A 72,089-nucleotide genomic window follows, 5' to 3' on the forward strand; every position below is an offset into this window, starting at 1 on the left:
ATGTAGACCCAAGCCCCAACCCTAAATCTTGTTGGAGCCCAAACTCCATTCTCATCTCTTGTGTTATGCAACACAAGCTCTTCCACCTTCTCCCTAGGTCTTCTCACATTACTGGAAGAGGCCATGGTGGTAAGAAAAGAGAAGAAGGGAAAAGAAAAGCTTGTTTTACAACGTAGGAGTGGAGAGGAGAGAAAGTTCAAGGTTTTCAGTGCAGCAATGGAAAGTTTAAAAGAGGGTTAGAGTTTGAGAATAGGCTTCCTGAACCTAGAGTAAACTAAAGAGGGATAGAGTTTCTGCAACAATGGAGAGGGAGGGAGCTTGAGAGAGAGAGAGAGAGAGAGAGGGAGATTGAGAGGGAGGGAGCTTGAGAAGGAGGGAGAGCTTGAGAGGGATGAAGTTTCTGCAGCAATGGAGAGCTTAGAAAAGGAAGAAAGAGGGAGAGGGAGCTTGAGACTGAGGGAGCTTGACAAGGAGGGAGAGCTTGAGAGGTATGGAGTTTCTACAGCGCAATGGAGAGCTTAGAAGAGGAAGAAAGAGGTTCAAAATGAGCTTTCCAAACCTAGAGTATGTTGGGGGGAAGTTTAAGAGGGAAAACACACTTTTGGGAAAAAATTAAAAATTTTTAATTTTTAGGGCTTTTAATCTGCGCAATTCTAGGTGGGGGGACCTCTAAGTTTGGGCCCAGGAGGTAGGGGGACAAGAGTAGTAATTAGGCCCCATTAGAGCAAGCCAAAGCCTAGGCCCCCTAGGGTCCTAGGGTCAAAGAAGTCAAAAATTTTCACCCAGCCCTCTTCCTATTGGTCCATTCCTAATCAAAAGTTAATCCAAGAGACCCTCTTTGGGTCAAAAAAACTCCTAATGGACATTCTTGAAAGTCCCAATATTTTAATATTTTATGTAAGAACATGTAGAGATTGGCCCAAGGACCATTCTAAAATTTACCAACAATTGATACAAGGGAGTGGAGAATGGCCCTAGGGCCATTCTAAAGTACATTGTGCATGCAAGAATGGCCCAACGTCCATTCTACCATGCACAATCTTGATATTCTATGTGCATGTAGAGCTTGGCCCTTGGGCCATCCTAAAATTCCCCATCATGGATGGTAGAATTGACCTAGGTCCCAATCTTTCAAGCAAATTGGGCATGGTAGAATGTCCCTAGGGCCATTCTAAAGCACATTGTGCATGGTAGAATGGCCCTATGGCCATTCTTGCCATACATATATATAGAGGTTGGCCATAGGACAATTCTATAATTCACCCGTTGTTGACATTAGAGAATGACAAATTTGAATTTTGGAAGGAAATTCAAATTTCAAAATTTTGGAGAGAAATTTGAATTTTGTGGGAAACTCAAATTCTAAAATTTGGAGGGAAATTAAAAATTCAAATCTTGGAGAAATTAAAATTTTATTGGAAAATTAAAATTTATAAGGTAATTAAAATTTTAACGAGAAAAGTGAAATTTCGAATTGTGCATGGTAGCTTGACCCTAGGACCAATCTACCAGTAAAGATGATGTTGCTTTCTTGATGGTAGCTTGGCCCTAGGACCAATCTACTAGCAAAGATGATGTAGATTTGTTCATGGTATCTTGGCCCTAGGGCCAAGCTAGATTCCCTTATGTGTGGTAGCTTGGTCCAAGGGTCACTCTAGATTCCCTTGTGTTGCTTAGGGCCAATGTAAATTGACATTGGCCCTAGGGCCAATCTACATTCTCAGTTTATTTAGCCCATCTCTCTAAAATTTTAGAGTCAATTTCAATTTCACACTCTCAATTTAGTCTCTTTAGTCCAAGGGCCATTCTACCTAGGGAAATGACACAAGGGAGTGGATAATGGCCCTAGGGTCATTCTTGCAAGCACATTGTGTAGGTAGAATGTCCCTAAGGCCATTTCCACCATGCATGCATATGTAGAGATTGGCCATACAAAGTTGACACAAGGAAGTAGAGAATGGCCCTACGCCCATTCCACCATGTAGAATGTGCTTGCACATTGTGTAGGTAGAATGTCCCTAAGGACATTCTAAAGTACATTTTTCTTGCAATAATGGCTCAAGTGCCATTCCAAAATGCACAATCTTGATATTTTATGCATTCACATGTAGATATTGGCCCTAGGGCCATCCTAAAATTCCTAATCATTGATGGTAGAATGGATCTAGGTCCAATCTTTCAAGCAAATTGTGAATGGTAGAATGGCCCTAGGTCTGTTGTAAAGCAAATTGTGCATGGTAGAATGGCCCTATGGCCATTCTCCCAATGCACATGGAGAGATTGGCCATAGGACCATTCTAAAATTCACATGTAGTTGAAATAATAGGTAGAATGGCCACTCTAGATAACATTTTTCCTGCAAGAATGGCCCAAGGGCCATTCTACCATGCACAATCTCTTTGTGCATGGTAGAATGGAGAGATCGGCCCAAGGGCTTCCTAAAATTCACCATCATGGACGATAGTATGGACCTGGGTCCAATCTTTCAAGAACATTGTATTATGCATGCATGTGTAGAGATTGGCCCTAGGGCTATTATTCCATGGACAATCTTTCAAGCATATTATGCATCGTAGAATGGACCTTTGGGCATTCTAAAGCAAATCATGGATTGTAGATTGGCCCTAGGGCCATTCTCTCTAGAGATTGGCCCAAGGAGAATTCTAAAATTTACCACGCAGTGATTGAGAAAATGGGAGTAGAGAACAAAGCCAGGACCATTTTTGCAAGTCTTAATATTTTAATATTTTATGCAAGCACATGTCGAGAGTGGCCCAAGGACCATTCTAAAATTTACCACAACAGTTGATACAAGGGAGTGGAGAATGGCCCTAGGGCCATTCTAAAGTACATTGTGCTTATAAGAATGGCCCAAGGGCCATTCTACCATGCACAATCTTGATATTTTATGCATGCACATGTAGAGATTTGCCCTAGGGCCATCCTAAAATTTTCCATCATGGATGGTAGAATGGACTTAAGTCTAATCTCTCAAGCAAGTAGAATGGCCCTAGGGCAAATCTAAAGCACATCATGTGTAAGATTGGCCATAGGACCATTCTAAAATTCACCAGCTGTTGACACAAGAGGTAGAATGGCCCTAGGGCCACTTTAGAGAACATTGTGCCTGCAAGAATGACCCAAAGGCTATTCTACCATGCATAATATCTTTGTGCATGGTAGAATGGAGAGATTGGACCAAGGGAATTCCTAAAATTCACCATCATGGATTGTACTATGGACCTAGGTCCAATCTTGCAAGAACATTGTATTATACATGCATGTGTAGAGATTGGCCCTAGGACCATTCTTCCATGGAGAATATTTCAAGCACATTGTGGATGGTAGAATGGCCCTAGGACCATTCTAAAGCACATCATGGATACGGTAGATTGGCCCTAGGGCTATTCTCACAAGAAATTAACTTGTGGTTGACAATGGGAGTGGAGAACGAGGCCAAGACCATTCTTACAAGAGACTGGCCCAAGGACCATTCAAAAATTTACCAACATTTGATACAAGGGAGTAGAGAATAGCCCTAGAGCCATACGTAATCACATTGCATATAGTAGAATGGCCCTAGGGCCATTCTAAAGTACATTATTCTTGCAAGAATGGCACAAGGGCATAGTCTTATGTTGGCCTCTTTTTCTGTGTTAGCCTCTATAGCTTTTCCAGCACCACTGTTATGGTCTTGTCTTTCCTGAATCTTTTCAAGAAGGCCTTCTTCAGTTCTTCAAATGTTTGGAAGTGCTCAAGACCATATTGTGCGTACCAAATGCGTTGTCTCAAAATACTCTATCTTTTACGGTAATGGAGCTCTAGTGGCCAGGAATAGGGTTTCGAAGGCAAAGATGTGGGCGTCTGGATCCTCCTCACTCTTGCCCTTGAATTTAGGATACTGAATAGATATCCTCCCCAGAACTGTTCGTTCTTATCCTTCCTAAGCTTCTTGCCTCCTATTTTGTGGCTCCTCAATGGTTCTTGAATCTATCTTTCTAGCTGCTTACGTGGAATCCCTTCTATCAGTATTTTTGGACATTGTAGTTGTCTTTCGTGCTCTACAGCTTCGACATGTCTGCGACAGTGTTGCATTGCTTTGTTTGAGCTACCTTCATTCTCCATGCATGCTCCATTTTGGCCTTATGAGTCTCTCTTGAACATACCTAACCCCTCTATGTGCACACTCTCTTTCCCCGGTTTATTTCAACTAGCTTCATACTCTGACTACTGTGCATGGCTGACCTAGGACTAACCTCTATCTTCTCACTCCCCTACCTGGCGTACCACTTCCCAGCGGGATTGTTAAAAGTGTCGATGTCTGGTCAAGACCCAGCACTTACGTGGATCTAGACCACCTAGTTGGGTCCGGAGGAGATGCTACTAATGCAGTTGGTGTCCAATGCAATAAGCCAACGCAATAATGTTGAGCTACCATCTACCTAAGTGCGGGCAGATTGAGCTACCATCTACCTAAGTGCGGGCAGATTGAGCATGAATGCAAGAAGAATTGGATATCCGGATTTCATAAAAACTATCACATCCAGATAGGAACGACTTAACACAAGATTGAACACAACATAGATAGAGATGAATAGATAGAAAGCAACAGTGACAGAGATGAATAGAAGGAGATGATTACATAGAAAGCAACAGTGAGACAGGGTCATATCCATTGAAAAATATCACAGTACAATGCCTTAGAAGAACCTTGCCCAGCATGAACTTCTCTCTCAAATCTCCTATGTCCGTATTTAGTACTATTCCTCTCCTCAGAGCTTGAGTAGACTCAACATGTACCACACTATCCAAATAGTAATGCTCCCACTTTTATCGTCTCAACTGGGTAGACCCAATCCACACTTACTCATCTATCTCCTTATCCATCTAGTCCCCCTTCTTTCCATTACAACCGCGAGTACTACCCATTTATTAAGAAGCTATTACAAGCTTGTTACAAAATAAGAAGACCCAATTTGTTGCACAATGGTGGTCAGTCTAGCAGCAGTGATCTAGGCAGTGGCCACAACAGGCTAGCTGGTGGCCGCCAACACATGCACATGTAAAGATTGGCCATAGGGCCATCCTAAAATTCCCTATCATGGATGTTAGAATGGACCTAGTTCCAATCTTTCAAGCAAATTGTGCATGGTAAAGTGACCCTAGGGCCATTCTAAGCACATTGTGCATGGTAGAATGGCCCTATGGCCATTCTTACCATGCACATGTAGAGATTGGTCATAGGACGATTCCAAAATTCACCCGTGTTTGCTAGCACAAGAGGTAGAATGACCCTATGGCCATTCTCACAAGCACAATGTGTAGGTGGAATGGCCCCAGCGACACTCTAGAGCATATTGTGCTTGTAAGAATAGCACAAGGCACATTCTACCATGCACAATCTCTTTGTGCATATGGTAGAATGGATAAATTTTCCCAAGGGCCTTCCTCAAATTCAGCATCATGGATGGTAGTATGGACCTAGGTCCAATCTTTCAAGAACATTGTATTATGTATGCATGTATAGAGTGCACCTAGGTCCAATTTTTCAAGCCATTCTTCACATACATATATTGGCCATAGGATGATTCTAAAATTCACCCGTTGTTGACACATAAGGTAGAATGGATCCATGGTCATTCTCAAGCACAATGTGTAGGTATAATGGCCCCAAGGCCACTCTAGAGCACATTGTGCCTATAAGAATGGCTCAAGGGGGCCATTATATCATGCACAATCTTGATATTTTATGCATGCACATGGAGATATTGGACCAAGGGCCTTCCTAAAATTCACCGTCATGGATGCTAGTATGGACATAAGTCCAATCTTTTAAGCACACTGCATTATGCATGCATGTGTAGAGATTGGCCCTAGGGCCATTCTTCCACAAACAATCTTGATGTATTTTGCATGCATATATAGAGATTGACCATAAAGAGTTGACACACAAGGGAGTAGAGAATGGCCCTAGGGCCATATTTTATGCATGAACATGTAGAGATTGGCCCTAGGACCATCCTAAAATTCCCTATCATGGATAGTACAATGGACCTAAGTCCAATCTTTCAAGCAAATTATGCATGGTAGATTGTCCCTACTAGGACGATTTTAAAGCACATTGTGCATGGTAGGATGTCCTTATACTACGGTCATTCTTGCCATGCACATGCAGAGATTGGCTATAGAACCATTCTAAAATTCACCCGTTGTTGATGCAAAAGGTAGAATGGCCCTACGACCACTCTAGAGAACATTGTGCGCCTGGAAGTCTAGACCAAAAGCCATTTTACCATGCACAATATCTTTGTGCATGGTAGAATGGAGAGATTAGCTGAAGGGCCTTCCTAAAATTCACCATAATGGATGGTAGTATGGACCTAGGTCCAATCTTTTAAGAACACTACATTATGCATGCATGTGTAGAGATTGGCCCTAGGGTCATTCTTCCATGGAAAATCTTGATGTATTTCACATGCATATGTAGAAATTGGCCATAGGAAGTTGACACAAGGGAGTAGAGAATGGCCCTAGCGACATTCCACCATGCAGAATGTGCTTGAAAGAATGGCCATATGGCCATTCTAAAGAACATCATGGATGGTAGAATGGACCTAGGTCCAATCTTTCAAGCACAGATTATGCTTGGTAGAATGGCCCTATGGCCATCCTAAAGCATATTATGGATGGTAGAATGGCCCTAGGTCCATTCTAAAGCACATCACATGAATGGTAGATTGGCCCTAGGGCCATTCTCTCAAGAGATTTGTCCAAGGACGATTCTAAAATTTACCAATGGTTGACACAATGGGACTGGAGAACGGAGCCAAGACCATGTTTTCAAGTTTTAATATTTTAATATTTTATGCAAGCACACGTAGAGATTGGCCCAAGGACCGTTCTAAAATTTACCATCAGTTGATACAAGGGAGTGGAGAATGGCCCTAGGGCCATTATCTAGCACATTATGTGGATAGAATAGCCCTAGGGTCATTCTAAAGTACATTGTGCTTACACGAATGGCCTAAGGGCCATTCTACTGTGCACAATATTGATATTTTATGCATGCACATGTAGACATCGGCCCTAGGGACATACTAAAATTCCCCATCATGGATGGTAGAATGGACCTAGGACCAATCTTTCAGGCAAATTGTGAATGGTAGAATGGCCCTAGGGCCATTCTAAAGCACAATGTGCATGGTAGAATGGCCCTATGGCCATTCTTGCTAGGCGCATGCAAAGATTAGCCATAGGACCATTCTAAATTCACCCATTGTTGACCCAAGAGAAAGAATGGCCCTAGATAACATTGTGCCTGAAAGAATGGCCCAAGGGCCATTCTACCATGCACAATCTCTTTGTGCATGGTAGAATGGAGATATTGGCCCAAGGGCCTTCCTAAAATTTACCATCATGGATGGTACTATGGACCTAGGTCCAATATTTCAAGAAACCTCTATTATGCATGCATGTATAGCGATTGGCTCTAGGGCCATTCTTTCATGAACAATCTTGATGTATTTTTCATGCAGATGTACAAATTGGCCATAGGGAGTTGACGCAAGGGAGTAGATAATGGCCCTAGGGCCATTCCACCATGCGTAATGTGCTTAAAAGAATTTTCCTATGGCCATTCTAAAAAACATCATTGATGGTAGAATGGACCTAGGTCCAATCTTTCAAGCACATTTTGCATGGTAGAATGACCCCATGGCCATACTAAAGCACATTGTGGATTGTAGAGTGGCCCTAGGGCCATTCTAAAGAACATCATGGATTGTAGATTAGCCCTAGGGACATTCTCTCAAGAGGTTAGCCCGAGGTCAATTTTAAAATTTACCAGTGGTTGTTGACACAATGGGAGTGGAGACCAAAGCAAGGACCATTCTTGCGAGTCCTAATATTTTTATATTTTATCCAAGAACATGCAGAGATTGGCCCAAGGAATATTCTAAAATTTACCAACAATTGATATACAAGGAAGTGGAGAATGCCCCTAGGGCCATTCTAAAGCACATTGTGCAAGTAGAATGGCCCCAAGGCCATTCTAAAGTACATTGTGCTTGCAATAATGGCCCATGGTCCATTCTACCATGCACAATCTTGATATTTTATGCACATTTAGAGCTTGGAAATCTTGCACATGCAGAGATTAGCCCTAAATTTCCCCATCTTTCAAGCAAATTATGAATGGTAGAATGGCTCTGCTGCCATTCTAAAGCACATTGCACATGGTAGAATGGTGCTGTGACAATTCTTGCCACAGACATGCAGAGATTAGCCATAGGACCAGTCTATAATTCACCCGTTGATACAAGAGGTAGAATGTCCCTAGGGCCACTCTAGAAAACATTGTGCCTGAAAGAATGGCCCAAGGACCATTCTACCATGCACAATGGAGATATTAGCCAAGGGGCCTTCCTAAAATTCGTCATCATGGATGGTAGTATGGGCCTAGGTCTAATCTTTCAAGAATAATGTATTATGCATGCATGTGTAGAGATTGGCGCTGGAAATTCAAAATTCAAATCTTGGGGGAATTAAAATTTTATCGTGGAATTAAAATTTACAAGGCTGTTAAAATTTTACCAAGAAAATTCAAAATTCAAATTGTGCATGGTAGCTTGGCCCTAGGACCAATCTACCAACAAAGATGATGTTACTTTGTTAATGGTAGCTTGGCCTTAGGACCAATCTACTAGAGCAAAAATGATGTAGATTGGCCTTAGGACCAATCTACTAGAGCAAAGATGATGTAGATTTGTTCATGATAGCTTGGCCCTAGGGCCACGCTAAATTCTCTTGTGTGTGGTAGGTTGATGCAATTTTTCGGTCATGGAGACCCAAAAAACCTGTAAAAAACCAGCGCCATATACAAGAATCAAGTACCAATTAAGGAAGCCAAAAATACACAAGACAACTTCCATCTCACTATCATGCACGATCCAAATGGGGATGAACTTGACGGTGGCCCCATTGAGAAGTAGTAGAATTGTGACTCAATTTTGTGGTGCTATAGTTATGCTTTTTATATCTTTTAATACGAACCATCGTTTGTGCCTATGATGTTCTTTTGTCTTGACAGTGTTAAGATTTGGTTGTTTTACATTTTTTCAATGTTGAATCTAATTGATACAGGTCTATGCGAGAGACAAACACCACTTCTTTATTACAGTGTTTTTCAACACCACCTTCCTACATGATCTATCAATCACCTTACAAATATGGATCTATATACCTATGTATGTTTTCCGACATTAAGTGGGAAATTACCAAATTATATGAAACCTCTCAATTTTGAAATTCCCAAAATGCGAGATTTTTTCCATATTATCTAATATCGTATTTATGCATAAGCTTAAAGCCTAATGCATTAAGCCATATGCATAAGACTTGTACATTAATCTTAAAGCATTAAGCCTAATGCATAGTCTTAATGCATTAAGCATAATACATAAGCTTAATGCATATAGCCTATGCATAAGCTTAAAGCCTTTGCATAGTCTTAATGGATTAATATAATGCATAATCTTAAAGCATTAAACATAATGCATAAGCCTAAAGATTAAAGCCTAACACATATTCTTAATGCATTAAGCCTGTGCATAAGCGTAAAGCTTAAAGCCTAATGTATAGTCTTAAAGCCTAAATCCTATGCATAAGCTTAAAGCTTAAAGCCCATGCATAAAGCTTAATAAAGTCTTATGCATAAACCTTAAAGCTTAGATCCTTTGCATAAAGCTTTATGCATAAGCCCATGCATAAAGCTTAATAAACGCTTATGCATAAATCTTATGTATAAGCCTTTGCTTATTAAAGCATGCATGCATAAGCTTCAAACAAGAATGTACTAAAGAAAAAGAAATCCCCAACACCCGGAGGTGCTATATGAAAACATGAATGAATGAAAGGTGCTTACCTCTAATGCTTGCAAGAAGGCATCGTTGCTTGAGAGAGCTTCAAGTAGCCAAAGAATGAATTCTTTTAACCTAGCCACAAGAGAAGAGATTAGTAAGGACTTATTTTGTTAAGCATGCATTCAATCCAATAGATTTAAAAAAAACATGCATAGAGTAATGGAAAACCTTACCATGCTTTGGAAGGAGAGGATTGCTTGTGAGGCTTGTGGGGAGAGGCCTTTTCCTTTTTGTGAGCAGAGGAGAGGCTTAGTGAAGAGGGATTTTGTCTTGCAAAGAGGAGAGGGCTTATGCTTGTGAAAAGAGGAGAGGAGAAGAAGAAAGCCTGTGGGAAGGGCAAGGAGAAGGGCAAGGGCAAGGGCAAGGACAAGGGCATCATAGCAAGGAGAAGGGGGGCAAGGGAGTAGGATACCATGGCTAGGGCTTGTAGAGCAACAGTAAGAATCAAGCTACAACCTCCTTGAAAGGAGAAGATGAGATATGTAGCGGCACCACACACGAGATTTGAAATCCTAAAATTAAATAGCCACATACCATGTACACACACTCTCTCACTACTCTCTCTCATCCTTGCGCGGCTATGAACTTGCTCTTTATTCGTGGACTTAAAACATTGTTGTCGTGAGACATGTGAGCAACCACTCAACATTTTATCTCACTCTTCCTATGTCATTCACCTTCCTAAATCATGTGTTTAAGGAGTAACAAGATGCTCAAATAGTATTTATTATTTTTAAAAATGATGCCAAATAAATGCACGCAAGGACCATTGTGGAAAATGTTATATGCATTGGTGATATTGCAATGATGTCCATGATATAGATATCAATGATGTGGCTTGATATTGAAGCCTTGAATCTAGGCTATCTGCACAAAAGAGCCATGTGAAGGGTCAATTCTCTTATAGTGTGTTCACCTTCAAAATTTCAAGATAATTTCAAGATCCACCAGGTCACCTTCTATATATCCGATATATTAACTAGTGAAGAAATTTTTGTTTCGATTGTGTAACATCTATATTGGACTTTTTATCAATTGATTCAACCTCTTATCTTTTCATAACTAGTACTATTTGAGCTCTAGTTGAGATAGATATGAATTGTATCTTTTATTCAAGATCACATGTTTATTTGTATCAATCCACATTCTCTCTTAGTAACAAATGCCGAATGAATGAAGTTTCTTTCAAAGATAAGGGCATCTTTTCAGAATTGCTTATGTATACCTTTCAATGCCAAGCTAATCTAAGAATAAATGCTCCACATTTTACAAGATTTAACACCTGCCAATTATGAAGATTTACATTAAAATCTCTTAGCACTTCATGCATGTGAAACATCATTAAAGCTTATGGCATGGGGAATTGGGGTTATTTCAAAGCAAGGTTCCCTTGTTGAAAATTGGTATCATTATATAGATGGCATGCATGGAGATAGGAATATGCACACACAAGTCTGTGAGAGTTATTGCTCTTCGGATAAATCTTGTTCTTTCTGTTTGCACTTGTATTGGTCGTATGCATTCAACCGCTGTTGGAGCTGAGAGTTCTTGGCCTTTACAGCAAGGAGCTCACGGCTGACATTCTCAACACTCTCTCGAAGGTCAGATATTCTGTGTAAAAGGCCGAGCTGGGCCTCCGAGAAGGAGATGGAAGAGCGGATGGGCATGGACGCGTTCGAGTCTATGCTATGGATAAGGTTGAGGATGTGGTGTTGTTGCATGCTGGATCGTTGCAGAAGCTCCTCTAGGCGAGCGATGATGGTGGGCGCATCAATTCCTGCACCTTGAGAAGCTTGATGAGAAAGCAAGGAGGGTGGCGGAGATGATGAAGATGGAGAGGAAGAAGCAGTAGCAGAGCGATTCTCCGTGTTGGGCAGCTTTGCAAGGGACAAGTCATCTTTGCTTCTCTGTGCGGCGCCCTCAGCCCTAATCACTCTACACAGTTGCAAGCTCCTGTGCCGAGCCAGTCTTGCTGGGGCAAACACGGGCTTCATGGCGCTATCATGCTCTGGTGATGGAGAGGAAGAAACAATAGGAGAGAGGTTCAGGGACAAGTCATCTTTGCTTCTCTCTGCGGCGCGCTCAGCCCTAATCACTCTACACAGTTGGAAGGTCCTGTGCCGAGCCAGTCTTGCAGGGGCAAACACAGGCTTCATGGCGCTATCCTGCTCTGGTGATGGAGATGGAGATGGAGATGGAGAGGGAGAAACAATAGCAGAGAAGTTCTCCGTTGCAAGGGACAAGTCATCTTTGCTTCTCTCTGCGGCGCCCTCAGCCCTAATCGCTCTACGCAGTTGCAAACTCCTGTGCCGAGCCAGCCTTGCAGGCGCAAACACAGGCTCCATGGCGCTATCATGCTCCTGTGCTTGCTCAAGCTTCTTCTCCATAGCCCACCAGTCTCTACAGATACTCTCACGATCCTAAAATAAGTGAACGGCGCAGCCCAAGCTACCTCTCGTTTATAAAGAAGGCCATGCGATGAAGCACACGAGACGACGCGGTTTTTAGCATTAATAGCCATAAAAAAGTAGGCCCTTTGTCAAGGCCCAACCCTAAGGTGTGCCTCACGTTTGAATGTGACTACCTTAAAAAGCATCTAGTTGGAGACTTTTTGTTGGGAGGTAGGTCCAAGTAGTTGCTCTCACACAAGTCATAAAGTTGGGAGAGCCTCAAACCCACAAGTCATAAAGTTCACAGACCACTACATATAATTGTTGTCCCCATCATATCCCACTAGAACACAGACCACCACTCCATCAAATCAAATTGAATCACTTCAAATAATAGAATTGTTTACTTATGCCCCTTATTATTGTTAATTCAAAAGATGGGGTGCCTTGGAAATAAAAAAAGTTAGTGTTCTTATGTCTCATCAAATCATAGAACTCCTGTGCAATTTGCATCTCCATAGATCAAGGGGCTAAGGACTATGTTTAAATATTTTTTCGTCTTCATCTTTTACTTACTTTGTACATTACTAGGTTTTTGTCATGGTGGCACTTTCATCCCTTACCGTGCTGTTCATGCATTGACTTTATTGCTTGTCATAATCCATGGCATTTTCCTTTTTTTTAAAAGGTTTATCTACCAGAGTTCGAGCTTTTCATGTCACCTTCATGCCACAATTGATGCCTTCCTTGTTGCCTTTTCTAGACCTTACTCGCAATTTCTATGCACAATTTGTATGTTTATCAAAACATACAAATTTGATCTTCTCACAAGGTTGAAATAAAAGTCAAATTTTGTTTAAAAATGCTTAATAAATAAGTGTCAAGGAGAAGGTATGACACTACAAAATCAAATCTATAATATAAGCATGGCAACCTTCCTTACTGTCTTTTCTAAACCTTACTACTACACGTGTTCAAATTTTGTACACAATTTTCATTGTTTGTCAAAATATACTTGTAAATTTGATCTTCTCACAAGTTTGGAATAAAAGTCAAATTTTGTTATACAAATGCTTAATAAATAAGTGTCAAGGAGAAGGTATGACACTACAAAATTAAATCTATAATATAAGCATGGCAACCTTCCTTAGTGCCTTTTCTAGACCTTACTACTACACATATTCAAATTTCGGTGCACAATTTGCATTACCCATTATTTATTAAAATATACAATTTTATCTTCTCACAAGGTTGAAATAAAAGTCAAATTTTATTATACAAATGCTTAATAAATAAGTGTCAAGGCTTTCAAGGTATGAAACTACAAACTCCAGTCTATAATATAAGCATGGAAACACTATTTGACAAAATAAAGAAGTACATTTTAATAGTAACAATGGAAACATTATTTTACAAAATATAGAAGTACATTTTAATACTAACAATTCTATGGTCATAATTTTATTTGGAAACCTTTGAAAACATCATGGGTCCAAATTCTATCACCACATGACCCCACTCCCCAATGCTAAGCTACGAATCTCCTACATTCATAGTAGACTAGAACTCAAAGAATAATAAATATAAGTATTCTTATTTTGTATTGACTAACATGATCTTTATTTTTAAAACATTAGGTACATACATTCGTGGACCACTTTATCTTCATACCTTATATGTTAAAAATTACACTTGACAACATGCATGCTTTTAAAACTTAAATGTGGTTTAATGTTTATATGCAAGTAACGTAGCTTGGATCCTATAAGTTTATGTCATTAACATAAGCGTTTCCAAAAAAATAACATTGACACAAGCACTTCCAAATCGCGTCTCAAATAGTATTATAATTAGCTAAGACACAAAGAATTAGTTGTATATCCTTGGAGTCCATCAAGTGTGTTGTAGCTTCATTGAAAATGTAAGAGGTCAATTTTTAAATGGTGAAAACCTCTTAGAAGAGCTTCAAATTTGAGAAATTTTCTTGAGGTATACTTACGAAATAGGCAAAATCCTCTTAGAGAAGCTTCAATTTTGAGAAATTATCTTGAAATATAATTACAAAATAGGTGTTTCTTGGAGAAATTTCAACAAAATGGTAAGTTTTCAATGAAAAGATGGTCATTTCTATTGTTCTAAGGTTCATGGGGATAGGGAATTCGATAAAGATGACTATAAGTATGTGATATGTATGATTTTTGAATGGCCCTTCTTAGAAGAGTTTTGATTTAAGAAAATAGAATATAACACTATTTGTTTCACAAAAAAAAAAGAGTAGGTTTCTTTAAACTTTACATTTTGTAAGAGTGAAGCCACTTAGAAACAATTGTCGAGTTTTGATTACTTCATGTCTTCTCATTGTTGGTATAAAAACTAAAGGCTAATGCATAGTGTCTTAACTTAATTTACTATGCATAGGTTTGATTGCTTCACATCTTCTTATTTGTATAAAATCTACAAGGCTACTTTTGCATGCATAGTGAATTAAGTTGATTTCTTCTTTATAATTTTCAAATTTTACAATGTCTGTGAAGATATATTCTAAAACATAATAAAGGGTGAATAATCAATTGATTTACTTATTGGGAAACATCTTTAATAAAGGTATAACTACTTTATCTTTTTTCTCTTAGAATATTTTATATGCAAAATGGTATACAACATGATCAAGATGCCTTATTAAGATCTTGACTCATAATTTTGTCACAATTGGGGTAGCTTTTAGTGGTGCCTAGTAAAGTGAAAATTTTAAATGCACTCTTATAATTAGAAAAGTGAAAGATATGAAGGTTGATACTCTTGAATCATTGTTTGTTGCATTTTTGGAAACCAAACCGAATAATTCTTTGATATGATAAAATAATCTAAAGAAAAATATTTTTTTTGCATAATACTACTAAAACTTTTATCAAACTTGATAGATATGTACCTTCTTCTTTGCTAATTTATTTTGAAGAAGATCATGGCCTTTTCCTCCTCCTCCTTTTCTTTCACTTGCACTAGTTAAACCATAAAACGTGTTGTTATGAGAGAAGAATAAACTAGAGGAGGCAAGGAGAAAAGTACTGTTGATGGGGAAATATGGCTTCTTATTCCCTCATGCAACCTACTGAGAATCACGGTTATGCACGCATCATACACTAGATAAATACAGATCTAACACAGAGACAAACGTAGCACACAGATCACTAAAAACTACTAGACTTACCGCTTAATAAATAGTGCAAGAGCACAATAACTTAATAGATGACTCTAATGACCATAACATATGAAGCGTAAATGAATACATAAATACGTAACAAGAAGACAAATGTACAAGAGAGAGAGAGAGAACAAAAAGAGTGGTCTTGCTTATATCAACCCAAAAAGGAAAACGATACAATTGGCAGCCAGCCCTTACAATGCTCAAAATCCATCCTTTTATACTACCTGCTTACAATCTTCATGAGTATTGACGTGATAAAATGCACCGACTGGGTATTAAGGAAGCGTTGTTTCTTGCAATCAAGTAGGCAGGCCCTGATAGTTGACGATGCTGACATGTGAGTGTCCAGCTGCTTGCTACTGGCGCTGGCCCGCGGCTTGTTTGGCCCGCGGCTTAGGCTAGCCTCCTACGGCTAACACTTGGCACAACCGGTGGGTCAGATTCCCAATCCGACGACTTGAACCCACAAGGTTGTCATCTTTTGGAATGTTAGATGTCTTTTAGCTTCTGGGTGAGTTCTGATATCAGCTAGTGGAGGCGCTGCTGACCTCTGGTTTGGCGCTTTTAGTGGCCAAATCTTGAATGTTGTGTGGTAGAAGGCACATCTTGGTTCTTTATGTGGAAGAGTGAATCCGAAAGGCAGAGGATGATGAATGCCTTCCACGATATGAATTCCGAGGATTGATTCCAGAAGTAGACTTCCAGAAGAAAAATTTTGAGGTATTACTTACTTCTTCCCAGCGTCCTTACCTTGAGTTCCTTGATGTGAGCGAGGATCTTGGCAGTGTCGTGCTTGTCGATTTGCTGTTGCTCTTTGTAGGGCATTATCATGGTGATTAGCCATTCATGCAGGTGATCATAATTCTTCTAGAGAGCTGTGGAATAATCCTTCAACACGTTCAACAGTTGCAGCCTTCCTATGTTGATAGTTGTCTCGGATTTAGCACTGCCAGGTTTTGTCGAGGTATCAGCTCTTCCGTTGCTTTTTCCGCTTTCCTACCTTCACCACTTACCCCCACATGCTCGCAACATTTGGTCAGCATCAGAGCATGTTTGAATTAGCAATTAGTGCCTAGTGCAAATGTTTCAAGTCTCTTAGTGCTTGAGAGACCATATAAAATCTTACTCTTCCCCATGCCATCATACCCAAATGTGCTCTGAATGTTGACCAAACTTTGCAAGCATGTGGGGGGGACCTACCCCCACGTGCTCCCAAAGTTTGGCCAAAATCAAGGCATGTTTGGATTGCAAATTTTTCAAGTCTTTCTCTCTGAGAGGCCATGGAAAATCCTGCTCTTCTCCATGCCATCGTACCCAAACATGCTCCCATGGTGGTGACCAAAATTTGCAAGCATGTGGGGGGGACCCACCCCCACATGCTCGCCAAGTTTGGTCAGCATTGGAGTATGTATGGATTAGCAATTCGCACCCAACGAATTTTGCAAGTCTCTTAGTGCTAGAGAGGCCATGGAAAATCCCACTCTTCCCCATGCCATTGCACCCAAACATGCTCCGATACTAACCAAACTTTGTGAGCATGTGAGGGAGACCCACCCCCACGTGCTCGCAAAGTTTGGTCAGCATCATAGCATGTTTAGTTTAGCAATTAGCACCCAGTGCGTATTTTGTGAGTCTCTAAGTGCTCAAGAGGGCATGGAAAATCCCGCTCTTCTCCATGCCATCGTACCCAAACATGCTCCTATGGTGACCAAACTTTATGAGCATGTGGGGGAAACCCACCCCCACATGCTCACAAAGTTTGGGCAATATCAGAGCATGTCTAGATTAGCAATTAGCACTCAGTGCAGATTTTTCAGTCTCTTAGTGCTCAAAAGGCCATGGAAAATCTCACTCTTCCCCATGCCATCGTACCCAAACATGCTCTAATGTTGACTAAACTTTTCATGTGGGGGGGATCCACCCCCACGTGCTCGCAAAGTTTAGTCAGCATCGGAGCATGTTTGGATTAGCAATTAGCGCCCAGTGCTGATTTTTCAAGTCTCTTAGTGCTTGAGAGGCCATGGAAAATCCCTCTCTTCCGCATGCCATTGTACCCAAACATTCTCCGAATGCTGACCAAACTTTGCGAGCATGTGGGGGGACCCACCCCCACGTGCTCTCGCAAAAGTTTGGCAGTATCAGAGCATGTTTGGATTAGCAATTAGTGCCCACTGTGGATTTTTCAAGTGTCTTAGTGCTCAAGATCTCATGGAAAATCCCACTCTTCTCCATGCCATCGTACCCAAACATGTTCCGATGGTGACCAACCGTTGCAAACATGGGGAGGGACCCAACCCCACATACTCGCAATGTTTCGTCAGTATTGAAGCATGTTTGGTGCCCAATGTGGATTTTTCAAGTCTCTTAGTGCTCAAGAGGCCATGAGAAATCTCGCTCTTCTCCATTCCAAACTTTGCACATGTGGGGGGGACACACCTCCACATGCTCGCAGAGTTTGGTAAGCATCGGAGCATGTTTGGATTAGCAATTAGCACCGAGTGTGGATTTTTCAAGTCTCTTAGTGCTTGAGAGGCCATGGAAACCCCCCTTTTTCCCCATGCCATCGTACCCAAACATACTGCGATGGTGACCAGACTTTGCGAGTATGTGGGGGGGGACCTGACACCATGTGCTCGCAAAGTTTGGTCATTAAAATCGGAGCATGTTTGGATTAGTAATTAGCGCCCACCTACTAAATTTTCAAGTCTCTTAGTACTGGAGAGGCCAATTGAAAATCTCGCTCTTCCCCATGCCATTGTACCCAAACATGCTCCAATGGTGACCAAAGTTTTCAAGCATGTGGGGGAGACCCACCCCAACATGCAAAGGCTGGTTAGCATCAGAGCATGTTTGGATTAGTAATTAGCTCCCCGTGTGAATTTTTCAAGTCTTTTAGCGCTCAAGAGGCCATGGAAAATCTCACTTCTCCCCATGCCATCGTGCTGAAACATGCTCCGATGCTAACCAAACTTTGCGAGCATGTGGGGGGACCCACCCCCACATGCTTGCAAAGTTTGGTCAGCATGGGTCCCCCCACATGCTCGTAAAGTTTGGTCAGCGGAGCATGTTTAGATTAGCAAATAGCAACTAGTGTGATTTTTTCAAGTCTTTTAGTGCTCAAGAGGCCATGGAAAATTCCGCTCTTCCCCAGGCCATCGTATCCAAACATGCTTCAATACTGACCAAACTTTGCGAGCATGTGGCGGGACTAACCCCCACATGGTCAAAAATTTTGGTGAGCATCGGAGCATGTTTAGATTAGCAATTAGCATCCAGTGTGGATTTTTCAAGTTTATTAAGCCATGGAAAATCCTGCTCTTCCCTATGCCATCGTACACAAACATGCTCCGTTGCTGACTAAACTTTGGGAGAACGTGTCATGTGAGATCCCTGTTCCCACCGCACAACGGATTCGGGGTGCTAGCAGCGGAAGTAGCACTTCTTACGTGGGGCAGGGTCCCACACTCGGTGCCTCGTCCACGGATATCCGGACAAGAGACTAATCCGTCGGTTTTTCCAAAACCAAACCCGAAAAAACTTCCTTCATCCGGAAAGCACGGACGATTCCACCAGGATAACTTTTTACTCTAACGTAGCCAAGACGATTACTGATCAAACTAATCCGACTGCACCTACAAAGGTACTCGATCAGATCAAGGAAGAAACTTGCACTTGGATCATTGGGATCAACGCTTTTTTCCCCATCAAGAGGCACAGCTGTTGATTCTTATCCATAGAACAATTACTATCCGGGATTTACTTCATCTATCGTAATAACAGAAATTGAGTCTCGATTTACAGATCCATCAGTCCAGCCTAACCCCATCCGATCCCATGGGTTAGCCAACCGCCCAACCACTGTAGTGATGGGATCCAATTAGGAATTTGGTTAGGTTTTGTCCCGGGTACCAAGGAAAAGAGTTCCAAGGCCCCCTAGCCGGAAGTTCATGCAAACATAAAACTAGCCACATCACTTTCACCCAATATGAAATTGCCTTTTTCTTAGCATCAGCTAACTTTAAAACAATCCTTTAATGAAACCATAGTACCACTGATCACAATCTTCCAATTTATCCGGTTGATTCTTAATTTCCCATCATCCCTTCATCAGAGTATCTATGGCATCATTGGCAACTAGAACGCTCACCACCTGTCCACTCAGGGGCCTTTTCAATAGTTCCTAGCCCATAATACTCGGCAATATAATCACTTATAAAAATCAAGATGGACTCTCGTTGAAGATCAGCAAGATCAACCAACAGATCCATAAAAGAGCCATGAACTCATCCATTGAAGACCAGCAAGGTCAATCAACCAGATCCATGCCCGATTTCAGAAAACAACTCTTACTCCTTGTTCCAATATCTTCCTCGACGCACGCGTGGGTATCCTAGGCGACCCAGAGCCCGAGCACCGTATGGTCAGCACCCTCTAGGATCCTTCGCAGGTGACCTAGTGCTTCACTCATAGGCCGCTTCCTTGGTCTCTCATCCACCGTACCGGAAGCTCACCATTTTAATCGAACCGAGGCTGGTCAAGACCTCGGCCGACTTTGCTACGCGAGACGTCCTCCATTGACTCTCCGTCAGCAGTTACAACTTTATCAGTTAGGTCTCCACGACCTTAATCACAAGACGGTCAAAATGCTTTCCCAGCATTCTTGACATAAAACAGCCATTTACAAACAGCATTTACAAACAGTTTACAAATACAGTTTCTATATTAACTCTCATTTTTCCACATTATCCCTCATTAATCCACATTACTTATTCCACATTCCATTTATATGTGTACTCATCCAATCACATCATTTTCCATCTCTTCACTTCAGATTCCTTCATATCACATATCATATATTCACATACATATCCACATCCATACATCCACATCCACATCCACATTCACATCCATACATCCACATCTACATGCTTACCTCCATTTTCACATCCTCATTTATACATCCACATCCCATATCCACATTCATACATACACATCCATATCCACATCCATACATCCACATCCACATACATACATCCATTATCACGTCCTCATTCATACATCCACATCCACATACATACATATATCCACATCCACATACATACATACATCCACATCCACATTCCCACATTCACATCTATACATCCACATCTACATCCACATACATACATACATCCACATCCACATTCCACATTCACATCTATACATCCACATTCACATACATCCACATCCACATTCCCATTCACATCTATACATCCACATCTACATCCACATCCACATCCACATTCCACATTCACATCTATACATCCACATCTACATCCACATATATACATACATCCACATCCACATTCCACATTCACATCTATACATCCACATCTACATCCACATTCACATACATCCACATCCACATTCCCATTCACATCTATACATCCACATCTACATCCACATACATACATACATCCACATCCACATTCCACATTCACATCTATGCATATACATCTTCATGCATACATCCATTTTCACATTCATACATCCACACTCCCATCTCCACATCCACATACATACATCCATTTCCACATTCCCATTCATATAACCCCATATGCCTTCACATCTAATCTTTTACATCACATCCATTCTCGCCCTATCACAACCCATATACATCTTATCCTATTACATACACTTCTTACCTCATCCCATGCACATCTTATCACATCTTAATTCATCTTATCACCTCCTGACTTATTTCATAAGCATCTTATCACCTCTTATCACATCTTATACACCTCTTATCACATCCTATCACATCTCATATCTATTTATAGAATACAAGAGAATTCTTATATTTGATATAAGATTTCTTTATACATTTATTTATGCATAAATTCTATTTAAGGAGATTAATACTTTCGAAGTAAAAATCAATCTTTTATGCATCTTCCTATGCATAAATTCATTTTAAATGAAAATGACACTTTTGAATTAATTTCAATCTTTTATGCATTTTCCTATGCATAAATTCAATTTAGATGAGAATGACACTTTTGAATTAAAAATCAATCTTTTATGCATCTTCTTATGCATAAATTCAATTTGGTAGGAATTACACTTTTAGAATAAAAGAATTTCTCTTATGCATCTAAGTTATGCATAAAATCCATTTATGATGAAAAATCACACTTTTAGTATAAAAAGAATATCTTTTATGCATACCTCTATGCATGAAATCCAATATGATAAAAGTAACACTTTTACAATAAAATAATCAACTTTTATGCATACCTCTATGCATGAAATTTAAATATGATAAGAGTAGCACTTTTATAATAAAATAATCATCTTTTATGCATACCTCTATGCATGAAATTTAAATATGATAAAAGTAACACTTTTATATTAAAATAATAATCTTTTATGCATACCTCTATGCATGAAATCTAATTATGATAAAAGTAACACTTTTATGTTAAAATAATAATCTTTTATGCATACCTCTATGCATGAAAATCAATTATGCATAATATAAAAATCAATTTCTCTAGGATTACAATGAATATCTTTCAATTAATCTAGGATGATAATTCCTAGAATATGGAAGGAAGTCCTCTTTTCATGCTTTGAATGAAATTATTTTATGCGTAATTTTTATAAAAATTTTGCCATAGCTCCGCTGCTATGACTGATAAATCTCAATTTTTCTAAGGGATAAAGCTTATCATTAAGAAAATAATTAGAATGATCCCTAATTAGATCATTAATCCATAATGGATTGAATCATCAATATTCATAAAATACATAAACTAAAAGCATAGAAAAAAGCCATTAATTTGGCCTTAAGCATAGATTAATCTTGGATTAAGGAAAAGCTTTATGAAAAGCTTCATTTGGATTGAGAATGGGTCATGAGTATGACCATTTCTTGAGTGAGAAAGAGAAATTACATAAAAACCATTTGAATTAAGCATAAATGGAAATTTATGTAATTCTTAACTATCATTAATCAATTAACTTCAATAGCATTCATCAAATTATGTAACTCTTCACTACCATTCATCAATTAACTTCAATAGCATTCAAAAACCATTCCAATTAAGCTTCTCAAGCTTGAGAGGGGTTGAGAAGAGAGAAGCATTGAGAAATTATAGAAAAGATCAAAATTCTCCATTTACCTTACAAATTGCTTGATTCTTTGTTCACGGTAGAGGCCCCCAACCAATCAATTGGTTAAGTATGTTGATGGAGCCACTAATGGGGATTAAAGAAAGAGGAAAGCTCCAATTTCTTCAATTTGGAGAGAATTTTAGAGAATAGTAGAAATTAGCATTATTTCAGCATAACTCTAGTATAGTAAAATTCTTCTATTTTTTTCAAAGGACTCATGTTCTATTTATAGGAGAGGGAAGCTCTAACCAAAGCTAACTGAATTCTAGAATTTTCTAAATTCAGTTTGGTTGAATTTGGACTAGATTTGGACCTAGTTTGGTTACTTTTTGGTTCAGTTTGGTTCCATTTTGATTTGGTTTGGTTCAAGAGGGAGGAGAGATAAAAATATCACATTATTTTTGAGTTTAAAACTCATTCAAGCATGTGAAATATGCACCTCCTTTAAAGAACTCCCCTTCCTTACATATGTGTCAAAATGGAATCATTATACCCAAAATATCTCATATTTTTAATATTGCTCATAGTTTTTTACTAATAAACCTTGTACATTTTCAACTCTTCATCTTATGTGAGCATTTACTCATTTTTGGATACCCAAAATATCTCATATTTTTAATATTGCTCATAGTTTTTTACTAATAAACCTTGTACATTTTCAACTCTTCATCTTATGTGAGCATTAACTCATTTTTGGATACCCAAAATATCTCATATTTTTAATATTGCTCATAGTTTTTTACTAATAAACCTTGTACATTTATCTTATGTGAGCATTTACTCATTTTTGGGTATCTACTTTTACAAATTGGATTTATCTCCTCCCTACACATGGATTGATGCTATTGGCCCATAGGAACCTTAATTGGACCATAATCTAAAAATTTTTGAAAATCTAGACCCTTAGACTAAGGTCCTTTATACCCATTTCCAATTAATTCCAATTGCACATTGGAAAGTTCTTTTTGAATTTCTATTTCAGGGGAACTTATTTTAATAAGATGAGATAATTTTCTATCCAAAATTATTACAAATCTGAATATTCTCTCTCTAAAATATTTTTCTCTCTCTAGGTTAAAATAGTTAGAAACAAGGTCTTTTATATTTCTGAAGAGGGATTGATTACAGGGGAAGATGCTGGACATTTTGAGAGGCTGGGGAGGAATCTTACATTCTCTCCCACTTGAAAAACGCGAGATGCCCTCATCTCGCAAACTGGGGGTAATTTCACAAGATGCACAAATATGAGACTGAGAGAAAATTTTTAATTAAGATTAACCACCAAGAAAAGACTCAAAGAGAGCAAGACTCAAGACAAGAACAAAGATTTTAACTTTATTCATTCTTGGAACATATACAATAAAGATAGAAGAACTCTTTACACTTCCATAAGTCCGTCCATCATATGGTCACAAAAGCAACACTCACAAGCTGCACACGTATAAGGTAATTTATCTATGGGAATAATTGTGTTGGTTATTGCCGTACCTATCTCAGTGGTATGAGGTGATCTAACAAAAGGGACCTCTGAGAGGCAAGCCAAAAACAGGGTAAAGGCATATCTTCTGATGAGGAAGAAAACACGCCAGTAAGAAGACCCACTCAGAAAACCCAAGATGTCTTGATCTCATGACGCAGTAGTATCGGGGACCCAAACCCAAGGCTTCAATAACCATGGCCAAGCGGACATTGTTATGAAAGTGCTGCTGACCCCAAGGTGTTACCCTAGTTATGTCTTGATAGGTCTGCCATTTGGTCTGAGCTACAGACGTTTCTAAGTGAGGAAAAAGTGAGCGCTCATACTGTTCTATAAAATCCTTCTTCACAGACTCGCTTGCGTCTTGAAGGTGAGAAATCGTCATGGATAAAACTAATTCCTGTTGCCAAGCCATGAAGGAGATTAAGAAGAAGGGAGATCGATGGAAGTAAGATTACTGTGAGCGATAAGTAAAAGTTACGACTTATATAAAGGAAGGAGTTATCGTAACCTAGAAGCCAACGGTATCTTGCCACTGAAGTTTTACCGTCTTTCCATGATTTGGTTTTGGCACATATTTCTATAAGAGGCATTAAGAACTTTGAGATGAGGAGATAAAAGAAGTTCGTAGGCTAAGTCACCTACTTTCTTTGATCCACAATAGCTGGGGGATAACAACTTATACTCCCCTAGAGATAAAGAAATTCTTTTGGTTCGTATTCAAATGAAGACTATAACTGCTTCTTTGAATTCTCTGACTGTCCTCTTCTTATCTATATATTGTCTCTGTCGATCCTGGGCAGTCTTTTTATTGATGACCAAAACCTTGGCATCCAAAACACCAGTTCTCACTTCCGAACTCATCGTTCATAATCCTTAAAATAGGTGGGACTTTTGAGAAGTATTCTGGGGAAAGGTCTTCCTTTTTTAAACAGAATCTTTCTTTTATTTAGAGAGGGAATAAATTATAAGATCAGAAAGGAAGGTTTTTACTCCTGCATACCTCGAAGGCTGGGGAGGAATCTTACATTCTATCCCACTTAAAAAGTGCGAGATGTCCTCATCTCGTAAAGTAGAGGACAACTCTTTTTCTTAAGATCCAATTTATTCTGGGGTTCCTTATATTCTGGTCAACCCAACAGAATACGGGAATAAATATCCCTTATATAGAACTCATCATTAAATAACAATTCATTTCAGATCATATCATTCATATCTTTAACACGCTAATGGTCCATTAGATCGAAAAATTTTCTTTATGAACATTCCTCCACGGGAATTTCAAGCAAGTTCTCAATTTGTCATCCCTTAACTTGATATACCGAGTCAAGTGTTAACAGTAGCAATTTGACAGCACAATCCACTAATCTCATAGTGATTTGTTGAAATCATTATCATCATTCCAGTTATAAATATCATCACAGGGGCTCGTCCCATTCATCCTCATTGAGGTTTCGCTCAGCTTATTACATTTCAAACAATTTTCAGGGATCATCATTTTTCAATCAGAATCCAAATCAATTCATCAGTTCTCAAACAGAATTAAAAATCATATCAACCACATTCGAAATCATCATCTGGATAGCATTAATGCTTATAATTTCAAGTCTTAGATTTACTCGTATATACTGCCGATAAAGAGCTGCAGTTATACCCTCGGTATATACGGGTCGTCATAATACTTGAAACTATAAGGTAAATACCATCATGTCTAGGCCTCAAGCAAGTCAGGGTTCCATATAATTGCGGTACCTCCATTTGAAGACCCAATTACTAATTTATGAGTTTTCAGATTGAATATCAATTTGTATGAATTATATCACACAATTACAACCTTTTTGATTCTTGATAAATTTTTGATATATTTGGCTTCTCGGTTGATCCTCATTAACCAAAAAGCTCTGATACCAACTGTGAGATCCCTGTTCCCACCGCACAACGGATTCGGGGTGCTAGCAGTGGAAGTAGCACTTCTTACGCGGGGCAGGGTCCCACACTCGATGCCTCGTCCACGGATATCCGGACAAGAGACTAATCCGTCGGTTTTTCCAAAACCGAACCCGAAAAAACTTCCTTTATCCGGAAAGCACGGACGATTCCACCAAGATAACTTTTTACGCTTACGTAGTCAAGACCATTACTGATCAAACTGATCCGACTGCACCTACAAAGGTACTCGATCAGATCAAGGAAGAAACTTGCACTTGGATCATTGGGATCAACGCTGTTTTCCCCATCAAGAGGCACAGCCGTTGATTCTTATCCATAGAACAATTACTATCCGAGATTTACTTCATCTATCGTAATAACAGAAATTGAGTCTTGATTTACGGATCCATCAGTCCAGCCTAACCCCATCCGATCCCATGGGTTAGCCAACCGCCCAACCACTGTAGTGATGGGATCCAATTAGGAATTTGGTTAGGTTTTGTCCCGGGTACCAAGGAAAAGAGTTCCAAGATCCCCTAGCCGGAAGTTCATGCAAACATAAAACTAGCCACATCACTTACACACCCAATATGAAATTGCCTTTTTCTTAGCATCAGCTAACTTTAAAACAATCCTTTAATGAAACCATAGTACCACTGATCACAATCTTCCAATTTATCCCGTTGATTCTTAATTTCCCATCATCCCTTCATCAGAGTATCTATGGCATCATTGGCAACTAGAACGCTCACCACCTGTCCACTCAGGGGCCTTTTCAATAGTTCCTAGCCCATAATACTCGGCAATATAATCACTTATAAAAATCAAGATGGACTCTCGTTGAAGATCAGCAAGATCAACCAACAGATCCATAAAAGAGCCATGAACTCATCCATTGAAGACCAGCAAGGTCAATCAACCAGATCCATGCTCGATTTCAGAAAACAACTCTTACTCCTTGTTCCAATATCTTCCTCGACGCACGCGTGGGTATCCTAGGCGACCCAGAGCTCGAGCATCGTATGGTCAGCACCCTCTAGGATCCTTCACATGTGACCTAGCGCTTCACTCATAGGCCGCTTCCTTGGTCCCTCATCCACCGTACCAGAAGCTCACCATTTTAATCGAACCGAGGTTGGTCAAGACCTCGGCCGACTCTGCTACGCGAGACGTCCTCCATTGACTCTCCGTTAGCAGTTACAACTTTATCACTTAGGTCTCCACGACCTTAATCACAAGACGGTCAAAATGCTTTCCCAGCATTCTTGACATAAAACAGCCATTTACAAACAGCATTTACAAACAGTTTACAAATACAGTTTCTATATTAACTCTCATTTTTCCACATTATCCCTCATTAATCCACATTACTTATTCCACATTCCATTTATATGTGTACTCATCCAATCACATCATTTTTCATCTCTTCACTTCAGATTCCTTCACATCACATATCATATATTCACATACATATCCACATCCATACATCCACATCCACATTCACATCCATACATCCACATCCCATATCCACATTCATACATACACATCCATATCCACATCCACATTCACATCTATACATCCACATCTACATCCACATTCACATACATCTACATCCACATTCCCATTCACATCTATACATCCACATCCACATTCCCATTCACATACATCCACATCTACATCCACATACATACATACATCCACATCCACATTCCACATTCACATCTATACATCCACATCTACATCCACATATATACATACATCCACATCCACATTCCACATTCACATCTATACATCCACATCTACATCCACATTCACATACATCCACATCCACATTCCCATTCACATCTATACATCCACATCTACATCCACATACATACATACATCCACATCCACATTCCACATTCACATCTATGCATATACATCTTCATGCATACATCCATTTTCACATTCATACATCCACACTCCCATCTCCACATCCACATACATACATCCATTTTCACATTCCCATTCATATAACCCCATATGCCTTCACATCTAATCTTTTACATCACATCCATTCTCGCCCTATCACAACCCATATACATCTTATCCTATTACATACACTTCTTACCTCATCCCATGCACATCTTATCACATCTTAATTCATCTTATCACCTCCTAACTTATTTCATAAGCATCTTATCACCTCTTATCACATCTTATACACCTCTTATCACATCCTATCACATCTCATATCTATTTATAGAATACAAGAGAATTCTTATATTTGATATAAGATTTCTTTACACATTTATTTATGCATAAATTCTATTTAAGGAGATTAATACTTTCGAAGTAAAAATCAATCTTTTATGCATCTTCCTATGCATAAATTCATTTTAAATGAAAATGACACTTTTGAATTAATTTCAATCTTTTATGCATTTTCCTATGCATAAATTCAATTTAGATGAGAATGACACTTTTGAATTAAAAATCAATCTTTTATGCATCTTCTTATGCATAAATTCAATTTGGTAGGAATTACACTTTTAGAATAAAAGAATTTCTCTTATGCATCTAAGTTATGCATAAAATCCATTTATGATGAAAAATCACACTTTTAGTATAAAAAGAATATCTTTTATGCATACCTCTATGCATGAAATCCAATATGATAAAAGTAACACTTTTACAATAAAATAATCAACTTTTATGCATACCTCTATGCATGAAATTTAAATATGATAAGAGTAGCACTTTTATAATAAAATAATCATCTTTTATGCATACCTCTATGCATGAAATTCAAATATGATAAAAGTAACACTTTTATATTAAAATAATAATCTTTTATACATACCTCTATGCATGAAATCTAATTATGATAAAAGTAACACTTTTATGTTAAAATAATAATCTTTTATGCATACCTCTATGCATGAAAATCAATTATGCATAATATAAAAATCAATTTCTCTAGGATTATAATGAATATCTTTCAATTAATCTAGGATGATAATTCCTAGAATATGGTAGGAAGTCCTCTTTTCATGCTTTGAATGAAATTATTTTATGCGTAATTTTTATAAAAATTTTGCCATAGCTCCGCTGCTATGACTGATAAATCTCAATTTTTCTAAGGGATAAAGCTTATCATTAAGAAAATAATTAGAATGATCCCTAATTGGATCATTAATCCATAACGGATTGAATCATCAATATTCATGAAATACATAAACTAAAAGCATAGAAAAAAGCTATTAATTTGGCCTTAAGCATAGATTAATCTTGGATTAAGGAAAAGCTTTATGAAAAGCTTCATTTGGATTGAGAATGGGTCATGAGTATAACCATTTCTTGAGTGAGAGAGAGAAATTACATAAAAACCATTTGAATTAAGCATAAATGGAAATTTATGTAATTCTTAACTATCATTAATAATCAATTAACTTCAATAGCATTCATCAAATTATGTAACTCTTCACTACCATTCATCAATTAACTTCAATAGCATTCAAAAACCATTCCAATTAAGCTTCTCAAGCTTGAGAGGGGTTGAGAAGAGAGAAGCATTGAGAAATTATAGAAAAGATCAAAATTCACCATTTACCTTACAAATTGCTTGATTCTTTGTTCACGGTAGAGGCCCCCAACCAATCAATTGGTTAGGTATGTTGATGGAGCCACTAATGGGGATTGAAGAAAGAGGGAAGCTCCAATTTCTTCACTTTGGAGAGAATTTTAGAGAATAGTAGAAATTAGCATTATTTCAGCATAACTCTAGTATAGTAAAATTCTTCTATTTTTTTCAAAGGACTCATGTTCTATTTATAGGAGAGGGAAGCTCTAACCAAAGCTAACTGAATTCTAGAATTTTCTAAATTCAGTTTGGTTGAATTTGGACTAGATTTGGACCTAGTTTGGTTACTTTTTGATTCGGTTTGGTTCCATTTTGATTTGGTTTGGTTCCCTTGTACATTTTCAACTCTTCATCTTATGTGAGCATTTACTCATTTTTGGATACCCAAAATATCTCATATTTTTAATATTGCTCATAGTTTTTTACTAATAAACCTTGTACACTTTCAACTCTTCATCTTATGTGAGCATTTACTCATTTTTGGGTATCTACTTTTACAAATTGGATTTATCTCCTCCCTACACATGGATTGATGCTATTGGCCCATAGGAACCTTAATTGGACCATAATCTAAAAATTTCTGAAAATCTAGACCCTTAGGCTAAGGTCCTTTATACCCATTTCCAATTAATTCCAATTGCACATTGGAAAGTTCTTTAAATTGAATTTCTGTTTCAGGGAAACTTATTTTAATAAGATGAGATAATTTTCTATTTAAAATTATTAAAAATCTGAATATTCTCTCTCTAAAATATTTTTCTCTCTCTAGGTTAAAATAGTTAGAAACAAGGTCTTTTATATTTCTGAAGAGGGATTGATTACAGGGGAAGATGCTGGACATTTTGAGAGACTGGGGAGGAATCTTACATTCTCTCCCACTTGAAAAATGCAAGATGCCCTCATCTCGCAAACTAGGGGTAATTTCGCAAGATGCACAAATATGAGACTGAGAGAAAATTTTTAATTAAGATTAACCACCAAGAAAAGACTCAAAGAGAGCAAGACTCAAGACAAGAACAAAGATTTCAACTTTATTCATTCTTGGAACATATACAATAAAGATAGAAGAACTCTTTACACTTCCATAAGTCCATCCATCATATGGTCACAAAAGCAGCACTCACAAGCTCCACACGTATAAGGTAATTCATCTATGGGAATAATTTTGTTGGTTATTGCCGTACCTATCTCAGTGGTATGAGGTGATCTAACAAAAGGGACCACTGAGAGGCAAGCCAAAAACAGGGTAAAGGCATATCTTCTGATGAGGAAGAAAACACGCCAGTAAGAAGACCCACTCAGAAAACCCAAGATGTCTTGATCTCATGACGCAGTAGTATCGGGGACCCAAACCCAAGGCTTCAATAACCATGGCCAAGCGGACATTGTTATGAAAGTGCTGCTGACCCCAAGGTGTTACCCTAGTTATGTCTTGATAGGTCCGCCATTTGGTCTGAGCTACAGACGTTTCTAAGTGAGGAAAAGTGAGCGCTCATACTGTTCTATAAAATCCTTCTTCACAGACTCGCTTGCGTCTTGAAGGTGAGAAATCATCATGGATAAAACTAATTCCTGTTGCCAAGCCATGAAGGAGATTAAGAAGAAGGGAGATCGATGGAAGTAAGATTACTGTGAGCGATAAGTAAAAGTTACGACTTATATAAAGGAAGGAGTTATCGTAACCTAGAAGCCAACGGTATCTTGCCACTGAAGTTTTACCGTCTTTCCATGATTTGGTTTTGGCACATATTTCTATACGAGGCATTAAGAACTTTGAGATGAGGAGATAAAAGAAGTTCGTAGGCTAAGTCACCTACTTTCTTTGATCCACAATAGCTGGGGGATAACAACTTATACTCCCCTAGAGATAAAGAAATTCTTTTGGTTCGTATTCAAATGAAGACTATAACTGCTTCTTTGAATTCTCTGACTGTCCTCTTCTTATCTATATATTGTCTCTGTCGATCCTGGGCAGTCTTTTTATTGATGACCAAAACCTTGGCATCCAAAACACCGGTTCTCACTTCCGAACTCATCGTTCATAATCCTTAAAATAGGTGGGACTTTTGAGAAGTATTCTGGGGAAAGGTCTTCCTTTTTTAAACAGAATCTTTCTTTTATTTAGAGAGGGAATAAATTATAAGATCAGAAAGGAAGGTTTTTACTCCTGCATACCTCGAAGGCTGGGGAGGAATCTTACATTCTACCCCACTTAAAAAGTGTGAGATGTCCTCATCTCGTAAAGTAGAGGACAACTCTTCTTCTTAAGATCCAATTTATTCTGGGGTTCCTTATATTCTGGTCAACCCAACAGAATACGGGAATAAATATCCCTTATATAGAACTCATCATTAAATAACAATTCATTTCAGATCATATCATTCATATCTTTAACACGATAATGGTCCATTAGATCGAAAAATTTTCTTTATGAACATTCCTCCACAGGAATTTCAGTCAAGCAAGTTCTCAATTTGTCATCCCTTAACTTGATATACCGAGTCAAGTGTTAACAGTAGCAATTTGACAGCACAATCCACTAATCTCATAGTGATTTGCTGAAATCATTATCATCATTCCAGTTATAAATATTATCACAGGGGCTCGTCCCATTCATCCTCATTGAGGTTTCGCTCAGCTTATTACATTTCAACCAATTTTCAGGGATCATCATTTTTCAATCAGAATCCAAATCAATTCATCAGTTCTCAAACAGAATTAAAAATCATGTCAACCACATTCGAAATCATCATCTAGATAGCATTAATGCTTATAATTTCAAGTCTTAGATTTACTCATATATACTGCCGATAAAGAGCTGCAGTTATACCCTTGGTATATACGGGTCGTCATAATACTTGAAACTATAAGGTAAATACCATCATGTCTAGGCCTCAAGCAAGTCAGGGTTCCATACAATTGCGGTACCTCCATTTGAAGACCCAATTACTAATTTATGAATTTTCAGATTGAATATCAATTTGTATGAATTATATCACACAATTACAACCTTTTTGATTCTTGATAAATTTTTGATATATTTGGCTTCTCGGTTGATCCTTATTAACCAAAAAGCTCTGATACCAACTGTGAGATCCCTGTTCCAACCGCACAACGGATTCGGGGTGCTAGCAGCGGAAGTAGCACTTCTTACGCGGGGCAGGGTCCCACACTCGATGCCTCGTCCACGGATATCCGGACAAGAGACTAATCCGTCGGTTTTTCCAAAACCGAACCCGAAAAAACTTCCTTTATCCGGAAAGCACGGACGATTCCACCAGGATAACTTTTTATGCTTACGTAGTCAAGACCATTACTGATCAAACTGATCCGACTGTACCTACAAAGGTACTCGATCAGATCAAGGAAGAAACTTGCACTTGGATCATTGGGATCAACGCTTTTTTCCCCATCAAGAGGCACAGCCGTTGATTCTTATCCATAGAACAATTACTATCCGGGATTTACTTCATCTATCGTAATAACAGAAATTGAGTCTCGATTTACGGATCCATCAGTCCAGCCTAACCCCATCCGATCCCATGGGTTAGCCAACCGCCCAACCACTGTAGTGATGGGATCCAATTAGGAATTTGGTTAGGTTTTGTCCCGGGTACCAAGGAAAAGAGTTCCAAGGGCCCCTAGCCGGAAGTTCATGCAAACATAAAACTAGCCACATCACTTACACACCCAATATGAAATTGCCTTTTTCTTAGCATCAGCTAACTTTAAAACAATCCTTTAATGAAACCATAGTACCACTGATCACAATCTTCCAATTTATCTGGTTGATTCTTAATTTCCCATCATCCCTTCATCAGAGTATCTATGCATCATTGGCAACTAGGACGCTCACCACCTGTCCACTCAGGGGCCTTTTCAATAGTTCCTAGCCCATAATACTCGGCAATATAATCACTTATAAAAATCAAGATGGACTCTCGTTGAAGATCAGCAAGGTCAACCAATAGATCCATAAAAGAGCCATGGACTCATCCATTGAAGACCAGCAAGGTCAATCAACCAGATCCATGCCCGGTTTCAGAAAACAACTCTTACTCCTTGTTCCAATATCTTCCTCGACGCACGCGTGGGTATCCTAGGCGACCCAGAGCCTGAGCACCGTATGGTCAGCACCCTCTAGGATCCTTCGCAGGTGACCTAGCACTTCACTCATAGGCCGCTTCCTTGGTCCCTCATCCACCGTACCGGAAGCTCACCATTTTAATCGAACCGAGGCTGGTCAAGACCTCGACCGACTTTGCTACGCGAGACGTCCTCCATTGACTCTCCATCAGCAGTTACAACTTTATCAGTTAGGTCTCCACGACCTTAATCACAAGACGGTCAAAATGCTTTCCCAGCATTCTTGACATAAAACAGCCATTTACAAACAGCATTTACAAACAGTTTACAAATACAGTTTCTATATTAACTCTCATTTTTCCACATTATCCCTCATTAATCCACATTACTTATTCCACATTCCATTTATATGTGTACTCATCCAATCACATCATTTTCCATCTCTTCACTTCAGATTCCTTCACATCACATATCATATATTCACATACATATCCACATCCATACATCCACATCCACATCCACATTCACATCCATACATCCAGATCTACATGCTTACCTCCATTTTCACATCCTCATTTATACATCCACATCCCATATCCACATTCATACATACACATCCATATCCACATCCATACATCCACATCCACATGCATACATCCATTATCACGTCCTCATTCATACATCCACATCCACATACATACATACATCCACATCCACATTCCCACATTCACATCTATACATCCACATCTACATCCACATACATACATCCATCCACATCCACATTCCACATTCACATCTATACATCCACATCTACATCCACATTCACATACATCCACATCCACATTCCCATTCACATCTATACATCCACATCTACATCCACATACATACATACATCCACATCCACATTCCACATTCACATCTATACATCCACATCTACATCCACATATATACATACATCCACATCCACATTCCACATTCACATCTATACATCCACATCTACATCCACATTCACATACATCCACATCCACATTCTCATTCACATCTATACATCCACATCTACATCCACATACATACATACATCCACATCCACATTCCACATTCACATCTATGCATATACATCTTCATGCATACATCCATTTTCACATTCATACATCCACACTCCCATCTCCACATCCACATACATACATCCATTTCCACATTCCCATTCATATAACCCCATATGCCTTCACATCTAATCTTTTACATCACATCCATTCTCGCCCTATCACAACCCATATACATCTTATCCTATTACATACACTTCTTACCTCATCCCATGCACATCTTATCACATCTTAATTCATCTTATCACCTCCTAACTTATTTCATAAGCATCTTATCACCTCTTATCACATCTTATACACCTCTTATCACATCCTATCACATCTCATATCTATTTATAGAATACAAGAGAATTCTTATATTTGATATAAGATTTCTTTACACATTTATTTATGCATAAATTCTATTTAAGGAGATTATTACTTTCGAAGTAAAAATCAATCTTTTATGCATCTTCCTATGCATAAATTCATTTTAAATGAAAATGACACTTTTGAATTAATTTCAATCTTTTATGCATTTTCCTATGCATAAATTCAATTTAGATGAGAATGACACTTTTGAATTAAAAATCAATCTTTTATGCATCTTCTTATGCATAAATTCAATTTGGTAGGAATTACACTTTTAGAATAAAAGAATTTCTCTTATGCATCTAAGTTATGCATAAAATCCATTTATGATGAAAAATCACACTTTTAGTATAAAAAGAATATCTTTTATGCATACCTCTATGCATGAAATCCAATATGATAAAAGTAACACTTTTACAATAAAATAATCAACTTTTATGCATACCTCTATGCATGAAATTTAAATATGATAAGAGTAGCACTTTTATAATAAAATAATCATCTTTTATGCATACCTCTATGCATGAAATTCAAATATGATAAAAGTAACACTTTTATATTAAAATAATAATCTTTTATGCATACCTCTATGCATGAAATCTAATTATGATAAAAGTAACACTTTTATGTTACAATAATAATCTTTTATGCATACCTCTATGCATGAAAATCAATTATGCATAATATAAAAATCAATTTCTCTAGGATTACAATGAATATCTTTCAATTAATCTAGGATGATAATTCCTAGAATATGGTAGGAAGTCCTCTTTTCATGCTTTGAATGAAATTATTTTATGCATAATTTTTATAAAAATTTTGCCATAGCTCCGCTGCTATGACTGATAAATCTCAATTTTTCTAAGGGATAAAGCTTATCATTAAGAAAATAATTAGAATGATCCCTAATTGGATCATTAATCCATAATGGATTGAATCATCAATATTCATGAAATACATAAACTAAAAGCATAGAAAAAAGCCATTAATTTGGCCTTAAGCATAGATTAATCTTGGATTAAGGAAAAGCTTTATGAAAAGCTTCATTTGGATTCAGAATGGGTCATGAGTATGACCATTTCTTGAGTGAGAGAGAGAAATTACATAAAAACCATTTGAATTAAGCATAAATGAAAATTTATGTAATTCTTAACTATCATTAATCAATTAACTTCAATAGCATTCATCAAATTATGTAACTCTTCACTACCATTCATCAATTAACTTCAATAGCATTCAAAAACCATTCCAATTAAGCTTCTCACACTACAAGGGATCGAGCTCATACCCGCGCTCCTAGCCGCTAAAAATGACTTGTGAAAAAAAGTAGCAGGCCCGTGTATCAGCGCGTGTATCATCGTGGCCACAGACATGCGTGTAAAAGCGCGTGTATAGCACCTCTCAGACACGCTTATACACGGGTATATAGCCGCGTTCTTTTTACAGACGCATTGATACATGCGGCTATACACGCTTTTTCTTATTTTAGACGCGCTTATACACGGGTGTATAGCCGCGTTCTGTTCAGTTCAGATGTCTCAGACGCGTTTATACCTGCGTCTATACACGCGTTTCTTTAATTTAGATGCGCTTATACACGCGTAATTACCAGTTTTGACGCATTAATACACGCGTATTTTATAGGGTATCCGCGTAGATACACGCGAGTTTTAGCAGTTTTGACGCGTTTATACACGCGAACAGAGAGCAAAAAAAAAATCCAGAGAGTGCTATTTGGTGCCTGAATACTGTTCCAGCATTCCAGCACCCAATAGCACTCTCTGGATTTTTTTTTTGTGCATTAGACCATCCCATTAGACCATCCACGAAGAACATATGCACGAGGGAGATTAAGACAAGAATGACACGAATGCATACATTGTCAATACACGATTCAAGACAGACATGAATGTAATACTATCGATCAATCAATTCAATATTACTATCAAAATTTCATACATGTATACAAGGGAGTCCATATCTCGAAGTAGCCCATGGCTTGAGTTTACAAAAAAATATATACAATCACATCCTCAATATGGAATGTGATACTATAAGTCTGAGTACTACTCAGACCCAGATGATGACTCGGTGCTCCCTCCATGCTCAGATGAGCTCACATCAGTCGGAATGTCCGATGAGTAGTGCTCACGTCCACCCTCTGCAGTGGCGGCCGGTGGATCATCAGCAGCTTGTGCCTGTTCAAGTAATATATAGTATATAAGTATATATATATGTAATTCAATAAACCAAAATCATTCGTTTAGAATTTTCAAGTACCTGTCGACCGTATGGTCTCATGGCCATCTCAAACTGCGCGTCCGTAATACGTCCCTCGGCTCTGAAGATGGCCCACGTGTCATGTCTGCTATGCCGGCGAGCATACGTAGTATCGTGGGTTGTGGGCTTCCTCCCCGTAACCCGTCGCTGTATCATAATCAACACAATTTGTAAGATTAAAATAATCATAGAATCAATGAATTAAGTAAACAATCAAATAAAGTGGCAAGATACTTACGAACTCTGCCTCCCATGACTCGACGCCGCCAGATCCGAAATGCGAAGATCCAATGGTCTCCATCTGGATCCGTCGTGCCTCCACATGCTGCCTGCTCTTCACGCCACCCTCTGCTCGTTTCTTTGCCTCCTTCCACTCGCGTTTGTGCGCAGTGGCAGGTTTCTCGGCAGGATAGCCACCCGCAACTACATTTAGCCGGTCATCGTACGCGAGTTTTTTAAGGTGAGATCTTTTATTACTTAAGATCTCCCTTATTCGCGTCCTTCCCCATACATCCGAGAATGTAGCATGTGGGGGATTGGGGTACCGACTATGTACAGCCTCTATCACTTCCCCAACTAATCGGCTATTTTGATCTTTAAATTTAATAAAACAATTTCTATATGAGTTTGATACTACCCCACGCATGTACTCCATTACCTCCCTCCCCCTCGCATCCATCACTATCCCGCCCCTATCCGTCACATCATAGTAGACCACTCTCTCCATCTCTCTCATCTCCTCCTCTTCCGAACTGTCTCCTCTAACTCTTCTCCCTCTATCTCCTCTCTCACCGCGTGCCCTACTACCTCCCCCACCTCCCCCACCTCCCCCACCAAAGCACCCGCCGCATCCTCCACTCCCACTCTTCCTACTGCTGCGGGTGGAGTCACGACTGGGGGATTGTCTACGTGACGGTGGCTGTGAGCCCTGACGTGACGGTGGCTCTGAGGGAGCACGTGATGGTGGCTGTGAGGGTGTACGTGAGTGTGTCTGGGACGAGGTATGTCTCCTCGGTGGACGTGGAAGACGAGAAGCTGCATGCCGTCTCGTCGAACTCGGAGGAATAGACGACACTGGAGTGCCCTGGATACTCCCGGTAGGGGTATAGACACCAGGCAGGGAAGGAGGGGGATGGGCATACACATACTCTGTAAGCTCAACCGGACAAGGATGGCGCCCAAAATGATTCAGCATCTCCATCAGCCAATTGCTGTACGCAAATGGATCGGATGAAGAACCTAGAATATCCATAAAGAACCTGCAACAAACATCTTCATGTACATCATGGGCTATCTCTTGACTCACACAAATATCATCATTCAAGTCAGTTGTGTTGCCTGCAAATCATGAATTCTGAAACGCAGTCTCTGCAGAAACGCGTGTATACACCCGTCAAAAAACGCGTGTATACACCCGTCCAGAAACGCGTGTATATCCGCGTGAACAGACTCTGCAGACAGATTACACGCGTTTCTACACGCGTTCCTACACGCGACCTGCGAAAAAAAAACTTCAAAAAGACCAACCCCCGACAAAGACAGAGTGTCCTTATAAAAGCACCATTGTCACCCCTGTCAGAATCATTCACCCAATCGTGTGCAAATAGCATAAACAAAAGGACGGAGACAAACCCAAAGAGCAAAGAGCAAATAGCATAAACAAATCTGAGGAAAGAGACAAGGCACAGGACAAAGTGACTCACCTCTGAAAAAGTGAGTCTTCTCTACTCCTTCTCTGCTCCCTCCTTCTCCTGTGTGTGTGCTCCTTTCTCTGCTCCCTCCTTGCTGTTGGAAGAGGCGAAAACAGGCGAAAACGCAAGCAATGTTGATTTGTTAGTTCAAAATCTATATTTGGGGAAGGCGGGCTATTTTTAGTTTAAACATACCGCCGCGTTTATATTCGCGTTTATAAAGGCGTGTATATTCGCGTGTATGTATTTTAGCCGCGTTTATACACGCGTTTTACAGAAATTACCCGCGTTAATACACGCGATTTTTAGGAAGTAGCCGCGTTAATACACGCAATTTTTAGGAAATAGCCGCGTCAATACACGCGATTTTTGTGCTTTCATTAAAAACATATTATGATTTTGTGTTTTCTGATTTGTACACAGGATGTCATCAACCTCTTCAAGCAGTTCTAGGGAAGATGAGACAATGCGTCATCGTAATCGCGATGTGTGGTTGGGACAACGGATCAAATGTATGTGTAATCGATGTCAAGGATGCATTGTACGAGCACGTCGAATTACCTTGAATCACATCTCCATGTATGGAGAATGGAATCAAACAGGTTTAGAGGTGAGTAGATGTAAATTGATGGTATTCAAATGACTCATGGTATCCAAATTAAATTAATAGAGTTGTAATATATAAACTCTAATTGAAGCAGGATGCAGTACCACACCCTAACATGGTACCCTACGCGCAACGAGAGCACGTAAAGCGTCGACGAGATGATGCTGGAGCTTCGGGATCTATTGTCAGAGATGAGTGGGAAAGGGATGACAATAGCCCTACACCCCACGAAGTTGTGGAAGAGGAGGTGCTTGATGATATGGTGCGGAATCTTTTTAAGGATGATCCCAAAGGTATGGACGATGCTGATATGGAACAAGAGCATCTTTATAAGGCTTCATCGACACCGGTGTTTGAAGGGTGCACATTCCAGGGAAACATAAAGTCAAGCATATGGATGTTTATCTTGAACCACTGATTGATGAGTTGGAGGAACTATGGAGAGGTGTTGCGGTGGTGGACATTAGTAGGCCTCCCTCCTCTCGACACTTCGACTTAAAAGCAGTGTTGATGTGGACAATGCATGACTTTCCAGGATACAGCGATTGTTCTGGTAAGAATTCTAATTACCTCCCTACTCTATTACTATTGGCTATATATATTAATTAGACGGTTTGACTTTATTATTCTAACTTTTATTTATATTTTAACAGGTTTGAAAACATCGGGTAAACATGCATGTCCTGTTTGTGGCCCTTCGTTAGTACATGAGTATGCTGACGGTTTGTGTAAGACTATATTCGATAATCATCATCGATTTCTCCCCTCAGATCATCCTAAATATGTTGCTAGTAAGAGTAACATTCCTCCACAAACACTTCGTGCAAAAGATTGGAAGCGTATTTGGGAGTCTACAACTATTCTTCCTCCAGATGGCATGAACAGGTATAGTGATGTTTTTTTCAATCTTGTTTTGTGTAGTCTCTAATTGGATTAAAGGTCACATAGAGCAATCCCTTGTGTAGGTACTCCATTTTTTTTCGGCTGCCATATTGGACCCATCTTAAGATCAACCATCTTCTTGATCCCATGCACATCTTCAAGAATGTGGGATCTGGTATTTGGGAACATATTATTGGTAAACGAGACAATGTTAGCATACGTGAGGACTTGCGGGTCGCAGGACGTATGCGTCAAGCTTGGCCACGAGAGGTGGGTGGGCACGTTCGTCTTCCGCCTGCACCATGGATTATATCAAAGAAAGAGGAGAAGCAGGTAAAGCAGGCCATCACCACTTTGTGTACTCCCACTGGATACATGAGATCATTGAAGGGAGCCTTTACAACCACTAAGAAAAGAGGCGTTGAGCAACTATATGGGTTGAAGTCCCACGATTGGCACAAGATGCTTCAAGTAAGTGTTTTCCAAGTCTTGTACGTACGTTGAAATTAAATTTTGTAATGCCATAAACCATAAATGTGCTCTTATGTGCGCAGTTCATACTACCTACTAGCATCGACCATTGTGCAAATAAGAGTTTGAAAAAATGTATTTATAAGATGGGCGAGCTTGTGAGGTATGTAAAACCCATGCTCAGATCACCCTTCATTATACCTTGCAAAATGAACGTGCATGAGGTATAACGTACTATTTATTTATTTTTCAGATATGTTAGTTCCAAAGCAATTGATCCAGCCATGTTGGATGATGCGCGTGTTATGGCAGTGGAGATGGTTTGTTTGGTAGAGGAGACTTTTCCGCGAACCATTCTCACAAGTCAACTACATCTCATTGTGCATTTAGTGGACGAAATTGCTTTATGTGGTACTGTGCATGCACGCTGGATGTTCTTCCTAGAGCGCTTCATGAAGACCTTAAAAGACTTTGTGAGGCAAAGTGCAAGGCCTGAAGGAAGCATGGCCAAGGGTTGGTTGATACAAGAGTCTCTTGTATATATTTCAGAATTTCTTGGTCAGGTGGACAGCTCTTTGCCACGACTATGGAGCAATGAAGAGGACTTGAGGATGACCTCTATTGTGCCTCAAGGAAAAGGACAGAGTAAAGTAATTGACAGAACATTGATTGATGATCTCAATTTCACTTGTATCCTTAATAGTGATGTGATGAGCAGATGGGTTACAAGATATGAGGATTCAAAGACAAAAAGGCAAGCAGAAAGAGCTCTCTTTCGGAGGCAACATGGCTCTCGAAAGGCGTACCCTAAGCATCTAGCAACACTTCCGAATGATATCCATGTTGATTGGTTGCATAAGGAAATGGAGAGAGCAGAGAGCGACGAGGGGCTGCATATCACGGCGGAAGAATGGGAGTATGCACGAGGATGCATGTCAAAGGTACATAGAACTAATGTTTTGCATTAGTTGTAAGTGATTTGCTTTTAATATTTATTCACATTGCTTACACAAATATTGCTTCTATTTTGGTCCAGTGCACTATGTTCAATGCTATATGGTGTGAAGGCAAGCATTTTCGAACACAAAGAATTGATGAAAAGAGAAATACACAAGATTGCGGTGTCATTAGTAGGGAGCTAATGGAAAAATGGATGATTATTGTGGCATAATCCAAGACATATTTAGGCTTGACTTTCGTCGCTTCTTTGTGTATGTTTTGGATGTCAAATGGCAAATGAACATGGTGGAAAAAGGGCCTGATGCAACGATAAAACGCCATGCAAGTGGATATGTAACTATTGACTCTACAAAGTTCTGGCAAACAAAGAAAGATAGGCTCGTATTGCCACAACAATGTGAGCAGGTATGCATTTTTTTACTAATGTGTTTCATGTACATATATATCTAAGCTCGCGTACCCCTTGACTTTTGATATGCTAATTAATTACTGTACTGTGTGTATTTGAGTAGGTTATCTATCTACCAATGGTGCATGACATCAAATGGTGGTACGTCATCCCTATTGCACCACGTTCCAAAGTGATGTATAATACATTCACTGATATGGAGCATATGGAGGATGTAACAAGCCGCAATGAAGATGATGTCGAACATGCCATTGAAGATGTTGTGATCGATGATCAAGAAATAAGAGATGATCATGATAATGAGGATGAGCATGCCATTTCTCATGATCATGAGAATGACCCTACCATTGAGAATGATGGTGATGTTGATAAGGATGATCAGGACATCGATACCATTATCAATGGAGTACAGAATATCGATAGTGGAATAAATTTAATCGTAGCCTTACCAATTGATCAAATGGATATTGATGTTGATCGTTTGGCAAGGATGGATCTTATTGAAGATGAGATCGAACCCTAACCAATCCGTCACTGTATGTTCTAAATTGATGACATTTCTATCATCTCATATGCATGATTTATTTTTGAATATATTTCATTGTTGTAAATGCATGTAGTGGGATTGTATAATGATGTATACTGTAATGTACTATGAGATGGTTTAAGGAAAATAGTTTTTAATTTTGTAAAGGAATTCAGTTTTTCTCTGCCATGCGTGTATTAATCCGTGTATAGTAGCGTGTATTTATCCGTGTATAATAGCGAGTATTAATCCATAAATATTATCGTGTATAGATGCGTGTATTACTGCGTGTATATAAACGCGTTTATACATGCGTTGATAAATGCAAACATACACGCGTTGATAAATGCTAAAATACACGCGCCCGATTCTATTCAAATACAGGCGCGATGTCGTGACGTGGGCTGTGAGATCCCCCTGTTCCCACCGAGCAACGGATTCGGGTACTAGCAGCGGAAGTAGCACTTCTCGCACGGGACAGGGGTCCCACATTCGGGGCCTCGTCCACGGATATCCGGACAAGAGACTAATCCGTCGGTTTTTCCAAAACCGGACCCGGAAAAACTTCCCTTACCCGGAAAGCACGGGCGATTCCACCAGGATAATTTTTACTCTAACGTAGTCAAAACCCTTACTGATCAAACAGATCCGACTGCATCTATAAAGATACTTGGTCAGATTAAGGAAGAAACTTGCACTTGGATCATTGGGATCAACGCTTTTTTCCCCACCAAGGAGGCACAGCCGTTGATTCCTATCCATAGAACAATTACTATCCGGGATTTACTTTATCTATCGTAATAACAAAAATTGAGTCTCGATTTACGGATCCATCAGTCCAGCCTAACCCCATCCGATCCCATGGGTTAGCCAACCGCCCAACCACTGTAGTGATGGGATCCAATTTGGAATTTGGTTAGGTTTTGTCCCGGGTACCAAGGAAAAGAGTTCCAAGGCCCCCTAGCCGGAATTTCATGCAAACATAAAACTAGCCACACCACTTACACACCCAATATGAAAATTGCCTTTTTCTTAGCATCAGCTAACTTTAAAACAATCCTTTAATGAAACCATAGTACCACTGATCACAATCTCCCAATTTATCCGGTTGATTCATAATTTCCCATCATTCCTTCATCAGAGTATCTATGGCATCATTGGCAACTAGAACGCTCACCACCTGTCCACACAGAGGCCGTTTCCATAGTTCCTAGCCCATAATACTCGGCAATATAATCACTTATCAAGATGGACTCTCGTTGAAGATCAGCAAGATCAACCAACAGATCCATATAAAAGAGCCATGGACTCATCCGTTGAGGACCAGCAAGGTCAGTCAACCAGATCCATGCCCGGTTTCACAAAACAACTCTTACTCCTTGTTCCAATATCTTCCTCGACGCACGCGTGGGTATCCTAGGCGACCCAGAGCCCGAGCACCGTATGGTCAGCACCCTCTAGGATCCTTCGCAGGTGACCTAGCGCTTCACTCATAGGCCGCTTCCTTGGTCCCTCATCCACCGTACCGGAAGCTCACCATTTTAATCGAACCGAGGCTGGTCAAGACCTCGGTCGACCTTGCTACGCGAGACGTCCTCCATTGACTCTCCGTCAGCAGTTGCAACTTTATCAGTTAGGTCTCCACGACCTTAATCACAAGACGGTCAAAATGCTTCCCCAGCATTCTTGACATAAAACAGCCATTTACAAACAGCATTTACAAACAGTTTACAAATACAGTTTCTATATTAACTCTCATTTTTCCACATTATCCCTCATTAATCCACATTACTTATTCCACATTCCATGTATATGTGTACTCATCCAATCACCTCCTTTTCCATCTCTTCACTTCAGATTCCTTCACATCACATATCATATATTCACATCCATATCCACATCCATACATCCACATCCACATCCACATTCACATCCATACATTCACATCTTCATGCTTATCTCCATTTTCACATCCTCATTTATACATCCACATCCCATATCCACATTCATACATACACATCCATATCCACATCCACATCCACATCCACATTCACATCCACGCATCCACATCTACATGCTTACCTCCATTTTCACATCCTCATTTATACATCCACATCCCATATCCACATTCATACATACACATCCATACATCCACATCTACATCCACATACATACATACATCCACATCCACATTCCACATTCACATCTATACATCCACATCTACATTCACATTCACATACATCCACATCCACATTCCCATACATCCACATCTATACATCCACATTCCACATTCGCATCTACATTCACATTCACATACATGCATCCACATCTACATGCTTACCTCCATTTTCACATCCTCATTTATACATCCACATCCCATATCCACATTCATACATACACATCCATACATCCACATCTACATCCACATACATACATACATCCATATCCACATTCCACATTCACATCTATACATCCACATCTACATTCACATTCACATACATCCACATCCACATTCCCATACATCCACATCTATACATCCACATTCCACATTCACATCTACATTCACATTCACATACATGCATCCACATCTACATGCTTACCTCCATTTTCACATCCTCATTTATACATCCACATCCCATATCCACATTCATACATACACATCCATACATCCACATCTACATCCACATACATACATACATCCACATCCACATTCCACATTCACATCTATACATCCACATCTACATTCACATTCACATACATCCACATCCACATTCCCATACATCCACATCTATACATCCACATTCCACATTCACATCTACATTCACATTCACATACATCCACATCTACATTCACATTCACATACATCCACATCCCCATTCCCATTCACATCTATACATCCACATCTACATCCACATACATACATACATTTTCACATTCCCATTTATATAACCCCATATACCTTCACATCTAATCTTTTACATCACATCCATTCTCGCCCTATCACAACCCATATACATCTTATCCTATCACATACACTTCTTACCTCATCCCCCCATACACATCTTAATTCATCTTATCACATCCTAACTTATTTCATAAGCATCTTATCACCTCTTATCACACCTCTTATCACATCCTATCACTTTCCATACGCATCTTATCAATTCTTATCACATCTCATACACCTCTTATCACATCTTATCACATTTCATATATTTTTTTTTTTTAAAGAGAATTCTTTTATTTGATATAAGATTTCTCTACACATTTATTTATACATAAATTCCATTTAAGGAGACTAACACTTTCGAAATTAAAATCAATCTTTTATGCATCTTCTTATGCATGATTTCAATTTGGTAGGGAATTATACTTTTAGAATAAAAGAATTTCTCTTATGCATCTAAGTTAAGCATAAAATCCAATTATGAGGAAAATCATACTTTTAGTATAAAAAGAATATCTTTTATGCATACCTATATGCATGAAATCCAATATGATAAAAGTAACACTTTTGATATAAAAATTTTTCCTTTATGCATACTTCTATGCATGAAAATTAAAAATGATAAAAGTAACACTTTTGATATAAAAATTTTCCTTTATGCATACTTCTATGCATGAAAATTAAAAATGATAAAAGTAACACTTTTGATATAAAAATTTTCCTTTATGCATACTTCTATGCATGAAAATTAAAAATGATAAAAGTAACACTTTTGATATAAAAATTTTCCTTTATGCATACTTCTATGCATGAAAATTAAAAATGATAAAAGTAACACTTTTGATATAAAAATTTTCCTTTATGCATACTTTTATGCATGAAAATAAAAATGGTAAAAATAACACTTTTGATATAAAAATTTATCCTTTATGCATAATATTAAAATTCAATTTCTCCATGATTATAATGAAATTCTTTCAATTAATCTAGGATGATGATTCCTAGAATATGGTAGGAAGTCCTCTTTTTATGCTTTGAATGAAAATTTTTTTATGCATAATTTTTATAAAAATTTTGCCATAGCTCCGCTGCTATGATTGATAAATCTCAATTTTTCTAAGGGATAAAGCTTATCATTAAGGAAATAATTAAAATGATTCTCTAATTGGATCCTCAATCCATAATGGATTGAATCATCAATATACATAAACTAAAAGCATAAGAAAAAGCCATTAATTTGGCCTCAAGCATAGCTTAATCTTGGGTTAAGGAAAAGCTTTATGAAAAGCTTGATTTGGATTGAGAATGGGTCATGAGTATGACCATTTCTTGAGTGAGAGAGAGAATTTACATAAGAATCATTAGAATTTAAACATAAATGAAAATTAACTTCAATAGCATTTATTAAATTATGTAACTCTTCACTACTATTCAAACTTCAATAGCATTTAAAAAAAAACCATACCAATTAAACTTCTCAAGCTTGAGAGGGGTTGAGAAGAGAGAAACATTGAGAAATTATAGAAAGATGAATATTCACTAATTACCTTACAACTTGCTTGATTCTTTGTTCACGGTAGAGGCCCCCAACCAATCAATTGGTTAAGTATGTTGATGGAGCCACTAATGGGGATTGAAGAAAGAGGGAAGCTCCAAAAACTAGTGAATTATTAAATGAATTCACAGTTCTTGGCTTAGGTGGAGTAGAGTAACGATGCATAAACACTATATATCTTTCAACAAGGGTGAGGCTTCTATTTATAGGAAAAATTGAGCTCCTAACCAAATAAACTGATTCTAGAATTTTCTAAATCAGTTTGGTCAATATTTGACCATTTTTAGGTCAGTTAAGCTAACTTTTTGGAACTAGACTTGAATGAGGAGAGAGGAGAGATGAAATATCTCAATTTTTATGAGTTTAAAACTCATTCAAGCATGTGAAATATGCACCTCCTTTAAAGAACTCCCCTTCCTTACATATGTCATACTTTTAATATTGCTCATAATTTTTTACTAATAAACCTTGTACATTTTCAACTCTTCATCTTATGTGAAATATGCACCTCCTTTAAAGAACTCCTCTTCCTTACATATGTCATACTTTTAATATTGCTCATAATTTTTTACTAATAAACCTTGTACATTTTCAACTCTTCATCTTATGTGAAATATGCACCTCCTTTAAAGAACTCCTCTTCCTTACATATGTCATACTTTTAATATTGCTCATAATTTTTTACTAATAAACCTTGTACATTTTCAACTCTTCATCTTATGTGAGTATTTACTCATTTTTGGGTATCTTCTTTTTCAAATTGGATTTATCTCCTCCCTACACATGGATTGATGCTATTGGTCCATAGGAACCTTAATTGGACCATAATCCAAAAATTTCTGAAAGTCTAGACCCTTAGACTAAGGTCCTTTATACACATTTCCAATTAATTCCAATTGCACATTGGAAAGTTCTTTTTGAATTTCTGTTTCAGGGAAACTTATATTAATAAGATGAGATAATTTTCTATCCAAAAATATTAAAAATCTGAATATTCTCTCTCTAGAATATTTTCTCTCTCTAGGTTAAAACAGTTAGAAACAAGTCTTTTATATTTCTGAAGAGGGATTGATTATAGAAGAAGATACTAGACATCAAAAAGGGGGTTTGGGGGAGGAATCTTACATGGGCGGTGTCGCTGGGAAAGCGCGGGGCTTCTGGCTGTGAGAGTAACAGGTCACCAAAGACGGCATTCACATTGTCATTTCACATAACCTCTTGCTTGATTACATGACAACACAAAACCTACATGAGATACAACTCAAAGGTGCTGATTTTTTTTTACATAAAGAGAAGGTATTCACACCAAAACATTAACTGCCTTTCACAAAAATTACTTCACTTTGGTGTCTCTGGAATTCCATTCTCCATTTCCTGGCACTGTATACATGCAAAATCAGCATAAACTACTCATGGAAATCAGGTCCACCACCAAACATGCAACATGGCCCTCCTTGATTATGAGAAGAAATGCCTCCCCAAGCTATCAGCAACATGCAGCAAAGGTGTTCACCAACGCTCCATCAGGAAGCTCCAAACAACAAAAAAGACAAAAAAGGAACAGCCCAACCAGTTCAGCATGCAGGTGATCACTTCATCTGAAAGTATGTCCTTGTTCTTGTCTTCTATGCCCTCAGTCTGCACACACATTGCCTCATAGCATGCTTTAAATTGTCCGCTTCAGAGAAAGCAGAATACGCTCCTACAGCATCCCCAGTACTACAGTTCTACATCCTGAACAAAACACCTCTTTCCTGTCTTCCGCTTCTCACACTTGAAAGCTATAAACCTCCAGTGAAAACAATACAAACCACCTTCGCAGAGTCAAGGCCCTCCCTAATATTTGCTCTGCGTTTTTTAGCCTTCCTCCTCTGCGCTGCTGGACAGCCCACGTTGCTCCTCATGTGGCTCTTCAAGCCCACACATGATCCGTGCAGCCTTCATCGAAAGAGTCCTGCACATCCACCCTTGTTAGTCTTCTCTGCTCAGTGTTCCCTTCAGTCACACAGGTGGCTCCAGTCGTGAGTTCTCCACGATTCCTGAAAACCTGCAGCTACGCCTAGCCACAAATCGCCCAGCTCCCCAGTTGTCAGCGTTTCCTCAGTAGCTGCGCTCCACGCCTCTGTCTGCTCGTTGCCCCCGTCCTCAGTCAGCTGCCAGTTGCTGCTTTATCTTCCCTCCCACCAAAGCTATATGGCGACTGGCTTTTCTCCTCCACGGCGTCTGCCCAGGCTCCAACCAGCACTTACTGCCCACCGTCGTTGTGCTTGCTGCATACCACCACCCTCTCCGCCACTAAGTATGCCCAGTAGAAGCCCACCCCAAACTGCCCTATCATGCTCACCTCTGCACCAACGCTGTACCACCCTTGGCTCTGTCTTGCAGCTATGCGAGAGAGCCCCCAACAGTTAACACGTCAGCTCACACGACCAGTTACCTTGTACAAGGCGGCTGCTTCTCACACGTCGGCAACAGTAGAGTCACCAGAGCGTCGCCTTCCATTAGCTTCCACACGACCAGAACTCTTTGCCTGAGAGCCTCCTCAGCAAAGCGACCCCCACACACACAAGGCTACACCTCTTTTTCTCTGCAGCAGCTGCCGCACCCCTGTTCCCAGAACCCCCTGGAAAAAATCCTCCTCGCCAGCTTCTTCATCTTCTCAAAGATGCGCTGGCAGCCCTCTCAAAGCTCCACGCCCTTACTGCCAGCTGGCCACATCATCCTTTTTATTTTATTTATTATGAGGAAAAAGACCACCATGTTATTCTTTTCACACCAAGTCCATATCTCCATACCTTTTTTTTTGCCCATGCCCACATACCTCAAATGCGACCTTCAGTGCCCACTCATTTGGACGCACATACAACTCAAGTGGCCGAACAGTTGAGACCATCTCCAGCTACGTTTCGGACGAGCTTGCTTCCAGAATTTCAACATTATCTCTGCACATTCACTTCCATCAAAACCCATAGCCTGATTGCCGCATCCACGATGCCCACACTGAGTCAATGGGTGCCCCCATGACTTTACCACAACACGAACAACACTCATGTACACAGTGGCACTTAATCTCATGCATCTGGATTTGCATTTAATGGCCTCACATGCATGGTTTCACACCATAGACGTGCCATAGCACGACATCCACCCCCTCTAAACCTGCACATCCTCTGGTATGTGCCACACAGGTCCTGGAATTCAGTGTCCATTCATTATTTGCACACCAACATTGGTATATGTACAAGCATCCAACTAGGCGTCTTAAACCCTGTCAAACCTGACCCAGTTGGTATCACCCTAGTAAACATGAAACAGTAGAAGAATATACATAGTGCCACTCACAAGGGGTTATCCTTTGTTGAAACATAGCATGACATCTTAGCCTACCCCCCTAGCCTGCAAGATATTTATATCTTAGCAATCACATCTGAATGGTTCTGCTTTCCCACCTGGATCAAATACCAATCGCTTTTGGCATATGTGCCATATCCTTTGCTCATATGAAGCCCTATCTTCACTTAGATTCTCTGCATATGCATAATTATCCTCATCATTCAAAGTGGGATGCTCTTCAAAATAATTTCCTTCAAAATTTTCCTCAGGCCATGTTTGAAGCCTTTGCACCACATATTGTATGGCCACACCAAGTAACAACTGCATTAACAGCATGGAACACACACTTGATAACATCCCATCCAAATCTACCTTGCCTGGATCCAGCTCACCCACTGACAAACATTCATTCTTCTCATCCAAAGACGGAAAAGCATCAACACATACAAAGTCCAACAAGGCATCATCGAGAATAGCCTCCAGCTCTGGATCAATCTCATCACAATCATTTGGCTTACATAACACCTGCATATCCTCACTTGCAACCGACAGTTGACTAGCATCAAGCATAGAAGAGCCCAAAGCTGATGGGGATCTATTATATACCATGAAATCATCCAATGCATCATCTAAGATAGCATCCAATCCAGGATCAATCGCATTGAAGCCATTATCATCTTGCAATCCCACATGTTGATTATCATGAACATTCATACCCCCATAGCTATATCCATTTGGTTGCTCATATGCAGCCTCATGAGGCTCTCTGACCACACTTTGCATATCCTGCATGTTATCTCCCAGTATTTCTTGATACCTGTCTGCAGATGGGCTTATAATTATGGGTCCCTCACCCGAGTACCCTTGAATCTGTATGTCATTGAACCCTGTATGATCCAAAAAGACAGATTCAATTTCCCTCTCCAAATCATCATCATAAACAGGCTTCCAAGCTCGAGATTGTTGCTCACAAATGTGGTTGCAAGGTAACCCTGACACTGATGACATAGCATCACCCTGTTTATTGTTGGAACACCCAGTTAGCATTCCAGGATAACCCAAATCCAAAGAACCTTGGCAACCAGCTTCAGAAGCAACATCACTGTTGGAATCACCCATATCACTCACCCCCTCTAAATCAATCACACATACTTGTGGCCCATCTTGTAATATTTTATTTTCCTCGCATGCATATTCATGTACATCATCCTGCTTATAAGCATCATAACCAGATAAGAATGCAGTAATGATAGCATCTTCTTCTTGTCTTAGATCTTCAAACTCTGCAATCATGCTTTCAGCAAGAAGCATTGGTTCCTGCTGTTCTTCACACATATGATACGACACCTGAGGAATACCCTTCAAATGAACATTTTCGTCATGAGAATCCTCAAGTTTACACAGCTTAAATGCTTCACAGCCCAAGAGGAAACTATTAGCAATGTCCTCTTCCTCGTGTTTTGGGTCTTGAGCACCTGTCCTGAAGCTCTCTGAATCAAGTGTCTCCTCAAGCATAGGCATACACACATCATGTGATATGATTATAGGACCCTGTATGTCTGCACCCTCAAACAAGGAAGACGGATTATACTTGCAGAGTTCACCCATTGCATCTTTATGAGGCTGTAGCAAAGCATCGCTTTTGTCACTGTGAAGGCCTTGTTGCTCACTAATGGCTTTTTGCAGTCCTAATTTAGCATAAACAGCCTCCACAATCTCCGTATCAGCCTTGAATAGCAATTGATTATCCTCCATAAGACATGCATCGACAACCGCTTCTAAATTGGCTCGGATTGTTGCTGGAACACTATCACAGCTCACATTATACCTGGAACTCGCATAAATAAGTGCATCTGCAAAATCACTCCATCGTTTGGAGTGATACCCTGCTAGTTCCAGCACTTCATTCTTTAAATCAGGACTTATAAGGTATGCAAAAGATGCAATCATCATATTTTCTGGAACCCCTTGATTCTTCATCTCTGTCTCGTAACACCTTAGATAGCTTTCTGGATCGAAACCATCAAATATATTGACCCTGTTATATACCAATTGCACCGCAATTTCCACCGCTTCTTCCTGAATTTGCTTTTCTTCTTCAATCTTCCTGAACCGCTCTTCAAGCTCTTTCATCTCTGCATATAAATGCTCCATTTTGCTAGCCATCTCCACGTACTCTCACCCCAGCGGTTTCACGTCGGGTTCACCAAAGCTGTCGTGACGTAGGCGGTGTCGCTGGGAAAGCGCGGGGCTTCTGGCTGTGAGAGTAACAGGTCACCAAAGACGGCATTCACATTGTCATTTCACATAACCTCTTGCTTGATTACATGACAACACAAAACCTACATGAGATACAACTCAAAGGTGCTGATTTTTTTTTACATAAAGAGAAGGTATTCACACCAAAACATTAACTGCCTTTCACAAAAATTACTTCACTTTGGTGTCTCTGGAATTCCATTCTCCATTTCCTGGCACTGTATACATGCAAAATCAGCATAAACTACTCATGGAAATCAGGTCCACCACCAAACATGCAACATGGCCCTCCTTGATTATGAGAAGAAATGCCTCCCCAAGCTATCAGCAGCATGCAGCAAAGGTGTTCACCAACGCTCCATCAGGAAGCTCCAAACAACAAAAAAGACAAAAAAGGAACAGCCCAACCAATTCAGCATGCAGGTGATCACTTCATCTGAAAGTATGTCCTTGTTCTTGTCTTCTATGCCCTCAGTCTGCACACACATTGCCTCATAGCATGCTTTAAATTGTCCGCTTCAGAGAAAGCAGAATACGCTCCTACAGCATCCCCAGTACTACAGTTCTACATCCTGAACAAAACACCTCTTTCCTGTCTTCCGCTTCTCACACTTGAAAGCTATAAACCTCCCACCAGTGAAAACAATACTGACCACCTTCGCAGAGTCAAGGCCCTCCCTAATATTTGCTCTGCGTTTTTTAGCCTTCCTCCTCTGCGCTGCTGGACAACCCACATTGCTCCTCATGTGGCTCTTCAAGCCCACACATGATCCGTGCAGCCTTCATCAAAAGAGTCCTGCACATCCACCCTTGTCAGTCTTCTCTCCTCAGTGTTCCCTTCACTCACATAGGTGGCTCCAGTCGTGAGTTCTCCACGATTCCTGAAAACCTGCAGCTACGCCTAGCCACAAATCGCCCAGCTCCCCAGTTGTCAGCGTTTCCTCAGTAGCTACGCTCCACACCTCTGTCTGCTCGTTGCCCCCGTCCTCAGTCAGCTGCCAGTTGCTACTTTATCTTCCCTCCCACCAAAGCTATATGGCGACTGGCTTTTCTCCTCCACGGCGTCTGCCCAGGCTCCAACCAGCACTTACTACCCACCGTCGTTGTGCTTGCTGCATACCACCACCCTCTCCACCACTAAGTATGCCCAGTAGAAGCCCACCCCAAACTTCCCTATCATGCTCACCTCTGCACCAATGCTGTACCACCCTTGGCTCTGTCTTGCAGCTATGCGAGAGAGCCCCCAACAGTTAACACGTCAGCCCACACGACCAGTTACCTTGTACAAGGCGACTGCTTCTCACACGTCGGCAACAGCAGAGTCACCAGAGCGTCGCCTTCCATTAGCTTCCACACGACCAGAACTCTTCGCCTGAGAGCCTCCTCAGCAAAGCGACCCCCACACACACAAGGCTACACCTCTTTTTCTCTGCAGCAGCTGCCGCACCCCTGTTCCCAGAACCCCCTGGAAAAAATCCTCCTCGCCAGCTTCTTCATCTTCTCGAAGATGCGCTGGCAGCCCTCTCAAAGCTCCATGCCCTTACTGCCAGCTGGCCACATCATCCTTTTTATTTTATTTATTATGAGGAAAAAGACCACCATGTTATTCTTTTCACACCAAGTCCATATCTCCATACCTTTTTTTTGCCCATGCCCACATACCTCAAATGCGACCTTCAGTGCCCACTCATTTGGACGCACATACAACTCAAGTGGCCGAACAGTTGAGACCATCTCCAGCTACGTTCCGGACGAGCTTGCTTCCAGAATTTTTTACATTGTCTCTGCACATTCACTTCCATCAAAACCCATAGCCTGATTGCCGCATCCACGACGCCCACACTGAGTCAATGGGTGCCCCCATGACTTTACCACAACACGAACAACACTCATGTACACAGTGGCACTTAATCTCATGCATCTGGATTTGCATTTAATGGCCTCACATGCATGGTTTCACACCGTAGACGCGCCATAGCACGACAGCGACCATACACGCGTTCGTAATTTATCGCGTGTATAAAACGCGTGTATGGCAACATTGTGTTGTAGTGTCAAGCTTGAGAGGGGTTGAGAAGAGAGAAGCATTGAGAAATTATAGAAAAGATCAAAATTCACCATTTACCTTACAAATTGCTTGATTCTTTGTTCACGGTAGAGGCCCCCAACCAATCAATTGGTTAAGTATGTTGATGGAGCCACTAATGGGGATTGAAGAAAGAGGGAAGCTCCAATTTCTTCAATTTGGAGAGAATTTTAGAGAATAGTAGAAATTAGCATTATTTCAGCATAACTCTAAGTAAAATTCTTCTATTTTTTTCAAAGGACTCGTGTTCTATTTATAGGAGAGGGAAGCTCTAACCAAAGCTAACTGAATTCTAGAATTTTCTAAATTCAGTTTGGTTGAATTTGGACTAGATTTGGACCTAGTTTGGTTACTTTTTGATTCGGTTTAGTTCCATTTTGATTTGGTTTGGTTCAAGAGAGAGGAGAGATAAAAATATCACATTATTTTTTAGTTTAAAACTCATTCAAGCATGTGAAATATGCACCTCCTTTAAAGAACTCCCCTTCCTTACATATGTGTCAAAATGGAATCATTATACCCAAAATATCTCATATTTTTAATATTGCTCATAGTTTTTTACTAATAAACCTTGTACATTTTCAACTCTTCATCTTATGTGAGCATTTACTCATTTTTGGATACCCAAAATATCTCATATTTTTAATATTGCTCATAGTTTTTTACTAATAAACCTTGTACATTTTTAACTCTTCATCTTATGTGAGCATTTACTCATTTTTGGATACCCAAAATATCTCATATTTTTAATATTACTCATAGTTTTTTACTAATAAACCTTGTACATTTTCAACTCTTCATCTTATGTGAGCATTTACTCATTTTTGGGTATCTACTTTTACAAATTGGATTTATCTCCTCCCTACACATGGATTGATGCTATTGGTCCATAGGAACCTTAATTGGACCATAATCCAAAAAATTTCTGAAAATCTAGACCCTTAGGCTAAGGTCCTTTATACCCATTTTCAATTAATTCCAATTGCACATTGGAAAGTTCTTTTTGAATTTCTGTTTCATGGGAACTTATTTTAATTTTCTATCCAAAATTATTAAAAATCTAAATACTCTCTCTCTAAAATATTTTTCTCTCTCTAGGTTAAAATAGTTAGAAACAAGATCTTTTATATTTCTGAAGAGGGATTGATTACAGGGGAAGATGCTGGACATTTTGAGAGGCTGGGGAGGAATCTTACATGTCACAAACCCACCCCCACATGCTCACAAAGTTTGGTCAGTATCGCAACATGTTTGGATTAGCAATTAGCGCCCAGTGTGGATTTTTCAAGTTTTTTCGTCATCGAGAGGCCATGGAAAATCCCCCTCTTCTCCATGCCATCATACCCAAATATGCTTTGATGGTGACCAAACTTTGCAAGCATGTGGGGGGGACCTACTTCCACATGCTCGCAAAGTTTGATCAAAATCAGAACATGTTTGGATTAGCAATTAGCGCCCAATGTGGATTTTTCAAGTCTATTAGTGCTTGAGAGGACACGAAAAATCCCACTCTTCCCCATGCCATCATACCCAGACATGCTCCGATGGTGACCAAACTTAATGACCATGTGGAGGGGGACCCACCCTCATGTGCTTGCAAAGTTTAGTCAACATCGAAGCATGTTTTGATTAGCAATTAGCGCCCAGTGCTGATTTTTCAAGTCTCTTAGTGCTTGAGAGGCCATGGAAAATCCCGCTCTTCCCCATGCCATTGTAAGATTCCTCCCTCCAGCTTTTGAGGTGTAAAGATGTAAGAACCTCCCCTTCTATTCTTGTAATTATTCCCCTCTCTGAAATAGAAGAAAGATCCTATTTTACCCTATTTTGACCTAGAGAGAGATAATGTCTAGAGAGAGATAATCTAAAATTCAGATATTTTTGAATATAAAAAACCTCCTAGTGTCTAAAATGGTTTCCCTTGAAACAGAAATTCAAAAATAACTTTCCAATGTGCATTTGGAATTAATTGAAAATGTGTATAAAGGACCTTAGCCTAAAGGGTCAAGATTTTTTGAAAATTTGAGATTATGGTCCAATTAAGGTTTTTATGAGCCAATAAGATTAATCCAAGTGTTTGGATGAGATAAATCTAAAGAATAAAAGAAAATACCCAAAAATGAGTAAATGCTCATATAAGATGAAGAGTTGACTAAGTACAAGGTTTATTAGTTAAAAACTATGAGATATTACTAAAAAAATAAGATATTTTAGAGAAATGATGAATTTTTAACACCTTGGTAAGGAAGGGGAGACCTTTAAGGTAAGTGCATATTTCACACATGTGGATGAAGTTTTAATTCAAAAAAATTGTGATATTTTTATCTCTCCTCTCTCCTGGATCAAACCAAATCAAAAAGGGAGCTAAACTGGTCCAAATCTTGTCCAAATTCAGCCAAACTGAAACTGAAAAATTCTAGAACTTAGTTGGACTCAATTAGTGGCCTCCCTCACTTATAAATAGACCCTCATTCTTTTGTATTCTCACCTTTGAGCTATACCATGCCAGTATTACATTAAAATACTCATATTTTCTATTATCCCTTAAAAATCCTCTACTTTTGGACAGAGTGGGGTTTCTCTCTCTCTTCAACCATCCTTGGAGCTTTCCTCTCAACACACTAACCAATTGATTGGTTGGGGGCTTCTTCTAAGATAGAGAAGCAAGCAAAAACAAGAGGTAAAGTGTAATTTTATGGTTTTTCTCTACTATTCTCAATGTTTTCACTTCTCAATCCCTCTCAAGCTTGAGAAGTTTCTAAATTAAGTGTTTATAATGCAAATCAAGCTTTTCTTAAGAGTTGTAATGAATAATTAAAAAAAGTTTACATTTATGCTTAATTAGGATGCTTTTTATGTTTATCTCTCTCTCCCTAAAAGAATGGTCATTCCTATGACCAATTCTCTATTCAAATGATGCTTCTCATTGATAAATTCTCAATTCACAAATCAAACTCTAGGCTTGTGAAGCTAGAGGTTAAGAAAGTGGCTTTTTATACTTTTATGCTTCTAAAATTATGATAATCTTATGATTTAAATCCATAAATTGGATTTAAGTTTGGAAGATAGTTATACTATTATAATTGTATTACTAAGTTTATTCTTTTCAAAAATATTAAAAATTATCAATAATAGCAACGGAGCTATGGCAAATTTTTTAAGAAATTGATACATAATTCATTTGTATGCATAACATGAAAAGAGGACTTCCTACCATATTCTAGGATTGGTCATCCTATGCTAAAAGAATGATTTTCATCACATTCAATGGAAAACTAATTTTTAAGGTTTATGCATAATTAAATAATTAAGAAAAGACAATTGTGGTAATTTTATTTAAATGATAAAAGAGATATTCCCATGACATTTGGAATTCAATCATTTAAATGGAAAAAGTGGAATTCTTAGCATATTGAATTAATGGATATTTTTAGTAAAATTCAAAGAGGAATCTTAGATAAATTTATTTTATGCATGAGAAATATTTAAATGATAAAAGAGGAATTCTCATGACATTTGGAATTCAATCATTTAAATAGTAAAAGTGGAATTCTTGGCATATTGAATTAATGGATATTCTTATTAAAGAAAAGAGAAATTTTAGATAAATTTATTTGATGATAAAAGAGGAATTCCCATGACATTTAGAATAATTCAATGTAAAAAGAGAAATTCCCATGATATTTGAGATCCAAGAAATTAAATGGGAAAAAGAGGAATTTTTAGCATAATTCAAATTATGAGTATTTATCAAAAGTAGAATTTTGAGCATTATTGAAAAATATGGGTAGAATTGATTTTTGTAAATCCCATGAATTCTTTTATTCAAAAGAAGAATATTGAATACAATTCATTTGATAAATTGAGAAAGAATATGGAAATAGCCGTCGAAAGAAAGAACCTTTATCTATGCCAAGCAATTGGCAGAAATTTAGAAAAAGTCCCATTTTTGGTATCGAAGTAGGAAGAATAAGATGTAAATGGGATACGATAGGATGTGAATGGATGTGATAAGATGTAAATACGATGTGATAGGATGGGAATGGATGTGATAAGATATGAATGGGCTGAGGTCTTGACCAGCCTCGGTTCGATTTAAATGGTGAGCTTCTGGTACGGTGGATGAGGGACTAAGGAAGCGGCCTATGAGTGAAGCGCTAGGTGACCTATGAAGGATCCTAGAGGGTGCTGACCATACGGTGCTCAGGCTCTGGGTCACTGAAGATACCCACGCGTGCATCGAGGAAGAAAATGGAACCAAACAATATGGTAGCCAAAGTGTTAAAAAAATCCATAAACCATTAACATCATCAACCAAAATGCAATGATCCTCAATAAAGACATAACTCATAAGTATAAACATCAACTAAGTACATCAAAATGTGAGCTAACCCAGCTACTCTGGGTTTAGCCACCACTAACTCAATAAATCAAAGCATAATGTAAATGAGCTACCTTGGCTAGTTTGAGGTTAGTGAGTACCAATAAATCGGAGTACAATGTAAGTGAGCTAACCCAGCTAGTCTAAGTTTAGTCATTTTATCAAGATAGAGATCTAGTCAATAGCATCCCCTCTAGCTCTCAAATTCTCTAGAATGCTCTCATGGTCATCCACTCGAAGCCGAAAACATGAGCTAGATCTGTGTTTTTGGCTCTGTACTCAATCAAGAGTGAGCCTGGTCGCAAGCACTAGATGAGAGAACTGAAATGCCTCTAACTCCCACTCCATTGTTGGAACTTAAGACTTCCCTGACAAAGTCCAACAATCTACAGTCGAATCGGCCAACCACAATCATGCTATGGCCATCGAAAGAAAACTCATGATCGTCCACTGTATCATGGTAAACATGTGGTGGGGGAACCGCATGTGTTCAACATGTGGGGGGGGATGCACCCCCACATGCTTGCAAAGTTTGGTCAACATCGGAGCATGTTTGGATTGGCAATTAGTGCCCATTACAGATTTTTCAAGGCTCTTAGTGCTTGAGAGGCCATGGAAAAGCCCACTCTTCCCCATGCCATCGTACCTAAACATGCTCCGATGTTGACCAAACTTTGCGAGCATATGCGGGGACCCACCTCCATGTGCTCACAAAGGTTGGTTAGCATTCGGAGCATGCTTGAATTAGTAATTAGCACCCAGTGCAGATTTTTCAAATCTCTTAGTGCTTGAGAGGCCATGAAAAATCCGGCTCTTCCCCATGTAATTGTACCTAAACATGCTCCAATGCTGACCAAACTTTGTGAGCATGTGGGCGGGACCCACCCCCATGTGCTCAAAAATTTTGGTCAGCATCGGAGTATGTTTAGATTAGTAATGTGCCCAGTGCAGATTTTTCAACTCTCTTGGTGCTTGAGAGACCATTGAAAATCTAATTTTTCCCCATCCCATCATACCCAAACATGCTCCAATGCTGATAAAACTTTCAGAGAATGTGGGGGAGACCCACCCCCACGTGCTCGCAAAGTTTGGTCAAAATCGGAGTATTTTTTTATTAGCAATTAGCACCCAGTGCCAATTTTTCAAGTCTTTTAGTGCTCGAGAGGCCATGGAAAATCTGACTCTTCTCCATGCCATCATACCCAAACATGCTCTGATGGTGACCAAACTTTGCGAGTATGTGCAAGGGGACCCACCCCCACATGCTCGCAATGTTTGGTCACAATTGGAGCATGTTTGGATTAGCAATTAGCGTCCAAAGCAAATTTTTCAACTCTCTTAATGCTCGAGAGGCCATGGAAAAACCCGCTCTTTCCCATGCCATCGTACCTAAACATGCTCTAATGCTGATCAAACTTTGGAAGCATGTGAGGGGAAACCTACCCCCACATGCTCGCAAAGCTTGGTCAGCATCAGAGCATGTTTGCATTAGCAATTAGCACCCAATACAAATTCTTCAAGTCTCTTAGTGCTCGAGAGGCCATGGAAAATCCCGCTCTTCTACATTCCATCGTACCCAAACATGCTAATAGGGTGACCAAACTTTATTAGCATGTGGAGGGGACCCACCCCCACATGCTTGCAAAGTTTTGTCAGCATCATCGGAGCATGTTTAGATTATCAGTTGGTGCCTAGTACAAATTTTCCAAGTCTTTTAGTGCTCAAGAGGCCATGGAAAATCATGTTCTTCCCATGCCATCGCACCCAAACATGCTCCGAATGCTGACAAAAAATTACAAGCATGTGGGGGGACTCACCTGCAAGTGCTCATATGGTCAATATCGGAGCATGTTTGGATAAGCAATTAGCGCCCACTGTGGATTTTTCAAGTCTCTTAGTGCTCGAGAGGCCATGGAAAATCCCACTCTTCCCCATGCCACCGCACCCAAACATGCTCCGATGCTAACCAAACTTTGTGAGCATATGTCGAGAACACAATCCCATGTGCTCGCAAAGTTTGGTTGGTATCGGGGCATGTTTGGATTAGAAATTAGCACCCAGTGTGCAAACTTTTCAAGTCTCTTAGTGCTCGAGAGGCCATGGAAAATCTCTCTCTTCTCCATGTCATCGTACCCAAACATGCTCCGATTGTGATCAAATTTGGGAGCATGTGGGGGGAACTCCACCCCCAGATGCTCGCAAAGTTTGGTCAGTCTTGAAGCATGTTTAGATTACCAATTAGCACCTAGTATGGCAGACTTTTCAAGTCTCTTACTGCTCGAGAGGCCATGGAAAATCTTGCTCTTATCCATGCCATCGTACAGAAACATGCCTCGATGGTGACCAAACTTTGCAAGCATGTGGGCGAGACCCACCACCACATTCTCGCAAAGTTTCATCAGCATATCGGAGCATGTTTGGATTAGCAATTAGCGTTGTCATGCCATGGCACGTCTATGATGTGAAACCGTGCATGTGAGGCCATCTAATACACATCCAGATGCATGGGGTTAAGTGCCATGACGAGTCATTATATGATGCCATGTACATATGTTCATATTGTAGATAAGGTTCAATAAGATGAGCTGAGGCTGAGCCAGGTTTCGAAGCCTTTGACAGTGTGGTGTGAATTGTGGAGGATTTTTTTTTATGCTTATGGAGAATTTCGGAGCTAGCAGATACCTTGTGCCTTGATAGGACTGGATTATGCTTGTGGTTCGACTACTTTATTGATTCCATGAGATGGTGAATTGCTCATAAGCTGTGCCTATCATGGTTGAGTTGATATTAGCACTGAGACAGAGAACTTTATGGTACATAATGGTTGGGGTCTTGATCGTATGCTTTAGATGGCAAAAATCATATGTGCAATAAGGATGCCAAATGGAGCTTCTTTTGATGAGGCGTGAGAAAAACCCTTAGCAAGGTTATGGTGAAAAGGAGTTTGATTTTATATAAATATGTATATGGTCAACACTCCAAAATAAAGGAAAAAGGTCACACTCCAAAACAAAGGAAAAAGGAAATAGTAGGCGCAGTGAGGAAAATTAAAATGGGAAAATGCGCGATTTCAGCTGCAAAAGGGCGTGGGCGCCGACTTCTTCGCGGGAAGGACCAGAAAAAACCAGGGAATTGCATGCGATGCTGATCAGAAGAAGTCTGCAGAAAAAAAACCAGGTGACAGAAGCGAGTTCGACCAGTGCGTTTGATTTCATACAGTCAGCGACTGTGTATGACGTGTTGGGGCTTGAAATAGAGAGTAAAGTAGCTACTATCAATTGATATGCTTTTAACAAATTCAGAAAAACCAGCTTCGCGCGGGCTGTGCGCTGTCTGCAGCAAAAGGATTGAGTGGGAAATAGCAAAAATCCAGGAGTGATTCACAATAATGTTTTCAGATAAGTCGTGTTTTTCTTAAATTTATTTATTGACTACCTTTCAAACCTTAGAGGTTTTGTAAATCATAAGACCTTTCAAACCTTAGAGGTTTTGTAAATCATAAGACCTTTCGAACCTTAGAGGTTTTGGTAAAACATGAATGTCTGGATACGAGGAGTTGTGATATTAAGGCACTGGATATCTGAATTGTTTCTACCCTAATGGAACCAGAGTGCAAGCTTCGAAATTTCTTAAAACCATGAGAACATGTTATAGATATGCCATATATTGTCTTGTACTTGTGAGTTGTTGAAATTTATAAACAGGTTTTCAGGTGATAAAGAACATTATGAGATGTTGGAAATGGTGACAGTGGATGTATGGAATGAAAAGGGACACATGTATGTTGGAAATACTTAAAGGTTATGTTATGCTTTCATGTGATTAGCTGGAAAGTTTTGGAAGAAGAAGCCAGTGAATCTATGCTTGGAAAGGGATAAACAATTGGAACACGAATTCAAGGATGGATTTGTCCTATGCTTTTTGGGAAATTTTGAATGTGAGTTTCCTTGTTAAGTTTGGCACCAACTCTCACAGCTAGAAGTCTCGTACTTTCCTGGCTGTACCGCACACGTCACGACAGCTTTTTGGTGAACCCGACGTGAGACTGCTGGGGTGAGAGTGTGGTGAAATATACAGGGAAGCTATGGCTGAGAATTCTGAGGGTCAGGGGGTTCATTTTGACCCTGGAGTTATGCAGATGTTTCAGATGTTTACCATGTACATGCAACAGCAGCAAGCTGCTGAGAGGGGACAAATTTCCACGACCAAAGCACTACAATCAATTGTGAAAAAGATGGATCAATTTGATGGGAAGGACATTACAAAGTACCTGCGCAATTATATAAAGGAGATGGAGCTAAACAGGGTGACTGAGGAGGATATGGTTCGAAGTTTCGAGCTAGTATGTGTTCCTGAAATAAGAGAGCGCATAAGAGGATTGCAGACAGCACATGGTGGCAGAAATTGGGAAGAGTTCAAGCTTGCTTTAAAGGATGAATATTTTATGGAGGATTCTGAGCGAGTGACCAAACGAACTTTCTTGGAATGGGTCACAAAATCTAAAATGGGAATTTCTGCCACAGAATTGCTAAGAGAGTTTGAGAAGCGCTATGCCCAGCTGTCAAGGATAGAGCGTGCAACTTTGGACAGAGAAAAAACAGAGCTCTTCTTACAAGCAGCTGGGAAAGATCTCCAGGAGAAATTGGAAATCCTCCTTGAGGATAAGGATACAGAGCAGGGATTAAAAAGTGATTGGAATGATGTTGAGGATGCAGTCACTATGTTAGCAAAGCGGCAGCGGAGGAGGGATAAAATGGTGATGGGCTCTGCAACCCCCATAACTGCTGTCACCCCTGAGAATCTATCCAAACCAGCTGCTACAATTCCAAAGATAGATGGGCCGATGGATGAGCTTATCAAGGGTATGCGTGACTTAAAATTGAAGATGTCTAGGATTGAGGAAAAAGGTCTACCATTGGGGCAGGCTTCTATGCAAAGGCCTCAAAGCAAAGAAGGGTTTACATATAGATGCATATGGTGTGATGACCCAGAGCATGCAAAGAAGGATTGTGCTAGCTATAAAGAAGCTCTTAAAAATCAACTTGTGTTTTTCAAAGATGGGAAAATCCATCTTACAGAGACTGGTCTTCCATTGAGTACAAACTTTGGGAAAGGAGGGATGAAAAAGCTGGTAGAGGATATGGCTGCTAGTCATGCCATTTCTATGGTTGAGGCAGCAACCTATGGATTAAAGGTTGGTCAACTAAAGCAGGGATTTGAGAATGATGAGGATTATGAGAATGAGGATTTTTGGCCATCAACAATGGAATTAATTGCGTCAAAGAAAGTGTCAAAGCAAGCTTTGCATGAGGCAGGTGATTGTATACGTCTTGAGACTGGCTGGGAGGAGCCTGTGGATTCTTTATCCATTCATGCCTATATTGCCAAATGCCAAAATAATGAGGCACAGGTAGAGGAGAAGCGTAAAAGGGAAAATGAGGAAGGAGGGCCATCAAAAAGAGTTACACGTGGAAGTGAAAAGAAGGATCCTGGGCCATCACATATGCCTCCACAGCATAGCAAACCTCCACAGGATGTTTCAATGGAAGAAGTGCCAGCAAAAATGAAGGAGAAGGGTAAAGGGAAAAGTCCACTCTATAAGCTTCAATCTGATATTGAAGTTGCAACAGATCTCAAAAAGGTACTTGAAGAAAGGATTCTAAACAGCAGGGTGGAATTCACACTAGGGGAAGTCTTGGGGATTGCAAAGAAAGAATTTCATGATGAGATAATTGATATTATACGAAGAAAAAGGCAGTCCATAATTGAATCTATTCCATCACAAGGGGAGGCAAGCACTTCCAAGACTCATGGAGTACAGGTACAGAAAAAGGAAGAGAGAGAAAATGTGGTGGAATGTAATCACTCTGCTGATGGGGCACGACAAGTGCGCTTTGTGGAAGAGGATGATGAAAAAGAAGTTCTTACAAAGAGTCATTACTCCAGGAGCCATTGGGCAAGAGCAACCACTGAAACCCTTGTCAAGATAGGTGATTTGGAAGAGCCATATGTCGCTCTAATTGATCATGGGTCTGAAATAAATCTTATGGCTAAAAATCTCTACAACAAATGTAAGTGGCCAATGGATGTGGATCATGGGTGGATGATTAAAGCAGCCAATAACTCATCTGGAGAGCTTTATGCAGCATGTCCAAATGTAAGGATAACTATAGGGGATGTGAAGGATGATCAGAATTTCTTTGTTCAGGAGATGTCATCGTATCCCCTTATCCTTGGGCAACCCTACATTACAGCTGTAAGGATGGAAACAAAGGTTTTGGATGATGGTTCAGCATATGCAAGAATAAGGAGTAAAGATGGCAAAAAAACTGTTCAGTTTTTGACAGTTTGCATTAATCATGAAAGGAATCGTGAGTCTCTTCGGGCGCACAGTCACTCCCAAAGATAAACAGAGAGTTCATGAATTACAGGGAGATGAGGGATTTTGGCCAGGTGCCATTGTAAAGCGGGATTCCAATGGTACAAGGGGAAATGAGTTCTCGCAGGACTCAATCAATGTAAATAGTTTTTCAGCAAATTTTCAGGGATTCTCCAGCTATGGGTCACTGGTTTTTGTAAAAAGCAAGGATTTGAAGCGTGGCATGCAAAAACATATACAAAATGAACAAAAAAGTTTTGAGCAGTGTGGTCTTTTGGGGAAGAATGAGTTTATTTCAGAGGTGCTTGATGAGGTGTCATTTATAGATACTATGGATGTGCTTTTTGATATGGGAAGAGCATGCTTACAGGGTGGAAATGAAATGATAAAGGTGTCATCTGTGGAGATGTATGATATAATCCAGGAATTTGAGGGGGTGGAATGTAAAAACATGAATTGTGAGATGGATGCTCATGTTGATACAAAGTACAAAACGGTTGCAAAGAAGGTGAAACCAGTTGCCTTGCCCTTGCCACCGGGAAGCAAGGAGAAGATAGATGAAGCTTCTATGCAGCCAAATCTTAGAAATCCGAAGAAAATTGGGCATAAATTTACTCAAGAAACTCTAAAAGAGCTGAAGATTGGTGAGAAGGATTTTCTGTTGCCAGTTGAAATGGAATGCTTTGAGAAAATGCTTGTAAAACATGGGAAAGCTTTTGCCTCAGCCGCATGAGATAGGCTGTGTTGATCCAAGTGTAACAGCACCAATGGTGATCTTTACTGTTCCACATGTGCCCTGGAACCTGCGGCCAATTCCAGTACCAAAGGCTCTCTTGCCAAAGTTGATGGAATTACTAAAGGAAAAGATCAGGATGGGAATCTTGGAGCCTTCATGTGCCCCATATTCCAACAGATGGTTTACTGTACCAAAGAAAAATGGGACATTGCGCTTTATTCAAGACATGCAACCTGTAAACAAAGTCACAATCAGAAATGTGGGAGCAGGTCCAATTGTGGATGAGTTTGCAGAAGCATTTGCAGGGAAAGCTATATACTCTATGGGTGATCTGTATTCGGGATATGATCAGTTCCAACTGGATATACAAAGCAGGGACTTGACCACAATGAGAACTCCTTTGGGATTAGTAAGGATGTGTACCTTACCACAGGGAGCCACTAACTCAGTGGCACATATGATGAATGGAATGAATAAAGTCTTACGAGACTTCATACCACAAAAAACTATGCCATTTCTGGATGATGTGCCAATAAAGGGCTGTGATGAGAAAGACAAAGATGGGGATTTGGATTCAAAAGGGTGCCGCAAGTTTGTGGCAAATCATATAAAGGATTGTGACATGATTCTATCCAGGCTTGAAGAAGTGAATCTTACTTTATCTGGGTTGAAATCAGTGTTTGGAGTTGGTGAAGTGCTAATAGTGGGACATCTTTGTAGTACTAGTGGACGCCGTCCTTGTCCAGCCAAGATAGATGCAATACAAAGAATGAAGGAAACATGCATTAATGTTACAGAGCTGAGGAGATTTCTTGGAGCATGTGTCTTTTATGTTATTTGGATCCCACATTATGCACATGTAGCAGATCCTCTTTATCAACTTTTGAGGAAAAATCAAAAATTTCTGTGGAGTGCAGTACATATTAAAGCTATGCGGAAGCTGAAATATTTGCTCCAATCATCACCTACTTTGAGAAAGGCAGATTATGAGTGTGGCAGGCCTGTGATTGTTACAGTTGATACTAGTCCTACTGGGATAGGATGGGCAGTAGGGCAAGATAATAAGGATGATCATAGGTATGTAATTAGATTTGGAGCAAAGGTGTTAAGCTTTCGGCAACGAAAGTATCCACAGATCAAGAGAGAGTTATGGGGGATAGTCACTGCTCTAAAATGTGAAAAAGAATATCTTATTGGGGCATCTGTACTTGTGGAAACTGATTGCTTGCCACTTCTTGGGATGATAGCAAGTTGTACCACCCCAGATATTGCTATGCTTAGGTGGATTGCTTATATCAAGTCACTAAATCCTGAGTTTGAGCATATTGCGGGAAAAGATAATCCAGTTGCAGATATGCTATCAAGAGCCAGGTATGAAGATGAGAAAGAGATGATTAGTGACATTGATGATGTGGGTACAAAGTTCTATACTACAGCATATGCAAAAGGGGATCATATTTGCCTATCAAATGCACTTGAGTCTTTTATTGAGGAAATATATGAAGGAGATTGGTTGCTTATTGGTCAATATTTGAGTACTCTGACAAGGCAAGAAAATTGGTCTGACTCAAAATTTAAGAGAATCCGCAGAAAAGCATATGGTTATTTCCTAAAGGATGGGTATCTCTGGAAGCATCCTAAGCAGAGGAATGCTATGTCACAGAGAGTCATATGTGATAAAGAGACTCAAGGAAAGCTTGTGAAAGAATTCCATGAGAGTCTCTGGGCTGGACATAAAAGCGTGTGGGCCACCTTTACCAAAATAAAGGAAAAATATTGGTGGAAAGGAATGTACAAGGATATTTCCCAATATGTGGAAACATGCATGGTATGCCAAATGTACTCAAATGTGCGGCATCGTGATGGCTTGCAACCAACCTACCCACCTGCCATGCACTACAAATGGGTAGTGGATCTAGTTACAATGCCTTTGGGAATTTGGCAGATGCGGTACATTGCACTTGCAAGAGAAGATTTGACAAATCAGGTAGAAGGGCGTGCTCTTAGAACAAAGAGTACGGAAACAGTATGCAAATTTCTCTTGGAAGATGTGATCTGCCGGTATGGTTGTGTTGAGAAGATAACAGCTGATAGGGGTGAGCTAGATGTTGAAGAAGCAAGGGAATTCTTCTCTAGAATTGGTATCAAACTGTCCCTAACATGTGCTTACAATCCTGAGGGCAATGGGAAAAGTGAGCGAGGGCATCCTCCAATCATTAAAGCTTTGGCTAAGGCATGCAGAGAAAGAATGCGAGAGTGGCCAAAGCTGCTACCATATGCCTTGTGGGCTGACCGTACAACTCATAGCTCAGTGACAGGATACATGCCTACAGAATTGATGTATGGTCAGAAGCCAGTGATGCCAGTTGAAGAAGTAATTCTAACTTGGAATGTATTGCCCTGGGTCGAAGGATTGAGCAGAGATGACCTCCTTGCATTGCGAATAAGACAGTTGGAGAGGAGGCCTGGAGATATAGAGCTTGCTAAAGCCCGCTTGAAAGATGCAAGGTTGAAAAATAAAGAAAGATTTGATAGTAGACACAGACTCCGGCCAAAACCTATTGAAGAAGGTGATTGGGTTCTAATGTATGACAGTAGCCTTGACAACCAATTCACTGTTCAAAGAAAATTTGCAAAAAGATGGTTTGGCCCTTACATTGTCAAGCATGTGCATGGAAATGCCACGTATACTCTGTGTGAGCTTGATGGAACAAAAATAAAGAATCTTGTGGCTGGCAAAAGAATCAAGATATTTAAAAGAAGGCATGATAATGATCCTTTTGATTCACAAGAGATTCAGGATGAGAGGCTTGACAGTGGTAGTATGGATATGGTTGAAGAGGAAGAGGATGATCTTCCTGGAACTGCAGAAGATGAAGACGACATCCAGTTATATGTGGACCTTGATGATGATTTGGCACATACCAGAGGATGTGCAGGTTTAGAGGGGGTGGATGTTATGGAGAATTTCGGAGCTAGCAGATACCTTGTGCCTTGATAGGACTGGATTATGCTTGTGGTTCGACTACTTTATTGATTCCATGAGATGGTGAATTGCTCATAAGCTGTGCCTATCATGGTTGAGTTGATATTAGCACTGAGACAGAGAACTTTATGGTACATAATGGTTGGGGTCTTGATCGTATGCTTTAGATGGCAAAAATCATATGTGCAATAAGGATGCCAAATGGAGCTTCTTTTGATGAGGCGTGAGAAAAACCCTTAGCAAGGTTATGGTGAAAAGGAGTTTGATTTTATATAAATATGTATATGGTCAACACTCCAAAATAAAGGAAAAAGGTCACACTCCAAAACAAAGGAAAAAGGAAATAGTAGGCGCAGTGAGGAAAATTAAAATGGGAAAATGCGCGATTTCAGCTGCAAAAGGGCGTGGGCGCCGACTTCCTCGCGGGAAGGACCAGAAAAAACCAGGGAATTGCGTGCGATGCTGATCAGAAGAAGTCTGCAGAAAAAAAAAACCAGGTGACAGAAGCGAGTTCGACCAGTGCGTTTGGTTTCATACAGTCAGCGACTGTGTATGGCGTGTTGGGGCTTGAAATAGAGAGTAAAGTAGCTACTATCAATTGATATGCTTTTAACAAATTCAGAAAAACCAGCTTCGCGCCGGCTGTGCGCTGTCTGCAGCAAAAGGATTGAGTGGGAAATAGCAAAAATCCAGGAGTGATTCACAATAATGTTTTCAGATAAGTCGTGTTTTTCTTAAATTTATTTATTGACTACCTTTCAAACCTTAGAGGTTTTGTAAATCATAAGACCTTTCAAACCTTAGAGGTTTTGTAAATCATAAGACCGTTCGAACCTTAGAGGTTTTGGTAAAACATGAATGTCTGGATACGAGGAGTTGTGATATTAAGGCACTGGATATCTGAATTGTTTCTACCCTAATGGAACCAGAGTGCAAGCTTCGAAATTTCTTAAAACCATGAGAACATGTTATAGATATGCCATATATTGTCTTGTACTTGTGAGTTGTTGAAATTTATAAACAGGTTTTCAGGTGATAAAGAACATTATGAGATGTTGGAAATGGTGACAGTGGATGTATGGAATGAAAAGGGACACGTATGTTGGAAATACTTAAAGGTTATGTTATGCTTTCATGTGATTAGCTGGAAAGTTTTGGAAGAAGAAGCCAGTGAATCTATGCTTGGAAAGGGATAAACAATTGGAACACGAATTCAAGGATGGATTTGTCCTATGCTTTTTGGGAAATTTTGAATGTGAGTTTCCTTGTTAAGTTTGGCACCAACTCTCACAGCTAGAAGTCTCGTACTTTCCTGGCTGTACCGCACACGTCACGACAGCGTGATGATTTTTCAAGTCTCTAAGTGCTCAAGAGGCCGATTGAAAATTCCACTCTTCCCCATGCCATCGTATCCAAACAAGCGCCGATGGTTACCAAACTTTATGAGCATGTGGGGGGACCCACCCTCACATGCTCGCAAAGTTTCATTAGTACATCGAAGCATGTTTGGATTAGCAGTTAGTGCCTAGTGTGAATTTTTCAAGTCTTTTAGTGCTCAAGAGGCCATGGAAAATCTTGTTCTTCCCCATGCCATCGTACCCAAACATGCTCTGATGCTAACCAAACTTTGCGATCATGTGAGGGAACCCACCTCCACACGCTCACAATATTTGGTCAGCATATCAGAGCATGTTTGGATTAGCAATAAGTGCCCAGGGCATATTTTTTAAGTCTCTTAGTGCTCGAGAGGCCGTGGAAAATTCCACTCTTCCCCATGCCAGTGCACCCAAACATGCTCCGATGCTGACCAAACTTTGCAAGTATGTGTCAGGAACACTCCCACGTGCTCACAAAGTTTGGTCAGTATAGAAGCATGTTTGGATTAACAATTAGCGCCCAGTGTGGACTTCTCAAGTTTCTTATTGCTCGAGAGGCCATGAAAAATCCCGCTCTTCTCCATGCCATCATACCCAAACATGCTCCGATGTGGGGGGAACCTACCCCCACATACTCACAACGTTTGGTCAGAAGTAGCATGTTTGGATTATCAGTTAGTGCCTACTAGTACGAATTTTTTAAGTCTTTTAGTGCTCAAGAGGCCATGGAAAATCTCGTTCTTCCCATGTCATCATACCCAAACATGCTCCGAATGCTGACCAAACTTTGCGATGTGGGGAGGCCGACCCCCATGTGCTCATAATGTTTGGTCAACATCGAAGCATGTTTAGATTAGAAATTAGCCTCCAGTGCAGAGTTTTCAAGTCTGCTCGAGAGGCCATGGAAAATCCCGCTCTTCCCCATGCTCCAATGCTGACCAAACTTTGCGAGCATGTGTCGGCAACACACTCCCATGTGCTCGCAAAGTT

General features: G+C 39.7%; 1 protein-coding gene across 1 annotated transcript; it reads right to left on the reverse strand.

The window, feature by feature from the left end:
* Positions 1-11,250: 11,250 nt before the first annotated feature.
* Positions 11,251-12,331, reverse strand: LOC147614198 (uncharacterized). Its single transcript, XM_086780423.1, has one exon. The coding sequence runs from the start codon at positions 12,305-12,307 to the stop codon at positions 11,384-11,386; it is 924 nt and encodes a 307-aa protein (XP_086636549.1). The 5' UTR covers positions 12,308-12,331; the 3' UTR covers positions 11,251-11,383.
* Between the last annotated feature and the right edge of the window lie 59,758 nt (positions 12,332-72,089).

The sequence above is a fragment of the Cibotium barometz genome, chromosome 42 (assembly GCF_041138505.1).
Source record: "Cibotium barometz isolate CiBa-2024 chromosome 42, ASM4113850v1, whole genome shotgun sequence".
In the NCBI taxonomy this organism is placed as follows: domain Eukaryota; kingdom Viridiplantae; phylum Streptophyta; class Polypodiopsida; order Cyatheales; family Cibotiaceae; genus Cibotium; species Cibotium barometz.

Excerpts from the sequence above, each read along its gene's own strand:
- LOC147614198 (XM_086780423.1), bottom strand. The coding sequence starts at position 12,307 with ATGGAGAAGAAGCTTGAGCAAGCACAGGAGCATGATAGCGCCATGGAG.